The sequence below is a fragment of the Molothrus aeneus genome, chromosome Z (assembly GCF_037042795.1).
Source record: "Molothrus aeneus isolate 106 chromosome Z, BPBGC_Maene_1.0, whole genome shotgun sequence".
NCBI lineage: Eukaryota > Metazoa > Chordata > Aves > Passeriformes > Icteridae > Molothrus > Molothrus aeneus.
Genome location: NC_089680.1, coordinates 47126712 through 47198800, shown reverse-complemented (window position 1 = coordinate 47198800; position 72089 = coordinate 47126712). Strand labels below are relative to the sequence as shown.

Sequence of the window (72089 nt, the reverse complement as noted above, 5' to 3'; positions counted from 1 at the left end):
TGTGAGGGAGCCAGGATTGCAGATCTCCTGGCCACTTTTGGTTTTTTGGACCCTCAGCTGATTTCCATCCCCAGCTGGATGCAAAAGGCAGGTACCCACTCCTCCTTGGCACTAGGCTGACAGTACAGAAGTGTAGACAGCTATGCTAAGTCCAAGAAGCTGGGAAACCCAGGTTTCTGGTGCTCACCAGCAATGTCACCTTGGTGTTCCATGGGTAAGGATCAGGGCAGGCTCAGCAGTGGTCATGGTGTCTCCACATAACACACAGCCAAGCCCAACACCCCTAAGGCACATGGGGCAAACCTCAGGGCTCTGGGCTCCAAAGGTGAGCAAGCAGTTCAGCTATGCCAGTACTCATCCTTACGCCTGCAAGCAAAACTCTTTTATTCTTTATTCCACTGCCATCTTCAGAATTACCATGTCCTTTCCCTGCTTCCCCCTTACTTGTACTCACATCTAGCTTGCTTATGTATTTTAAAAGGTGAAAAAACTGCCAAGTTTTCTGCCTACAGATGTTTTGGGACACTCCTGCCTTTGCCATCTTCATTGGGCAAGGCACACAGCGCAGCAGGAATAAAAACGTGATTTTTTTTTCTTGATCTTTATGCTAATAATTTCATATTAAACAGAGAAATAATTTCAAAATACCAGGAAAGCAATTAAAAGAAAAAAACAAACTTGACATGTAATAAATAATTTAACACCTCACCCTAACGCAACCTGCAGAGTCTTTCAGTCACGTTATGGATGTACAGTCATCAGTTTTCGTGGTGCTTTGCATAAATTTCATTAGTATGAACACAGTAATATTAAAACACACACATAGACACAATTTTCTGGCTTTTCAGTTCATTATGAAATACTTTACCTCTGGGCAGATGACTAATATGCCTAGAGGTAAAGTATGCTATTAAATTTCTCTATCCTTGAGTTGTGTCATAGCCAAAAAAAAGGGTGCAGTCACTCATAATCTTTATTAAATGAGCTGAATACACCCACTCAGGGAAAATGCTGTTGTATGACTTTAATGTGTCCTGCAGCAGCATTAACATGCTTTTAGGTCATTCAGCTCCATATAGTAGAGCTACAATAATAAATCCATGGTGAAAACTGGGAGAAATTCCCTGCCTGTTCTGAGTAATTTGGGTGGCATTACCCAGAAGGTTTAAATTCCTGCTTAGCAGAAGGAAAACTTCACCCCATGTTGTATTGTGAAACTATGGAGTTTATGTATCTGAGGATATAGTGAACTCTAGCAAACTATTTGAGTGGGGCAATAAAATTCTGAAGAAAGTTTTAGTTTCACCTGTTTTGTGAAACACATTCGTATAAAATTGCAATCTTCTTATGGATTAATCTTTAGCAGAATCGACATTAAACTTTAATTGTTTCTTGATTTTATTACTGATTCTGTCTAGAACTGGACATGAAATCCTATGTTTTTTTGCTTTTAAACTGAGGAAAGAAAACACACAACCACTATAAATCATAAATAGGAAATCCCATTTATATAACATAAAAATATATTATGAAATCTTTTGTGAATATAATTTCAGCCAGAACCAGAACTATTTTCAAGGTGGAATAGAAAACACTTTACCAGCCATTAAAATGTCTCTATAGATTCTAGCTGGATTAAGCTAGTAACTTCAACTGGAAAGGATTTTTCTCTGGTAACTTGCAATGAAGAAATTTCCTTGTCACTGTAACTTCTTTTTCTACCCTTAGAACTAGTCCTATTGAATGTTGCATGAATGATTCAAAGGCATTTAGAAAAAGGGCACAAATCTATTTGCTCATGCAGGAAATTTGGGATATATTCTGGTAGTAGCTGACAGTGACCATACTGGAAATGAATTCAGCTTATAAACAAACCTGATTCAGTGTCTTGTTATAAATGAAGAATCATCTGGTTTGCTTGTATTTAGGGATATATTTTTGCTTGGGTAAGAAAAGTATTTTTAAGTTAAAAAAGTGGTATTCAGAAAGCTATTTCTAATATTTGTCATTTTTTTCTTTCCAAGCTTGCACTTTTTGAAATTAACTTGGAATATTTTAGACATTTTATTTTGTAATTAAGAGTTTAATTGTTCTCTCATTGTTTCATCTTCTAGAGACAATGTTGTAAATTCTAGGAATTCTAGTAAATCCTAGTTATTCTAGTAACTCCAGTAATATAATATGTAAACTCTAGTGATTCTAAGAAATATTTATTGCAACAAAAGAACAATATGAAAACTAAATTTTAACTCTTTTCAAGAAAGAAAAAGCAAAATTCTTTTAATAACTTCATCAGTAAGAATGCCTTCCTTTACGCCTACTTATTGGTACATTGGATTACACTAGAAGTACCTGAATTGATGAAATAAAGAAACATGAACATGAACAGCATCAACAAAGAAACAACTACCAGCATGGTAATGGATCAAGAGCCTTGTTAAAAATTGCTCTTTAAGATGCACATTTATGGTGAATGTCTTGGCTTTATGACTTTTATCCTAAGCCTTACAGTGATGTGTAATAAATTCTTAATTTTCTATGCAGCAACATTTCTTGTCTCATTTCTTGGACATAAATTGCCTAAGGTTGATCTTTAAAGAACTTTTAAAGCGTCTAAATGCTTAATGGGGAAGAGAAAGAAATATGACTGTGACTAGAATTCTACTGAGATAAAGATAAAATTGACAAAACTACCCTACTAATGAAAGGCAAAACCACTATTTTTATCTTATTATGCTTATCACAACAGTAAAAGTTTATACCACATAACTATTTTAGTTTATTCTTCTGTTTTTCTATAACTTGCAACCTCATTCAAAACAGACGCAATCAAAAACAAAACAAAACAAAAATGCACAAAAACAACAACAACAAAAAAAAATCACCCCGAACACTATGAATTAAAGCAAAGTAAATATTTCAAGCCCTTCTTCGTGAAAATCGCTTGGTCTTAAGGGTTGTTAGTAAACCTAAGTGATTAAAAATTAGGGATGTATGAATAACTGTTATTTCATAATGCAAGGCTAAAGACAAAGACAAGACAGCAATTGTACAATTGTACAGTTCTTATTAAGGTAGCAAACCAGGAACTCATAAGCACATTAGAAAAAATATGAATAATTTAGATGTCAACCTGACACATACTGGACCGGCTTCCTTACCTCTTAAAATTCATAAGTTTATACAGGTCTTATAGTATGATTCAGATCTCATAATTTAATGAAACAAACTTAATCAGAGGCATTTATTAAATAACAATTCTGATAAAGAGATAATTGAGAATGACGAATTGAAGACCTACGTTTTTTCCTCTATCATTCTGTGAGAAGTTTTACAAAGGTGTAATTTGCTAATTAAATTGTGTGATCTAAATCAATGTTTCAGGCATGTAATTGCACGGAGTTTTGCTCTTCTTGAAGAAATAATGGAAATTTTTTAAACTATCTTCTCATTTAAGATATTGATAACATCTTTTTCTGTACTGTCTTAAAAAGGAATGGAGTAAAAGCAAGAAAGACTTAGAATTTGGAGTATATAGAGATTGGATGTGCTTAAAGTTGTGTATTTGAGAGATTCTTTCAGGAGTAAGCTGGTCTTTAGTTTAAGAGCAGCAGTGCACTTAACTGCACTCTCATTTTTGTCCCTGTTTGTGGAAGGACAAAACCACATATTCTATGTGACGGGTGTATTTCTGCAATTTTGCACAACTACTTAAATTTTGTTTTCCTCCCCTTTCCTCCTTGCTTTTATGTGCAAAATAATGTCTTAAAAATTAGTGAAGACTCAGTTTAGATGTTTTCGCTGCTTCTTCCTGAAGCAGATAATTTCTGCAACCATGTAAAGAATTAAATATTATTTTGTATTGCATACTGCTGTGAATGGAAGTGATTATTGTCTATCTTTGAGAAGCTCCATCATCAAAAGGTTAGATGATAACTTGATTTGTTAAAAAATACAGAATGTTTAACATCTTTTCATAGATGAATAGAATTCATCCTTCAAAACTGCAAATAAGGCTGAGTGCAGTGCATAATTCTTTATTATAAGGGAAATTACAAACTAGAAATCATCTGTTCTGGAAAAAAAATCCCACAATCCTATTTTAATAATTTTTTAAGGGGTATACCTAAAATTTCTGGTTTATTCCAGAAGGTTTTCTAGTTTACTCAATAATAGACCTAGATTTCTTTCTTAAGGAGTACACATTTTCTGTGGTCCATTCATTACTCTTTTCTTTGTCTGGTTAGCTTTGGGGTTTTTTTGTGTTTCTAGCACTATTGTCATTACAGAAATCTGACAGGTCTGATGGGAAATGTCTTTATGACACCACTGGGATACTAAGAATAAGAGGGGGGAAAAATCAATTGGAGTCTCATTTAACTAAAGTTGAATCTTTATTACAGATTTTTTTTACAAATTACCAACTGCAAGCCATTATTCCAGCTGCTGGTTCCTACTATTTGCAGTTGGCAAATGGAAAAGCTAAGGACAAGTGGCACAGAGACTGCAGTTTTTGTACTTTCCCAGAAATGTTCTCTTTGTTTTAGTGCCCTGTATTAATACTTGCCTTTTCTGATTTGTGATTGACTACTTGTACGCTCTATTATTTTCAGAAATTGCTCATGTAGCCACAGCTTAAGATTAGCACATCCTTAGAAATGTGACTAGTAATTCAATTGTAGTTATTTAGCTTCCAATTGGTAACATCGAGTTAACCATTTCCTAGTAGTGGGACTTCTATTCCATGTGGGGAGGGTTCTGTGGATTTTCAGTTTTCAGAAGTTTTCCAGAGACAATACTGCCATGGGCTGCAGATATTCAGATATTCATGACTGATATTCAGCCTTGCAGCAGTTTGGGTGGCATGCTGATTTTCACATGCTAGCCCATAACTCAGAGACATTTAGCACCTATCCATCCCAACTTTGACATTCTGACTGTTTCACAGCTTTGCATTCTCTTTATGTTTCTTAGCTAGATGTAAAGACACAGACAAAAACTCCCTGACTTCATATCTTAATGTCTCCATTATTTTTACAAGAGAGGTGACATGAAGACACAAAAACATATTACCATCATGGATAATCCCAAGAACTTTGAGTCATGACAGAATAAGTATACATGGCCTCTGCATAGGATAAACCACTTAAGTATCCATTTGTAAAATTTTCTAATCTGAAACTGCTTAAGCATGGTCCTTTGCCCTGAAAAAAATCTATCCCATCTATGTCTGAAATTTCTGGGGTTAATATGAAGGTGGCAAGATTTACAATATCAAATCATCTCCTGTTTTGTATGAGCAGTGATAAACTCCTAAGTACTACTGGAGCACAACCTTTATTAGACATGACCTGACCAGACTTGTTCTTCTATTGTAGCTCAAGATTAAAGCATTTGTTGCAACATTTTTTAAAGTAATCCTCTCTCTGGCTGACTCATAACAGCTGTAAAGTAATTAGATATTTAGCTTAAGATGAACTGAACCTATAAATTTAAAAGTGATATAATAACCAACACCATTATGCATAGCAAAATGCTTCTGTCATCATTTGAGTGCTTCATGCTGATGTCACTATCTGCATTTGATTGAACTGATCTAATACCATAGTTGACAAAAGATGATACCAATGGTGATTATGTATTTTTGATGCACTATGGAGGAAAGACACCAAATAGGAGTCAGAGGCACCATGTGGTGGGAGACGGAAAAGTTGACATAAGGTTCTTGAAATGTCCAAAAGATTGTTCAGAATTTGTTGCTAAGTGTTTCAATGTCAACACATGCAAAAAGTACACATGCATTGGTTTTCCTTATTTTCTTTACCCACTTTGCCAGTTACCTGGTAGTCTCTCTTTCCTTCCACAGGGCTGGCCATGAAATCATAGTTTTGTTGGTGGTATATTCACCTTTTTTTTTCTGCCCTCTTAGAGGTTCTGATTTGTCAGAAACTTCTTAACAGTAATATTACCTGGTGCTCCTGCAGCAGCTCATTCTTTCTTGACTGTAGTGCCTCAAAATTGTTGACTTTTTCTGATGGGAGAGGTTGACACCTAGAGAAGTAAAATGATTATTTTAGATCAGATTCAGTCTTTATATTCATAGCCCCCTCCTAACTTACATCACAAGGAGTCCTCAGGCTTTTTTTTCCCTGATGAAGAGAAGACATGATAATAGATAATAAAGGCTTTTATTAAAACAAAACTATGTAAAAACTCGGCCAGATGAAAAAAAAAGCTTTTCTTTTCTCTTGTTGACAAAAGTAACTTGCTTCCTTTTCACATATATTCTTGTTTCAGTTTGCACTGGTCCTAAGGTCTCCTTTAACCTTTTCAGTAATATTTGAAAATACATCATCTACTGTTGGAATTAACTCTAGGAAGTGAGCGGAGTTTTTCCTGGTAGCACAGGTTTCAGAAGACTGAAGTAAAATGACAATTGTAAAGATGACAGGCACATTCCTGAAACCTTTTAAAAAGACAGTCAGCTTAAGCCTGTGTAAAATGCCTTAGGACTTGAAGGTTAATTATTTGAGTAATGTGTTGTCTCAGTGCAGACCTGAATTCATGAGATAATAATTCATACCCAGAAGTGAAAACACTCAGTTATGTTCTTCCCACAGTAAACATGAGAGCACCAGTGTTTGTGGGCACCAGTGGCTTCAGGACATGTAATTTCCTTCTGTTTTGAGCTACATTTGTGATTGGTATCATTGGGAAGTCGAAGAGTGCTTAGTTATACTGTACTCTGTGCAAACATGGAATGAAATAACAGCTTTTTTGAGACCTGATAGAGCACAATAAGGCAGTGAAACAGATGCATCTGTCGTGTGAGCCAGCTGATAGTAAATCTCACTAATGTAATTTGTTGTTCTCTTCTGAGCGTAGGGTGCAACCAGAGAGAAAGTCCGAAGATGTTCACCTGAAAATGAGGTGGAGGAAATTCTGGCACTGTGAACTACACTGCAGTATCAATCACTTTGATTGATAGGTTGGTATGGGAAAAACCTTGACAGTGACAAGAAGTCACCTATATTTGGTAAGGAAGACAGGAAAAAAAAGAAGCGATGTGGTATTACAAAGACTGAAGTCATCTAAGCTGCAATATAAGAACATAGTATTTTGCAGCATCAAAGCCAGAATGGAAAAGGCTGGTCTAAACCCCTCCTTACCAGTCACAGATAATAATGTTGTGATGAATGTGTGGCATTTTAAGAGTTGAAGAAATCAAATGTGTTGTTTGGAATAGCCACATCCCTGAGAAAGAGAAAACAGACAATGAGACAATCAATTCAATATTACAGATCTAGTGTCTGTGAGGCACGTAAGCATAAAGAAAGGAAAGTAAGGAAAGTCTGCCAAAACAAAGGCTCAAAATCTCCTGAAGAAATATAAGAGAGACAGGACAATACTTTTTTTTGAGAATAAAATTGGCCTAGAACAGTCTAGGTTGCCTTGTTTCTCTCATGTAGCCTTATCTTTTTGTAACTTTGAGGATTAAACAGGAATATCTCATATAACATTAAAAAAAAATCACAGACCTCTATCAGGTCAAGTGAATTTATATTCCTCTATCAGCTAATCAGACAGAGTAATTTTTTTTACTCATTTGAAGAGCGTGTGAAGTAACCCAATTCAAGAACCCAGTGATGACAAGTGTCAGGTGCTCAGTGATATTTTAACCAGGGGAAAATTAACCTGAATGTTACTGGAAGTAAAACCACTTAACAAAAGACATGGTCAAAATGGTAGCGGTAATGGAGAATTACATTCTGTCCTGGTCCCAGGAGGCCATGCCTGCACAGCAGTGGATAGCCTCACAGGGATATGACAGCTCTCTGACCTCTCCTTGCACAGCCTCTTATTTTAGCTACATAGGCACTGCTTCTGTATACGTAGCCTGGTTTCCCTTGGGAAACTGAACTGAAACCCTACTGTTTCAACTGTAACAATGGTGTTAGTTCCTCTCTTTTCCCATTCCTTAATAACCCATTATGAAATCTGAGTCAATACAGCCAAGTTCAGAGATGTGTTTCATGCAGGCAGAGGCAGGAGGTTGACAGTGAGGCTGCAGAGAGGGGCACCAGCCATCACTCCCAGTTGTGAACATAATGCTTAAGGGACCTCCTGGCCATGCACTGTCCTCTGCCCAAGCTGAGAGCAACGCTTCCATCAGGGCTAGGGATTTCCCCTCCTGGAAGAGGATGTGATGTGACGGAAAGGGGCAAAGGGGACATAGCATATTGCACCATGTAAAACTGGCTTTTATTAGCTGTGCTCCTCACACAACAGCAACTGCTCCACAGCTGCAGTTTTACAGTTCAGGCTGAGGATTTCCAGGGGCTCTGCTTCAGGGCTATGAACAGCTCAGTGTCCGTCTGTGGGGTCTGCAGTTAGCTGTCAGAAAAAATAAATAGCCCCACAGTATCCAGCACTTCTGGAAGGGGAGGAACAGTTTTCTTACAGTCTTCTCATCTTTCACCCTCTCCCTTTGAACACCTTTATGTTCTGCCAAGTGTTCCCTCTTAAACAGATACACATCTTTGTCCCAGACTTAATTCCTGTCATCAGCTTCTCTTTGTCTGCAATCATCATGATGTTGAAATCACTAGTGAAATGTACAAAAAAATGTTTGCAGACATGCATCAGCTTGGCTTACAAACACATGCTTGGAAAGTGGACATTTTCAGCTCTTTAGCGCCTCCCATTTTTGCTCTATGTAGCAGCTGTGTGCATGTCATGGTAGCTTGTGGCTTTGGAAGATAGAGTATTTTTAGATTATTGGCACCAGAAACACAGGAGAGACTGGCTCAGAAGTTCAAGCCAAGCTCCATGCTGAACAAAACTTTTGGTTAAGAAAGTGGTGTTTTCCTCTGGCTCCTTCTCTCCCCTCCACCCTCCATCTGGATAATTCAGCTTTTTTACCTCAGGCAAAAAGCCATGGGGAAACTGATACTTTTTTATTTTATTATTTAAACACAACTATTGATCAAATTTACACAGCTTTAAAGGTCAGCCCTGTGTCCAGTCTCCCTCCTCAAAGCCATGCCCCCTTCACACTCACTAAACTACATATTGTACCTGTTTTTTAATGGACACATACCAATACACAGCTGGTGATGAGAAAGGTAAACAAAGAAAGGCAGAAATAATGTGAGCCCATGCAAGAGTTTGTAGTAGTTGTTCTTCAGAACAGAAAATCTAATACTTCTCTTTCTTCTTCAGGAAAGACTTTCTCTCAAGTCCATAAACATGGGCAAGGAAAAAGGCAGGGAAGGAGTGAGTCACAAGCTGGAGAAGTCAGATGATATCAGTAGAGTTTTTAGTAGACAGTAAAACACAGCACAAGCTGCACGCCTGTAGCATGTGCTGCTTTGAGAAGGGTGTCTAGCCCTTTCTCTCTGATAAGATAGCGTTAAGAAGGTCCACTATTAGAGAACAAGAAAAGGAAAGCAATATACTTCAATTCCTGGCTCATGCCTTAGGCTATGCCATAGGTGAGGCATGGGTTACTGGGGGACGTGTCATTTACAGGAAAAAATACCTGAAGGTGTGTGTTGTGGTTTAATATTGGCCAAACACCAGGCACACATGAAAGCCATTCCCTCACCCTCTTCTGCTACAGTTGTGCAGAGGAGAGGGAAAAAAACAACGAAGGGCTCATGAGTTAAGTACTGTGAGAAAAACACTCTAAGGGCAAAAAAAGGTTCAGATTTAAAGGTATAAGGTAAATATATTACTAAGTCAGATGAGAATAATGAGAAGTAAAAGACGCCTTTAAAACACCTTTTTTTCCCCCCCAGCTCCTCCCTCCTTCCCACCAAGAGTGCAGGGAGACAGGGCATGGGAGTTTTGGTCAGTTCGTTATTCAAGATCTTTTTCTATTTGCTCAGGAGAGGAATCTTTCCTCTGCTATGCCGTGGGGTCTCTTCCACAGGAACAGGACCAAACAGTCATGCCAAAACTGCTGGGCCATGAGTCACTCGTCCACTCGGTTCAGTCTTTCAGGGATAGGCTGCTCTAGTTTGGAAGCAAGAGCCCTGCCTGTATTTCTGGAAGCAGGGGCCCTTCTCTTTCTATTCAGGTCTCCCACTGGATCACAGCTTTCTTGAGCATCCACTTGCTCCAACGTGAGCACTTTTCCTTTGGACTGTGAGTGGATCTCCACATGAACTGAATGTATTACAGAGGGACAATTTGTTTCGTCATAGTCATCACTACAGCTGGCAGAGGAATCTTGACTCTGATGCCTGGAGCACCTTCTCCCTCTCTTTTTTTTTCCCTCTGACCTTGGTGTCACCATGTTTTCTCTCACATGTCTTAACTTCCTCCTCTTCTCTGACCAGAAGTAAAACTGCTGCTCATAGGTACCACTGCCAACAAGTTTCACTAATTCAAAGTATTCTGCAGAATCCCGCCAAGCCAAGAGGTCCATCTCATCTAGGCTCCACCCTGGCGAGGTGCCTGCCACCTTTGCACTGTCAGCCATGTGCCCCTGCTGCCTGCGTGCAGTGGCAGCCAGCATGGCGCTGGTGCTATGTAATGCCTCTCTTCATGCAGGGCGTCGGGAAGGAGAAGCCACTGCCGCCACCCCTGCCCTTCTAGCTGTGGCACTGCTGGCCAGGAGTGGCTAGGCAGGCCAGGCCTGCCACGGGCTGTGCCGAGACAGTGGCAGCCACAGTGGTACATCACCGCAGGCTGCGCCACCATGGTGCTGGCAGTGGCATCTCACCATCCCTGGAAAGAACTGTGCTTGCCCTGTTTTATTTTTCTCCTTAAATACATCAAAACAGAGGTGTTACCAACCTCTCTATTTGGCTCAGAAGCATGTCCATCTTCAGAGCCAACAGGGATTGGCTCTGTCAGACGTGGTGGAAGCTTCCAGCAGCTTCTCACAGAGGGCCTTCTCACAGGCCCTTCCTGGCAATGGAAAACCAGGCTGTGCCAAGTCAAGACAATGTGACATGTATGATATTGCAAACCAACAGATCATGACATGATATTTTTGAACCCATGTGTAAAAAGATAATCCCCCAGTTACAGGTGATCCTTTTGGTCTGTATGCATTGACACAAACACATACTCTGATGTCTGCTTACACGTGGCCATCAGGTACTCTTACAAGGGCCATGGGGCAAACTTCCCAAACAAATTGAGGTGTATATTTTTGGGTCTGCTGCAGTTACCAACTCTACTTATGTGTAGTCATCATGCTATTAATTCACTCCAACACAGCCCAAATGCTTTCTCTGAAATGGAAACACAGGTATCTCCAGGGTTAGCAGGATAGAGAATTTTGGTTCATTCTACTTACTACATCGATCCAGCTGATAATTACAACTAGTGGTGCTTTTAATTTATGATATACAATTGTGTTCAACACAATTGTATATCATAAAAATTATATACAAAAATAAAAGATCTGCAAAAATAAAGATCACAAAAATTCAGATATAAATTGAACACTTGCCAAATGTGAAGTCATGTATTGCATTTTATGTGATGTATGTTTTGTGAAGAGTAGACAGTCTAATAGTTTGAACACTGAAGAGATAAACTCAATATCAATAACTTGTGGTGTTCTCTGACACAATGGAGAGACTACTTAACTGTTAATAGGACACCTTATATATCCAGGAGAATTGCAAATGAACATTTTCTACATCAAGGCTTTTACATGTTTGTCATGAGATGAACTTTCACAAGCACTCAAAAGTGTCAGGAAATTTTGTTCCCATTTGTTTTTTATCATTGAAGAGGAGAGAGCATCCCCAAACATCCCCTCTTGTCTATGGAAGGTAGAGAATGTGGGGTTTCTCATATTTTCAGCACCTTACTGCTCCATTATCATGATGAAGCCAAAATTTCATGCCAAGGGTCAGCGATTTGGTTGTGGAACAACTCAAAAATTTGCCTTACCCCATGAAACAGTCTGTGGTTAGCTTTCCTCATCCTTCCATCTGATCTGTGTCAGTACGAGAATAGAAATTTCATATACAGGTCCTTGGGTTTTATTGTCTCTCAGACAACAGAAAATTCAGTGAAGACCACTTTGTTCCTAGACTAAGAACTGTATATTTGCATTAAAAAGTCTCAGTTTACCAGTCAGTGATCTGTGCTACAAGACCAGTGTATTTTCCCCCAGACTGCTATGCCAGAAAATAGCTGGGCTAAGAGTCATTTAGTCAAACTGCTGGGGCTGTTGAAACTTCTACTTGACAAGGAGAAAATTTTCCATGTTATTGCAAGTTTTTATTGTCTTTGTGCATCAAGTCCTTCTTTATAGACTAGAGAAAATAACACACTAGTCCAGAGAAGAAGCATTTGAATATTGTGTTCATGCCAGTATTTGCAATTCCTCCATCAGAACAGGTTTCTTTAGTTACTTATAAATAGTTGCTAAATTTAGTATGCCATAAAACAGACCAGTAGAACCATCACTAGTAATCACAGCACATGTTCTATTACTCTTTTTGCTTCATAATTAAAAAAAAAATTAGTTCTATTCATTTACATCTCCATTTTTAGGCCACCTGGAGCATTTTAGAGAGGCAGACCTTGCTACAGACTCCTTGACCATTCTAGCATGTTGAATGTCACTGTGTGTGCTAACACAGTATTAGAGCTATAATTGACAAGTGCCTCTGGGGATGGGTGGAGGGAGCACAGGCAGAAAATTTTAGAGAACTCATGCAGAGGTAGCCAGATAAGCTCTGGAGGTGGGGAGGCATGAGCATGAAGAGGTATTGCCCAGAAAAGGAAATAGGAGCTATTTAATATGCCAGGTCTATATAATGTTTAATAGCATATGCAATGTGACAGCTTATGCAACTGCAATATATGAATATAATGCAAGCATGACAACAGTGTTTACAGTTATAGTGTAGTCCTGTTCAATTCTAAGATAACTAAGAGATTACTTTGATGATGGCAGTGGGTGTCTACAACAGCCTTTGCAGTATGCAGTCATGGAAGAGTTAGCAGTACCCCCCTACGGTTATGACTGCTGCACCCAAATTCCTGGATTTTTTTTGGTGCTGAAAGGCCTGCTTTTGTTCCTGAGCATCCCTGTTGATTGCTTAAGGCCTCAGGATGTTTCAGGTGGCCAGGGTAATCTGCTAAAAGAACAGCCACCATAGCAGCTGATGCTTACGACCTGGTGGTAACAATGCTGGCCCGCTTCTGCTGACCCCACCCTTGTCATCCTTGATTTTTCCATTTAACTGCTTAGACAACATGACCTATGGCTTCATTCACTCAGTTTTCTGGACAGATTCATCATTACTGAGTCACTTGCTGACCTGATCCAAAAGTGACAAATCATAATATCTTCCTATTACCATGTCTTCATCTTGAAGCTCTTCTCCAAGGGACACCATTCCCTGAAACCACTCAGAGGTCAGATGGGATCTCTGCTTTCATTGGTCTACACACCCTAAACATGCCATTTTTGCACTTTCTGTCCTAAGTTCTAGTGCTCCAAGGGATGACATGAAAGCCTCAGTGGAAAACACTGACCCTCCTGTAGAGGAGGAACCGATTTACCAACCATGGTTTGGCAAGCATTCTGCACCACAAACCCAGTCCTCTTCTTTTTAAACAAAAGCAGGGGGAGATGTTGCAGTGATGCAATATCCTGTTTTAGCTATCCCAGTCCTTTCCCAGGTGTGCCAATACCTTCTCCCTTCCCCTCTCCTTGCCTCCTGCTAAGTGCTGTCCATCAATCTCATATTCCAGCAAGGGTGTCGTATGATTGGCAAAGTTCAAAAGATGCCTCTCAGCCCTGGGGACAATTGGACCATCCAAGTGTCATTTGTCCCCTGAGCCTTCCCCCCTCCTACCTGGTTGGTGGGACCCCTACCCCTTCCCCTCCCCCTCTCCCTGGGCTTAAAAGACACGGCGACCATGCGGTTCGGAGTTCTGTTGGAGCTGTTACAAGATTCAGAGACCAGTGACCCTGGAATAAAGCTCTGGATCAAACCCTCCAGCAGAATCTGTCTCCTTTTCTCCTTCACCATTGCCTAAAGCCTTTCCACCAGAGGTAAAACTGAGTTCCTTCTTGCCTGGACTTGTTCCAAGTGCCAGCTGCAACATCCAGCCAGCCAAAGGTGTCTCTGAAGAGAAAGCCACCTCAGTTGCCACCTCTGGTCCAGCAGCAAGGGTCAGACGAGCCCACGCACGTTCCACCCGATAATATTGGGATCATATTCCAATATTAAATGAGCAAGAGAATAAATCTTTTCATGACAATATCAGCAGTTTAATTGTTGTCTTACAAATACAGTGATAAGGACAGTAGAACAGAAAAAAATTTTACTCTGACAAGGATAAAACAAAATAGCACAGCTTTGGAGAAGCAAAGCATGTAACTTAAGCAAACGGAAGTCATTGCAAAACATAACAGGATGCCAGCTAAGCTTTGCAAGGCCAACAAAGCAGAAGTTATGCAAAGTGACCATATTGCTTTGTTGCTCAAGATGGTAGCTAACAGGCACCTAAAAAGGACACTGGACATTGAAGACAAACCCCAAAGAACCATATAAGGACTTCTAAAAAGAGGGTGTGACTATGTAAAATAAAGTAATTCATGTACATCCCAGTAATCAGGGATAGCCAATGAGTATGCCATCAGTGTGTATGATTAAACTCTCAGTTTTGAGCATTTACGCAACATTTAGGGCACTCAGTTAAAGGAAGGATTCTGCGAGTGGTCAGCATGCTACAGTAAAGAATGCAGCTTTCTAATACTCAAACCTGTGTTAGAAAGATTTTATCTGGCCAATTTCTGTATCAATGTTAAGGCTTTATGGTTAGGCTGGGACAATGATACATTGGTATACTAGTCTTTCACCACAGGCAATTCTAAATCTGTTTCTTATGTTAACATAAGTGAAGTTATATTAAGGTTTTATTGTGTGTCAGTGGTACTCTGCCCTGTTGTGAACACAGACCCCTACAGACATTGTGTTTTATATAAAGATTTTTTCTTTGTTTGATTCTTCCTGATATCATTTGCAATTTACAAAGTATGTCACCTTATGAGCTATGTGACATAGCATGGACCATTTAAAGTGGGCGAGGTTTGTTTTTTTTTTGACTAAGTACTGATAGTAAATCTGATCCTGTCTAAGTGGTTGCAGAGCTGGGGCTGAGCACGGCAAAACACCTACAACAGAGTCTATAACTCATCAGGCTGGTTTTGCTAGGACAGGAGATGGTTATTGTTGAAGGTTCTGAGAAGGAGGACTAGGGATGCAGGACCTGCATCCTTGTCACTCCTAAAGGACGCAGCTGACTGAGTTCACTTGTGCTTTTCCTCTCACCCAACCAGAATCCAATGAGGCCAAGAGCACCTTAAGCCTGATTTCATTTACTTTTAGGTTGTGCTTTGTATGCACTTATTGATATTTTCTAACAAAAACCCTCACCCTTATTTGAATGGAAAATATCTTCCAGATGATCTTACTAGGAGACAATACTTGAGCAACTGTTTCCCTGTATATGACCTTTCAACATTCACATATTCATTTTCTTGTTCTTCCAAGGCTCTGGGAATGAGTAACATTCCAAGCTGTAATGAGCCCTCTGTGAAGCTAAATACAATTTCTAGAAGAGCAGTTGCATATCTACTGCCTAGTAAAACATATGCCATATATTATAGCTAACACATTACATTATATAATACAATCTAATGCACTATATTGTACCATACAATATATTGTACTTACTACAATATATTGTATTGTACAATATATTGCACTTAATACAGTACATGGTATCTTTTTCCAGGTGTGTGTTTATTAAGACATTTGGAATTTTTCTTGCTAGTATTTTTAACAAAACTATAAAATAAAGAATGGTAAATTTTCCCCAAACCTTTTTTTTCCTTCCCATTTCTGCAGAAATTGAATGTTTAGTCCAGGCAGAACCTGTAATTTAGCTGTTCCATGGCTCCCATCACCTTTGAGTCACATTCCCAGAGGGTACTACTGCTTGCATGATTGACTCCCACCATTGCCTAGTTGTCTTTTAAGTAATGTTATGTCTCATATCCCATATCACAAAAAACTCTTCCTTCTCTGGGAAGCTCTAAAAAATTTGGTCAAAAAATCATCAGATTAAACTTAAAATTGGTGAAAAAGGTAAGGTATGTTAGAATACAGCAGAGTGGAAAGTTAGGCCTATCCTGAAATACATTCTTGATTAGATTTTAAACTACACATATGCTTCGAACACTTGTTGGCTTAATAAGGTATGTTTGATGGAAGTAGCCATTTTTTCAGTATGAAGATTTTGAACTTTTTTTTTTTTCCACTTTTCAGTTACAGAGTATTGTGGCCTTACTGTGTTTTAATTACACTTGTGTAGAAATATGTCCCAACAATGATAATTTCATCTTGGGAACACTGACATTTGCATATTGTTGAGTACATTCATTAAGGTATGTATGTGCCCAATTTTCAGAGAAGACATTAGGAGATCATTAATCATTTGCATTCATTTACTGCTAGGTTGGTGATTGAATTTCTGCCAGCCTTACTAGAATAAGCTGTCACACAGTATTAGTCACTTTTTTTGCATTACGTTTGTGACAGAGGAAGTAGAACTTCTGGGAATTATCCAAAGCTCTTTTAGTGGTGGTGGCAGGCCTACACCTCTTTGAAATACCTCAAGGGATGGTGACTCAACCACTTTCCCTGTTCTAGCCTGCTCAAGTGCCTGACCACCCCTAAGCAGAGAGATTTTTCCTAATATCCAATCTAAACATCCCCAGGTAAAACTTGAGGCCATTTCCTCTCATCCTGTCACTTGTTACTTGCAAGAATAGACCAACCCCCATCTCCCTACAACCTCCTTTCATGTCATTGTGGAGAGGGATAAACTGTCCCCTGAGCCTCTTTTTCTCCAGGCTAAACAACTTCAGTTCTCTCAGCTGTTCCTCATAACCCTTGTGCTCTAGACCCTTCAATTCACTGGCTCTTAAATCTGAATTTACAGTTTTGTTTTGGTTGTTGTTTTTTTTTTTTTTTTTTAATTATATCCAGTATTTTATAGTTTACAGGACTCAGTAACCTCAATAACTAAGCTGTCAATAAACTGCATTATACCACTACTGATCCTCTTTTACCAGTTTATAAATAGGTCTCCACCAAGAATTTCAACCCTTAATCACTGAAGTCTTGCTAACAAATCTTGGTAGTAACAACCATACATCCGCATCATGTAGGAAGACTTCCAGATCCTCCACATTTTCTTGAGCTTTATGCATTAATATGGAGGTAGCTTATATTAATTTAACATTTTGCTTATAATAATCTTACTATTCAATTATGATTATATTCTTCCTTCACAGTTCTCAAGCTCCATCAATGCAATGAAATATTTTCTGCCTGGAAAAGTCATTCCAGATTTGTATAAAAGTAATTAGAGTATCAACTGGTAATTATGAGGTGAATGTTTTAAGTAAATTTATCGGGTTGCATGGTCTGGTTTTGGTAGCAATGGGGCTACAGAGATGTCTTCTATGAGAAACTGCTGGAAGTTTCTTTCATGTGCCTGGAAAAATCCCTGGTGGCTCAAAAGATGGACATGTTGCTCAGCTAATTAGAAATGATGGTAACATTTCTCTGATAATGTATTTAAGAATTCAAAACCAAAAGGGGTTGCAGAGTTGTAATTTTGACTCAGGAAGAGCAGAGAGAGAACATGTGAGAAGAACAACTCTGCAGACACCAGGGTCAGTGGAGAAGGAGGGGCAGGAGCTGTTCCAGGCACTGGAGCTGAGATTCCCCTGCAGGCCGTGGTGAAGCAGCTGTGCCCCTGCAGCCCATGGGGATTCACAGGGGTGCAGAGATCCACCTGCACCCCATGGAGGTGCCCATGCAGGAGCAGGTGGATGCCTGGAGGAGGCTGTGATCCAGTGGGAGACCTGTGGAGAGAGGGGCCCTGGCCCCAGGGTGGAGCAGCCTGTCCTTGATGGACTGCACCCCATGGAAGAGTGGCCCACACTGCAGCAGTTTGAGGGGGACTGGTGCCCATGGGATGGACCCACATTACAGCAGTTCACAGAGAGTTGTTGCTCCTGAGATGGAGCCATGTTGGAGAAGTTGATGGAAAACTGTCTCCTATGGGAGAGTGCCCATTGTGCAGCAGGGGAACAACTCCTCTTCCTGAGCAGTGGGAGAATGATGAACTGATGAAAATCAAAATATTTGAGTAAATTTCCTTTTATGGAACAGTTTTCCTTAAAAAAAAGTTTTCCTTAAGAATTGTTTTTCTCCTCATGCACAAAGTGACATTACACACATTTTTGAATAATAATAATGTCTTACATTTTACAATCTTTTATCAGGAAGTACTAATTAATCAACTTAACAGCAACTACTTATTCTGTTTTGCATTATTATGATGTTGGCATGCAGCTGACAGCTAATTTGAGAGATAGACAGAATATTTAAATATCAAATACATTTCTTCAGCCTAGTCAGAAAAGTTGCTATGCAATAAGACGCATTTCCCATGCTGAAATGATTGCCAAGTAAATTTGCTGAAAATTTGTCAGGCAGCAAGTAGTTTATTTGGAGTCAGGATGATCAAATTCCTACACAATATTAACAGAGAATCATGAAGTCACAGAAACTATACAAATTAAAATTTATTCCAGTGCATAATTTCTTGGAAAAAGCTTGTTGCACAAATGTATTTGCCACACTACTGGAAACAAAGTAAGGCATTGTGCATCAAATTGTTATCAGGAAATCAGGGGGTTTTCCAGTTTTCTTTGGAGTTTATTGTTGTTGAAATTGTTGTTGTTGTTTTTCCAGAAACCTCAAAATGAATGTGGAAGAATTCACAAGGCAAACTGGAAAGAATAAAATGAGATGAGCAAAACAGAAGACTAAAATAAAGGAAAATGGGAAGTATGGCTTAATGGTGGTAATGTTTGATGGTCATCATAGCATGATGATGCTATGTTGTTGGTTGGACTTGATGATCTCAAAAGTCTTTTTCAATCCTAATGATTATATGATTTTGTAAGATAGGAATATATGATCTGAGTTTTACAATGAAAGTGAAGGGGAAAAGTACAAAAAGTAATGAAATGTGCTAATGGAAAACAAAAAAGTAGTGTGGTAAGTCTGTACTCCTACTGCCCAAGGATACATTTTTCTTCCTTTTAGCTTGTGGGTTAAATCAATAAGAAATTTTTTTCCAGACTTTGCATTTTATTTTATGTTGTCCAGTCATTATATCCTCCAGAGGTGAAAATTATTATAATTGTTCAGAAAAGGTACCAGTTGCTGCTTTGGCCAGAATATAACTAACTAAAAGAATCCTGAATACTGGTTTTCAGTACATTTTTTTTCTTTAACAATAAAATGACAGTGCTTTAGTCTTCTCCTTTGGAAGAAGTTGTTGGAAACAATTGTTTATTAACTGTCTCTCCCTATTCTACCCAGCCACATGTTTTCACAGATCTCAAGGGAACCAGTATCTTTGAGACTTCTGTCCACTTGGATTGGAATGGCAATGGACAGTAAAATAGGAGAAGGTGAGAAAGACAGGTGCAGATAAACAAAGAGGTATAATGGTCCACTATGTCCAGTTGTCTCCAGGAAAATCCCCTAAAATAACTATATGAAGCAATACTTAAATTTTTTCTATCTCCATATGCCTCCTTGCTCTACTTTGTCAAGAAATGTAGAGACCAAAAACTATTGAATAGCTACATTTGTCTGTAAGGATCACAAGACTTTTCTCTCTCTGTACAAAGCCCAAAGAGCCTTTCACATGAAATGAGCACATGCTCTGTTTCCACATGTCTTGTCATCTTCCTTTATGGTCCAGGACATTCAGAGCACATGCAATGCAGAGCATGAATTCATAGCAAGAACTCTTTGCTTCCCTTTCAATTTCTTACTGGCTTAGAGAGATAACTAAGCAGAAGTTTCCCCTAACAAGAATATCAGCTGAAAAAATAAATTAGATAATTAGCTCAAAGTAACTCATCATATTTGCTATGTATTCTAGTCTGTTGCTTGTTTTGCTTCCCTTCCGTAGCCAATACCTTTTGTCTTATATAACAAGCTATTATTATTAGGCTAACGTCACTCAAAAGTCTGACTCAGCTATTAATAATACTAAAGGAGCACTTACTGCTGGCTTTCAGATGGGTTTTAAGTTATTCTGTTCCCACTGAGTCAGGAGCTCTTTGCCAAGAGCTTTTGAAATCTTCCACTTCTGCCATTTGAACTTGTGCCTTTTTCACAATAGTAAGCAGCATATTCAGACCCTCAGTATGTACACCCACACTCCATGTCCTGCTCATACATCAATTTACATTTACTTTGTTATTCTGCCAACCTTTCTTAATTCTACCAGTCATCCTTCCTTTCTGCAATTCAAATGAGTCATGGAATCCTTCGACCTGTTGTAGCACAAGAAGTTTTCCTACATTCTTGTTGAAAATTGCTTCCTGAGAGCCTCACTACAAGCAGTGACTTTAAGTACTTTCTAAATAAGGTCCTGAGAATTATTTCTGTAAGTATGTATTCATTTAGCAGCTGAAGTACCCTAGCTCCATAATGCATTCCCCAGCAATATTTTTGGGGAATTTTACCTCCTACCTTAATCAATAAAATCGATAAAATCGATAAAATCCCTGTTTCAGGACTGGGAGAAATGCTCTTCAACTGTGGTCTCTTAGATTGTAAATCTCTGTATTTGGTCTGGCTGAGATGGAGTTAATTTTCCCACAGCAGTCCTCACAGTGCTGTGCTTTGCATTTGTAGCTGGAAAGGTGTTGATAACACAGCAGTGCCTTGGCTGCTGCTGAGCAGTGCTGGCACAGCACCAGCTTCTCCTTTCACCATTAGGCTGGGATGAGCAAGACCTTGGGAGGGGACAACGGCTGACCCAAACTAGCTGAAAGAATATTTCATATCATGTTATGTCTGGTCAGCAATACAGCAATACAAGCTAAGGGAAAGGAGGAGGAAGTGGGGGAGGGGGGGAGAATATTTGTTCTTATGATGTTTATCTTCCAGAGCAATTGCACATACAGAAGCTTTATTTCCCAAGAGGTGGCTGGACATTACCTGCTGATGGGAAGTAGAGAATCAATCTATTGTTTTCCTCTGCTTCCACATGCAGCCATTGTTTTTACTTTATTAAACTGCCCTATTCTTGACTACATGTTTTTTCCACCTTTCTCCCCTCCTCCAGTCCTCCTGAGGAAGGAAGTAACAAAGTGGCTTGGTAGGCACCTAGCATCTAGCCAGGGTCAACCCACCACAAACTCTTAATTTTGCACAAATTCTAATCACAGGCCTTCTGTGAGCATACCTAAAGGGGTCTGCAACATGTTTCTGCATTGTTTCCTTCTAGAACTCTGCTTTCTACTCATGACCAGACTAAACACACAAATCTTCTTAACAGCTGCTGAGTTGTACACAGGTAACAGCTATTCAGTTTGCTAAAGCATGCTAAACTCAAATGGTCATTCATTACAGTAACAAGACACATCAATCACCACAGCATAACTCTGCCTCTTTCTATACCTAAAGATTTCAATTAAGTGCTTAGAAAAGCCAGTTAAATAAATATACTCCTATTAAATGAGAAAATAGGAAAAAAGACATTTTTAGAAGCATGGTGGTGATTCCACAGGGCTCAGAAACCTGTTATACAATTCGTCATGGGGGTTTTTAGGCTCCTGTTTCATTCAAGCAGATCAACTCTAGAGATAACCAGTCTTCTGCTGCTTCCTTTCTGCTTTCCAGAGTTGTTTGAGAATTCTCTGAAGAAATTTAAATCTCTCTTATACATTGTCCCAGGGACAGTTAGGGAAGTTTTGGCAAACTTCTCTTAAGAAGGGAGGGGTGCAGATGGTTGAGATGATTGGGGGGGGGGGTGTAATTAGTGCACAGCAGCATCGGGGTGAATCCTAAACTTAAAATTAGTTCAAAACTAGGATTTGGATGATTACTACTTATCATTGCTTGAAGAAGCTCAGAGTCCGTAACTTAGTCTGGCTCAGTGGAAGAAGTATGGGATTAGGAAAGCTGAGACATTGGATTCTGTTTCCACATTTTCATTGCTCAATTATCTTCAATTCCTTCTGTCTCTCCTCCCTGCCCATTTGGATCACCATAAACAGTAAGCTCTTTGAAGCAGAGACCATCTCAACACATTCTGTGCAGTTACAAATCATTGTCTTAAGACTTTTGCTCATCTACACTAAAGATTTTTCCTTTCAAAGATGCACTGGTGGCTACAGCAGAGCATACTTTCAGAAGAGAAACATCCTGCACATTAATACTCTTGTTAATCATGTTTAACTCATTTAGCAGCTAAAAAAAACCAGAAAAGGATGTTGATCCCAAGAACCCCAATTTTTACCTTATAGCTGTCTCTTAAATCTTGCTCAAAGACAAATAGTGAAAATTAGATGGATAGACAAAATTTCATCTGCTGAAAACTATTTCTGTCACATGAGCATCTGATGGGTGTTAAAGGTACCCAGTGCAGACAGCTCAGTGTGCAAGTTGTAGTGCAGGCTGCAGACGGAGCTCTGCCAGGACATGGGCCTGAGCCTAAGCAAGATACAAGAGGCCGTGGACTGCCGACACTTTGCACATCAGAGGGCACAGGGACCTGTGGCTGGCCGAGTGATGGGACACTGAGACACAGCAGGATCCGAGGGCTCTGGATGAAAATGGAGACTTTGGTGTGCTTAGACTGTGAAGGTATAAAAGCCATAGGGTTCCTTTGTTCAGTGTCCCTCCTCAGAGGCACCAGCTTGAGCTATTATCTTGTTATTTAGTTATCATACCAAGATTAAACTATTTTAAAGATCTTGGCATGTGAGACTTTGTTTTAGGAAACTTGGGGTTGAGCCGGTGAGGAATGCTGGTCTGACTGTGAGCAGGGAGATGTAGCTGCAAAGGGATCCCAGCTCAGGTGGTGCAAATGTGACTGCCAGAGTGCCTCCTGGGTGATTGGACAGGGAAGATTCCTCAGCATGGAGATTTCCTGTTACAGTCAAAGAGTTTTTCCCTTCTGCCCTGAAACTGAATGAAACTCATGCCCAGGCAGTGATGTCTCAGGATGCACCTTAGTGATTGACTGAGAACCAGAGAATTCTCCTGAAAAATGGTCTTGGGAAATTCTTTCCCTTCTGTTTGCAGATGTGCAGACCATGGCAGAACTACTTGGTGTGATACCATGGCTCTCCTGCTCAGGTTTGCCTGACTCACACTGTAACAGGGACGGCGTAAAAGTTACTCCTCATGTCTCTCTTGACATTTGGGGCACTTTGATCTCACTACAAAGTGTGCAGCTTTCTCCATTAACCGATCACCTATTCAGAGACATGAGGCTGAGATCTTCAGTATTGTGACACAGTGACCTATTTTTTTATCAACCCTTTAGCCTATCTATCATAAGTAGTTTTACCGTCTCATTTGGGTGTTGTTAGGAGAGGATATTTTATAATATTGCATATTTCTAAGCTACAATAAGATGAATGCCATAGACAATAGATACCAGCAGACATCAACTCATTATTCAAAGCATTACCCCTTTACTTAGCTAGAAAGTATATCTTCTCTGATCAGAGGATTTATGTTACTCCTCATATGACACTAGATCAACTTGGATCAACTAAATTATTAGGTATAAAATTTTAAATACCTTTTTAGCTTCCCTCCAAATATTTTACAATAGTTAATGAATTAAATTGTATTTTAAGCTGACACCTTCTCATCTCAAAATTCCTTTATCATTTTGGAAGATGGCAATATAAAGAAGACATAAAAAAGCTTATTTTTTCATTTTACATGCACAAAAGTAATATTTAATTGCTATTTAAATGTGAATGATGAGCCAGAAGTTGGCATACACCACAGTTTAGCTAGCATTGCTACACAGGCTACATTAGCAAAGAAGCCACCCACACAATAAAAAGGAGCTATTCTGCTGCTAGACGTAAATCACGTTGCTGAAGGACATAATCTGTACCTACAATGGACGCACATGTAAGAGTGTTGTGGGTTTTATTTGGCACAGAACCACTACATTGGCTAGAAGCACTGGCAAACCTCAGATCTAAGCATTAAATGCTCAGACTCTATTCACCTCCACAAAGGACCTGCTGGACCAGGGAGGTAACAACAGGGAAATGGTACTGCAAGCCCACTAAATGGAAGCAGGCAGAGGCATCAAAAAGGTGAAGATCTGGTCCCATCCAGAGCTCAGCTGTGTGGGATGGGCATGTAATAACTGAAGGATTTATTAGGTCAGCAGTGAGTACCCACACGCCCATGGCCAGGAGGAGGTAGGCAAGCAACCTCTGAGTCACTGTGGCTCCTGGGCCAGGACCTAACTTTTAATCAAGACCATTCAGAAGTGATGCCTGAGCAGAGCCAAGGAAGGCACCTGAAGTCAAGATGCAGTCAAAGAGGGATATAGGAAAACAAAATCCAGCTGGGGTTTGAATAACCATATCTCAGCATAAACCAATTAAATACTTAGGCCACTCTTTTTCACTCTTCTCCTTTTAATACCTGTGTGGTGGGACCTAAGCTGATATGTAGGTTAGAAAAAATGCTGGAAGTAGAAGCATGTGCTAGAGGAGCAAGTTCCAGCCAAGACACATGGGAAGGCATCTTTTACTCTAGCTACCTACATTAGTTTTATAAGCACTTCTATGCACAGGTGATATGGATGCACTCATGTTTCATGAAAAAAAACTAATTAACTGGTATGTTGGCCAAATTAGAGAGAATCACTCACATCTTAACACTAAGCAGACCAATGCAGCTATTAATTAAAATAATGCTTATATTCTGTAACCATTTCCTACATGATCTGAGGTTCCATTTTCTCTGTAGCATCACTGAAGATAATAGGGATTTTGAGTCCTTACATTACAATCAGGAAGAAAAGTATGACCACATAATTGCAGTTTGCATTTTATCTTCTGAACTAGCTTATGTCAGTAATGTCAAAAGTCAAGTTTCTGAACTCCACTATCTTATCTTGTGCATTTGACATACCTGAGCTCACACTGTGTGTTTCTTTGCATGTATGCTTTCAGAGTTATTATATCAGTAAATTATCTGTAAGATGAAAAATTCTCTTTTGTAAATGCCAGAGTTGCTCTGTCTGTGGACTGTGCAATCTTCATTAAATTAAGGTTATTTAGTGCAAAGAAGCACATCTCAGCTTTGAAGATGATGAGGTCATCTTCTTCATGGTTCCTCCTTGTGAAAAAAGCCATGCTAGAGAGGGAATTTTCTGATGTTTGTTTTGCTAAAATGGTCCCTTCAAGACACTTCCACTTGTTTCAAATTAGGGAAAACCCAGCTGCTCATTTTACAAATGTATGGACCAATGTAAAATGTTACAATCCCACAGCAGAGTCAGTGTAAAGACAGATGTTTTCAGCTCCTGATAAAGGTCTTTCGAACTTCCTCAGTTAGCCTTTTGCTGGCATGCTTTTGAGGGTTCACAGACCCCTCTGCTCCACATGACATCTGTAGAATCAATAAACTAGCAGTTTCAGTAGTAGATCCCAATAAAGAGTTTGAAACTTTAATTTTCAAATATTCCTGAACCTGACTCAGATGCTTATGTACACTAGTCCTTAAGCTTATTTGTTCTTTAAAAGTTATTTTTCCTAACATGAAACACAGAAATTATTTTTTCTTTGAAGTCAGTTGAAATCATAAATCATTATTTTGAGGACTGGGGCCAGAAAATTGTTTCCAGTATACAGGAGCAAAGATGAAAGCAACATGGAATGTGAAAGAGAAAGCCAGTCTTTCTCTTTCCCAGTAAGAGCAAATGGCAAATACGGGCTTCCTTTTTGGGTCAAATTTTGTCTGACACAGAATATTCTTCTTTTAATGTGTGCAATATTCCATCACTATTTAAAACATTCTGTGAACTTTTAGGGCAGAAACAACAAAGTCAACAAGCAATACAGCATAATGGGAACTCTTGACAGGGAGATAGGCAAGAATGAATGGAGAAGGTAAACTGGACTTGACTGAGGCTTTATTTTCCCTTCTTCCATGCAAATACTGTTTCTTTGAAGTAACATTAGCAAAAGCAATTCAAAGCTCAGCTATGTGTACAAAGCACTGTTATTTCTTTACAGAAACTTTTGTTGTAATAAAAAAAGTAAGACCTTTTACCTTGATACAGAGCTTTTCATCTTCAAAGCATTCTCACAGATACATTTTAGCTAATCTGAACACCCCTTAACACAGTTGATGTTGATTACTATCACAATTCTGACTTCAGGAGGGACAGAGTTTAAATTATGCATATGGACAAAAGTATTTGATGTCTGAAGAGGGATTAAAACTCAAGGGTCACTACATCTTAATGCCCACAAAGACCTTTTCTCAGCTTTGGTTTGTACTGTGAAGAATTATCTTCCTATACACAAACTGTTTTCTATATTTACCTAAATAATATACTATTTTTGTAATTAAAGTGTTTCTTACACTAACATGTTTCTGTCCATGTGATCAAGGTTTCCAAACTCTGTCAGCCCTACGACCAAAACTGTTAGAATAGTTGTGGAGGACTTAAATTGTCAGGTCTTCCCAGACTTCTAAGGACTTTCAGGGTTTTCAGGTATTGACTACATGTAGAGCTCCACAAAAATTCCCTTGAGACATAGAAAAATTACTTTATATTTAAGTTTGAAAGGCATTCATCTGATATATTAACTACCTATTTTCATCTAAATGTTCTTTTGTATTTTTTGAGTGGTGTAATGGTTAAATTATTTTTACACATTATTTTAACTTCAGCTAAGGAAACACTGCCCATGAGACAAAGCCAACAAAAACACTGCAAAATCAAAGCAGAGAAATTCCAAATAATTGTGCATTTATTTTATTTTTGAAAAAAATGAAACATCATATAACTGTTCCTTTTTATTCAGATAAATGGATTTACAGTTCATCATTTAGAATATGAAGTACAAAATGCGATCTCTGGGAAAATACAAACCTATCACTTTATTTTACGGCACTCTTTTCTGCAATGCCATAAATGGAATTGTGAACTGAAATTGCAACATCTCTAGTAATCCTGTAACAAGCTTTTTATAAGCAATTCAGCAGAGGAGAACTGTAGGATTAAACAGAAAGACTTGCCAAGAATTATTCATTAAAAGATTCTGTACACTAAAAGCAGAATATATGCCTTCAACAGAACAAAAAATGCATGGCAAATTTCAGTCGTATTGTGGTATTATGGCTACACACTGAAGCCATAAAAGAAGTTAGCTGTAACTTCAACTGAAGAAGTTAAGATGTAGCATCACTCATGTCCTTCTTTCTCTTTATGTCACGATTTTCCAAAGTAAATTTGTTACCAGTATGGTCTACATTTTGACTGCAGTAAGAAAGTTTCAGCCTTTGTAACAAACATCCCAGCAGCGAACCGAGATCGCCAGCACACACCGAAGACAGTGTTTAAAAAAAGAAGCGTTCAAAAGTGTTTAAAGCTGCACAGAGAGCACATTCCAGCTGAAGCGTGAGTTCAGCACTAGCTCCTACCGCCTTAAGTTATTGGAAATATCCATTTCTTTCTGTATACAAGGAACTACCTCAAGATTGTAGCAGTTAAAATGTAGGACGTATGTCCAGTGACGAATCTGAGCCTGCATTTACTAGCAAACATGGGACAGTTTTTAACAGGCAGGTTAAGTGGCATGTGAGAATAGCATGCCTGGTGGCCAAGGTGTCTCCAGTTGATAAAGTTGCTTCAAAGAAAATATATCAAACACTTTTACTAGCAAGTACTCTCAATTAACAAGATAGTGGCTCTTTTTGAAAGCTATACATTTTATTAAAAATATAGATATAAATTTGTAATACCTATAGAAATAAAATGCATAAATGTATAAAAACTATTGATGTGTCTCAAAATGTAGGATTATGGTACAGTAAAACAAATGTTCCTCCTAAATGTATGGACTGGTAGCAACAAGAAAAATACCACAGATAGGAAAATCTTAATTATTAATACACAATAAAATGTCATCTTTTTCTATCACTTGAAGCTCTGTTTAGCTTGGAGAGCTAAACATCCATGTTTAGCATGCACATCGTTTAGCTTGCGTTTAGCTTGGAGAGCTAAACATGTGTAAACTTTCTATGTGTCTGTACTTCAAAAAGAACTATTTTTCTTTTTTGCAAAATGTGCTCCAGTTTGTTCTCAGACATCTTTTTGGGTACTGAAAAGACAACCCTTAATTCAGAGTACATTAGAACTCTAAATAATTAATTTTTTTTTAATTTAAAACAAACCTCGTTTACTTAGTTAAAAATATTCTAAATTAGGAATTTTCATGTAGGTTAGAGTTAGAATTTAGCTCTCATTTTGCCGTTCTGGCACTCCAAGGCTAATTAGCACTTTTTCTCTTCGTGTTGCTGGGGTTTTTTTGCTTCGGGCATGTGTGGCTCAGTTTAGCTCCACCTCTGTTGGCAAATCCAAGGATTTGAATGGGGGGGGGGGGAGCGCGAAGTCAAATAAACCGCTGTTTTCGGGAATATGGAAAGGCGGTCCGACTGAAATCCGACGGAAATATAGACCCTCTGACAATTACGTTTTCAGAGAGACAGAGCCAGGGCTCGGCAATCTGAGCACACAGTTGCACCTTTAAGTAGACAAGCTATTTCCATCACACCTCCCGTAGCACCACTCCGGCTCCACGCAGCGGAGGCTCCCAGAGTCGCCGCGGAGCCTGCCGGTGGGAAGGATTAAGGAGCAAGCACGACGGGCTTGCTGCGTTGGGCACGGCACGGCTCCCGTTCCCCTCACGACCCGGCGCTCCCGGGCCCGCGGCGCTCCCGGGCCACAGCGCGGGAGGGTGCTGCCGCCTAGCGGCGCGCAGCACCCTTCCCCGGCGGGCTGAACGCGGCCCCCGCGGCACCGCCCCGCCCTCCCGCCAGCATGGCCGCCGCCGCCGCTGCCGCCTCCGTGCCTGTGAAGGTAAGCGTGCTTCCGGCCAGCGGCGCCTCAGGAGGGAGGGAGTGGCGTCCATCGTCGCCCGCAATCCCTCCCCGCCGCCGTCTCGGGGCGGGTGCGGGAGCCAGATGGCGAAGGCCGTGCCGCTGCCCTCCCACGCTGCCGACCGCGTGCCGAGAGGCGCTGCCTTCTCTGCTTGCTTCCTTCCTTCCTCCTTCTCTCCCTCCTGCCCGCTGCATTTTTCCCGCTTCCCGCCGCCTTCCCACCCTCCTGCTGCGCCGCCTGTCGGGAGCGGGCCCGGGAGCGCGGGGGAGCCGCTGCTCTGGGGGGCGGCGCCCGCCCGAGCGCTTCCTCGCCAAGGCCCGTGCAGGGGCGCCCGCGGCCGTCCCGGAAGGGACAATTTTTTTTAATTTTTTTTTTTTAATTCGGAGAAATCGCCTTTTCCGGTTATCTGACCCATGTGCGGTGTGTTGGGTTTGTCAGTGAGAGGGATCGTGGCGGGCCTGTAGCTCTGGGCTCTGTTTTTAAACGTGCACGGAACTCTAAGCTTTGGTAGAAGTAAGCAATGCAAAACTTCCTCTCTTAAGACTCATTTCTTGTGGGTTTGAAGAGCTGCTTAGAGCGGTGATGGCACCAGGGGTGAGCAAGCCGGTACCCAGGCTGAAATTTGAGTTTTCACAAACTGTGCATTATTCTTCTGCCACGAAGTAAAAAATCCCAGTCCTTTTGGATGTAGAAAACAGTTAGAGCCTGTCTCCTAGTGTACGGATTTATTCTCTTAGGTACAACTTATACTCAGCTTGATGTTTGTCTCCTTTTAAGCAAAATTATTTGTAATGCCATCCTCATCCCTTTCTCAAATCCCCAAAATGGAAGAGAGGAATACAGAAGGATTTGTGTGTGGTTAGTTGTCAAAAAGACCCATAGATGATCATGATATGTACTAGTTTAAGACCCACAGATGAACAAGTGTAGGCTGTCACTACAGAGATACCACTATGCCTTTCACTTAAACCTTGGAGAAGTTCACTGAACACCACATGAAGAAAGGCATACACACTTTAGTGTGATTGTTACTTGGACTTTGATGAGAAATGGGTTTGATTTTTGTAGTTACTGTTGTGATAACTTTTTGTTAGGTTTCAGTTCTGATGCCCTTCACCCCACTGTTTGAGATTCACTCTATTGTAATGCCATTTTACTTGAGATTTAATTCCAGATTACCTTTGATACAGGCTCCATTAAATTTTACAAGTTATATCCTTTGTGTCCCTTTGTAGGATGCAAAGTCTGAAATGGAGAATACAGTCTTACATCTTTCCATTCTTGAAGTCATTCCTAGGTGTGAGGTCAGTTCTCTGGCTTTTGAGGAAAGGTGAAACTCTTCTTCCTTGGTCACATCCTCTTTGCCTTCCCATGTGTTCAGCTCCTGGGCTGGCAGCTGGAAGTCAGCACCCCTGCCCGGGGTGTTGTGGTTTAGACATGATGCTCTCCAGTTTAGTGTTCCCACTGAAGCCACTCCAAACCACACATCTCCCCATCCCCTGCAGCAGAATGAGAGGAGAGTTGGAGGCATAAAAGGTGCAGCTCATGGGTTGAGATAAGAACAATTTACTGGAAACAACAAGATAAGAAAAACAGTAATAACAACCATATAATTGAGAGAGGTGAGCAGCTAATATGCAACTGCTCACCACTATGCACAGCCCAAAAATACTCAATTGTAATGCTGCCCTGACCCCGGGCCCTTCCCCTGTTTTTGGAAAATGATACTAGGTCATGTAGAATAACATCCAGGTCCTAGTCACGACCCTCCCAGACTACTGCAAAAATTAATCCTATCCTGGCTGGAGCCAGGATGTAGGGTATTTCTCCCACTGAGCCTAGAGCATTTGCATTCGTTTTGATAATTCACTAGGAGATTTGGAAAGCAAAATTTAGTATAGAATCAGATTTTTCTGTCTAGTTCCCAGATACAAATAGTATTTCTGGAGATCATGTGAACTGGCGGAAAAATAATTGTCAGGTAAAATTAATTTTAGGATTAGAGCTGCTAGCTCCAAGTTGACCTTACATGGTTGGAGAAGCAGCTACTTCAGAAATCTCTGCTGCCTAACTTTCCTTCCACTGAAGTAGCTCTCCAGTGAATTATAAGTGAGCCCAGCATTTCTCTATCCAGGGTTGCCTCAGGTAGCCTGACTGCCACTGTGGTAAGTTTGCAGTGGGTAAGAATGCGCAACAAGCTCAACATAGTCTAGGTTGTCTGTGCTTTGGGTTCTGCGCCCTGGGAGCTGTGAATATTTTGCAAGCTCATTGCAGCCTGCAATTTCTGACAGCAGGGCTATTGGTGTAAAATCCTGGGCAGGAACTGAACAGTGCAGCCAAAGTACATATTGATGCCGCTGCAGCCCCTGAGTTATGGAGCCTGAGAGCAAATGTGAGAGCAGCCACATCAGGCCTATGCTGCCACAGGCCAGGCGTGCTGCTTTCTGTACAGGAACAGTCTGTTACTGTGATGGATCTGTGTGTTTATAATAACCTTAAAGCACTGCAGTTCCAAAGTAACTTTTATGTGTGCATCTGTAGCTGCTCTCTCCAGCATTGCACATTTTTCCTCAGTCCCAACAATTTTCACTTTGCTAGAGGTAAAAGTTCAGTTCCCTTTTGTATCCTAAGTCATAGGCCACTAGTGTTATACCCAGCTAAAACCAGTAAAGTGACTGAAGGAACCTTTTTTTCCCCCTCCTAGATTGAAAAAAAATAAGAAAGGCACCATTTTGGTCCTGTCCTCTGGCAATGTAGCAAGTGTTTACTGAATATATGCATGAACATTGTTAAGGATAGTCTTTTCTTGATTTTGATTTTTGTGGTTGTTCCTGTTACAGACCTTTCACAATTCTTAAGGCAATTTGTTATTCCTCCTAAAGTGTACATAGTTTTCAGGATTTTCACGAGAAATCCACATCAGAACCTTTGTGATAGCTAAACAACACGAGTAACACGGGAACAGACCCATCAATATTACTGCAAACAGTGGTCTGGGTCTTCCCTTAAGCTTGTGTGTGTATTCCGGGTCGGAGTGTGTGGGTTAGCACTGCTGTTTTCCTTTGCACTTCTTCTCGTGCTCCACAGGGGGGTAGCAGAAGGAAGTGGGAGGCCGGTTGAAACCGTTTCATGTATCAGCGTTTACACCACCGGCTGTAGAAAGCTTTGTTAAAGAGGTATTTGTAACCAAGACCACAGAGCCTCTCATTGTTGAAAAGAAGTGCTTAATGAGCCAGCTAATACAGTGGTTGAACAGATGGGATCTCTACGATTGTGAAAGTAAGAAAAAGCTGGAGTAAGAGACAGCTCTCTGCGTGTTGTGGAAGGAGGGGTTGTATGTTGGAGTCTGGAAGGTTTACTTGGGAAATTTTCAGTCTTTGTGGTAATAAGTTACGTCACAAAGGTTCAGATTTTGAAGCAAATCAGTCATGGTTTCAGATTTTGAAGCAAATCAGTCATGATATATATTCAGCTTGAAAGTGATACAAACTTTGCAACAACTGATCACAGTGAAGAAAAAAAAAGAGGCACTCTTTTTTCTGTATGTGTGATACATGGTGACATAACTTTTAAGTACCATTACTAAGCTTTCAGTTATGAAAAGCTTGACAATAACAATTCCGTCCGAAGAGTTACAAGTGTTCTGAATTCCAGAAAAATCTTCATTTGATTGAAAATCTAATGATCCCTTGAGAGACAAAAAACAAGTTACTTTTCAATGACGAGCTAGAAACAAGAAAAATCAGATGCATTTTTCTTAGCTGGAATATGCAATCACAGGCAAATAAAAACACAAATGGGATTTTAAATGGGAAAACACTTAGATTTTGTCGAGTCAGCACAAAAAACTATTCTTTTTTTCCCCCCACAAAGTTTTCTTTCTTTTGGAGGTATAATACCATATAGAAATGCCTGTGTTCTGGTTATGGCTATAGTAAAAATTTCCCCTCAGTCACTGTTCTAGTGCTCTGTTTTGGATTCAGAATAAGATTGGTCTTGATAACACACTGATGTTTTGGGTTTTGCTGAGTCATGTTAATCCTAAATCAAGGACTTCTTTTTTCCCTGTCTCATGCTGTGCCAGGGAGGGAGTGGAGGGAGTACACAAACAAAACTGGGAAGGAGCATAGCTGGGACAGGTGACCTAAACTGATTGAAGGGATATTCTACACCATGGAATGTCATGCCCACTATATAAACTGAGGGGGTTACCCAGAGGGTGGCCATTCTGGATTTGGGAATAGGATCTGGCATTAGTCAATGGGTGCAGAGCAATTGTGTTGTGCATCGCTAGTTTTTCCCTTTTTTATTATTATTACATCATTTACCCTTGTTATAATGCTTTACTTTATTTTCAGTTATTAAGCTTTTCTTATATCAACATATAAGTTTTACTTTGATTCCACTCCCTGTTCCACCAGAGTGCAGGAGGAAAGAAGGGGGGTTTGAGTAAGTGGCTGTGTGGTGTTTAACTTCCAGCTGGGCTTAAAACTATGACAGCCTGATATTCAGTATGGTGGTTATATGTAAGACTTTTTGTCTATATAAAGAAAACCCCTTTGTTTTAATGGGCTTTCTACATGCATTTCTCACTCATTACAGGCATTCCCAAATAGTCTTAATTTATATATTGGAAATAAATGTTTAATGGCACATCTTTGTGCATTTTTTCATAGCTTTTTTAATGTGGTACTTAAAGAAGAGAATCATGGGGTAAGAAATTGGCAAGCTAAATACAGTTGTTTAAAATCAGGTATTTGAAATTTGCATTCTGGAAAAATGTGGTGAGCATATTATGATTTGTTGATCTGTTGTCTATCCTCATCCCGAGAAGAAGATACATTTTGTAGCTTCCTTAGTTTTTCAAGCATGCAGTTAAATGTGAATTGCAAGAAGACTAATATGTACTTTCTGTGTAAGATTGGAATTATTGGTGGAACTGGCCTGGATGATCCGGATATCTTAGAAGGAAGAACAGAAAAATATGTTGACACTCCTTATGGCAAGGTCTGTATAATCTATTTATTTATTACTGAAAGTTTTTGCCAATTCTCAAGATGTTTGTATGCTTTAAGAATTTTCAGGGTGGTAAATGAACGTATAAAGGTGCTGGCACAACTATTTTTAGTTGCTATGTATTGTGGGATTCTTAGTTTGCTAAAACAAAGTATTATTGCAAAGATTATGTGCAAAGGAGACTGTACCTCTTCTCATTTGTAGATTGGATGAATTTAGAAACTCACTGCTGAATTTGCAATCAAGGGATAATCTCTCTCTTTCAATTTTGTACTGATGCATGACACGTATTATATATCAGATTAGTCCAGGAACCTTTCTGAATTGCAGAAAACTCTCCTTTGAGGTATATGAGATACCATTTTCCCTGTAACTAATGACTTATATTTTACGTGCCAATGTAGGATCATGCTTATACCCACATAATTTGAAAATTATTTGAAAATTAAGCTCTGAAATGGTGTTTGTGAGGCTGGTACACCTAAACAATTCTCCTTTGCATTGCTTCCGCCCTTTTCCTCAGCAGAAGGGAGTGGTGGCTGGGGCTGTTGCTCTATAAGCAGCGCTGGGTACATTTTGAAGGACAATTCCTGGCACAAGGCATTTATTGTACAACCAGGCAAGACAAAAGATGAGGGAGTTTTGTAGGCAGGAAGTCAAGGGGGAAGGATGTTCTAGTTGTCACATGAAGCTCATAGAAGAATTGGATCTTAGGTAATCATGTCATAGGACATGGGGAGTCTGGGTGCTTTATAATTGCCATTGGAATTATATCTTATGCAATCTATCAGTGTGTGCTGGTATACATACAAAAAAATCTGGTATCTGATAGCAAGTGCTATTTTGTTACTGGAAGCTTGCCAGAAAACTCAGTGGTATGGTATGTGATTGAAAACCAAATCCATGCCTCCACTCAAAAATGCTTTAAAATGGAGTATAAAGAGCAAGAGGAGTTTGTATCCACACCATTAGGAAGGGGAAGTATATTAAAGGAAGTGAAAACATAATCAGAAGAATGCACTTGACTTTTCTATCCTCTTTCAGAATTAGTTAACAAATTGTAGCAGAATGAAGGGAACTTACCTCCTCTGTTTTCTTTACTCTGGCTTCCAAAAGTAGCCAGCTTTGGTCTGAAGGAGAATCCACTGGCTAAACCAAACCAGTTGCCATTGCATTTCCTGTTTCTTGAGAATCATGGATGTTCATCACAGCATGGATGTGTTTGGAGACTGCTGACAAAGCAGAAGTAATACTATGCTTGTAGCAGATATAAACTGAAGCTTTCCTGTCTAGGACAGATGGAACACTTCTCCCTCACAGAGTTCTGTTCAGATCAGAGTTAAGGGCACAGTGGCAGCATGTAATTTGAAGATCTGTTCTGTCACAGCATTGAGGTGTCACAGGATTTGGGGAATGCAAATTCTGCAGTGCAGTAAGTGGCCTACAGTACGGTTCAGTGTTCCTGGGAAGAGTAGGAATACTTGCAGGATGGCTCCTGCATGAAGGAGTGAGATAATCTTCATCGGCCTTGCAGCTTTGGTCAGTACAGAGGGCTTTTTTACTATTTTCTTTTAACTAATAAGTAGCTTATCTAGTGGTTTGGGGTTTTTTTCTGTGTTCTTCACAGAATGTAACATAAATAGCAAAAAATTAATGTTGGTGCCTGTTGTGGATTGTGAGAGACCTTGATCAATGGACTGCCTGTGTCTGAACCTGCATGTTACATATTTAGCATAGGCTGAACTTAAAACATAAGAGCTCGTGAAATTTTTTTCTTTTTGTGAGGGGGATGAGAATAGAACTGAGATACCATGGTATGAATCCAAGCCTGAATTTGAGATAATGTCCTGAGTTGAACTGGGCCTTTTAAACTGACCTAAATGGAGTCAGGACACAGTCAAAGAAAGACAGCACAGCCAAACAGGAAGCTTTTATCCTTTTACCTGTAATGGCCTGTCTTCCTTCTTTCTCTCTGATCTGAACTTCTGATAATCAGGCCATTGACCTGATAGTTGTTTAATGTAGATTTCCTCCTGTATAGAATCACATTAATTTCAGCAACTAAATGCAGTTTGCAGTTCAGCTGATGATTCAGACTTACTGTAAGATGTGCAGAGCTTAGTCCACAAGTTACAATTGCACAAAGTGCAGTGGATTTTGATTGAAGAAAAAAAGCCTCAAATTCAATTGGTATTATTAATTATAAGTAGGTGAATCAATATTCACTTACTTTGCTGCTGAGACTATTTAGTATTCAGGAAGGAGGTGTTACACAACCTACCATTCATTTTAGATCTACATAGTTGAGGAGAACAGCTATTGCTGAATGCAAGAGGGCAGTTTTATTTTTATTTAAGTGTGCCTGGAAAAGTTTAGAAGTTTATAGTTTCCTAAAGGTATGTTTTGTTCTCGATTGTTACTGTTCCAACCAAATTGGGACTTTTCTGCCATAAAGATACTTTTTCATAGAGCTGTGAAATCAGTGGAGACATAATCTGCCTGAAATTTTAAGTAAAGGGCTTAATTTAAATAAACTTCAGAACTTTGTGGCCTTTGATTTCCTGAGAAACAGACATGAAACATCAACCTATTTAGTTCAAGCAAAACTAGGAAGAATGAGAATGAATGAATGAATGTCAAAAGGAAATTGCAAGGCATAGTTACTAGAATGTATGTCTGTTTCCTTCTGTTGTGTAAAAATGCAAAGTGTATAATTCCATTTCACTTAAATCTTTAATTCTTAAGTTTCTAGACAAGAAAAGATTTTTGACTGAAAAGCTTTCTGGGGTAGATGTTCCTTGGCACCTTCGATGTTTGACAGCAGCAAAATACATTTTTCTTTAATGAAAATTGCTATTTTCTTTTCTTTTAAAAGATTAATAATAGCTTACTTTTTCTTTATAGAGAGTTTTTGAATTGTCTTCTGCTTTGGCCTTCTTGAATCCTAAGAATCATTTAACTACAAAATTTAGCATTAGGGAATGTGGGAAATATGGAAAGGTTTAAAAGAAACTATTATGACAATTTTTTGCTGTTCTCTATGTTGACGTTGGTCCTCTATGATCTATCAAGTTACATTAGTAATAGTGAAAATGCAGAACAAGAGTTTTTTAAAAAAACTAAGTATACTTACTTACAGCTCTTAATATTACTGCTGTCTTTTCTCCTTGGCTTCCTCCATTTTCACTACATCAAAAATTTAGCATTCTATGGGTTATATCTTTGGGATGTGGAAAATATCCCAAAACCTTTTGAGATTCTATCTCCATATATGGAAAATATTAGTCTCCTACAGGATAATAGAGGCTGTTCCAAGCAATTTTATCCTCATCATTGAATTTTGAAGCTCCTAAAAGCTTTTTTCAGAATATATTTTCAGTTAGATTCTCTTCCTTTCTGGATGACAGATCTTGATTCTGAATCACCTTCCCTGGTGGGCAAGAGATCTTCCCACTCTAGAAAATTGTTGTAGGGGCTCTGTGTTTTTTTCTGGTCATAAATATATCTGGCAAACAAACAGGGGGTAGTTCCACCTTTCAATTGAGTGATTTTTGCTTGCATCAGGAAAACCTGATGCATCAGGAAAACCTGACCATGTAACATAATACTTAAGTTCTTGTTCTACCTCCCCAAAACAATGCACATTGTTTGGTTCCTAAACTAGCTCACAGGTTGAATAGAGGCTTGCAGAACCTCTGAAGTACTTTTTCATCATTAGTGTTCTGTATTCATTCTGTTTTCTGTTCAAACTAGCCTCTGAGAAGGGAGACCAAGAGAAAAATTAATTCTGTAGACAACACATGAACGGTACTTTATGCATATTTACACTGTAGACAAAGGGGATTTTTTCCGATTGTTAGTTTTTGTAGTAATTTGAGGTTAATTGCCCAGGGTTTTATTCTTTCTTTTCTGTTTTGCAATAATGAGTAATATATATCATACTTATATTTTGTGAAAAGAGGGAAGACATTTATGAATTTTTAATGTTTGAGAACTTTTTATTGGACCTTTTATTAAATCATCCTTTAAAAATACAGTATTAGAGCTTTGATTTCAAATTGTACCATTGAAAATTTTTACTATTTTATCATCACTCCTGGCTATGACCATGATAATAGTAGAGAGGTACAGCACTTGGAAAGAAGTAGTGGGAGAAAGAAAGCAGAATGGAAGTATACATTAGCTATGTTACATGTTTAACATATGGTTTGAAATGTCTGTTTCTGTAACTTTATGCACATATCAATAGTTGGTCCAGCTATTCAATCTCTTTACAAACAACCTGGATGAAGGGATAGAATGACCCCTGAGTCAGTTTGCAGATGATACAAAACTGGGGGGAGTGGCTGAGACACCCAGAGGCTTTTCTGCCACTCAGAGGGACCTTAGTCTGGAGAAGTGGGCATAGAGAAACCTAATGGAATTTAACAAGGACAAGTTTAGAATCCTGAACCTGGGGTTGAATTCTCACCTGGGGTGGGAATAACCCCAAGTACCAGCACAGCTGAGGGCTGACCTGCTGGAAAGCAGCTCTTGGAGAAGAACCTGGGGTGGTGGATGACAAGTTCACCCTTGCAGTCAGGAGGGCCAATGCTGTCTCGGGGTTCAGCAGCTAGAGTGTGGCCAGCAGGTCAAGGGCTGTGATTCTCCCTCCACCTGGCCCTGGTGAGGCTACATCTGAGTGCTGGGTTGAGTTCTGGGCTCCTCAGTGAAAGAATTACCAGGAGCTACTGGAAAGGGTCTGGCAGAGCCATAGAGGTGATTCAGGGTCTGGAGCGTCTCTCTTACGGGGAGAGACTGTGGAAGCTGAGCCTTCTTAGTCCAGGGAAGAGAAGACTGAGGGGGATCTTGTCAGCACATACAAATATTTTAAAGGTCAGTGCCCAGCGGATGATACCAGACTCTTTTCAGTGATGCTTAGTGACAGGATAAGCAGTAATGGCCATAAACTAAAACACAATATGAGTAAGAATTTCTTTACATTGAAGGTGGCAGAGCACTGGAACAGGCTGGCCAATGAGGTCATGGGGCCTTCCTTGCTGGAGACACTCAAACCACCTGGATATATCCCTGTGTAACCTGCTCTAGGCGAGCCTGCCTTGGCAGGGAGGCTGGACTAGCAGACCTCCACGGGTCTTTTCCAACCCTAACAATTCTGTGATTGTGTGATCTTTATTTAACGTCTTTTAATGAGGCATGGTGCAGTATCTGCAATTCTTTGCTTAAACTGTCCCCCCATCATTTAGCAGTGCTGTCTTTGTTCCAAGTGTTTCTTTTTCTCTTCCATTTTTCTAGAAATCATGTGACAGAAAGATACTCAGTAAATCATGTGGAAAATGTGTGCAGAATGCACTTTGTGGAAATCCATGCAAAGGTGTCAGCCAGACTGTTACACAACCATCCTGAAGCCTTTTGAAGTGCTAGGATATGAGCAGATAGGGAAGGAAACCCTGGCTACAGCAACTAGATTTTGAAGCCTGTGAATTTCAAAGCTGTTATGTTCTTTCTGCATCGTCAATGTATGCCAGAATTTAGGGGAGTTCTGTAATGGGAATGAGTATCAAACTACCCTAAGTCTTTTGAAAATGGGTATAAACTTAAATCTACCTCTTGGAATAAATTTTAATCTGTTACTTATAAAGCAAAGAGCACAGTGTTCAGTTTGCTGACCTTTTTAATGGGAGGCAAGAACTTTTGCTGGAAATCCTCTTTAGTTTTTAAGAGTATTTTTGTAGTCTTTTGGGGTCTTAAGTTCCCAATTGTAATAAGTGCTTATAACTTAACACAGCGAATGTGTGCAAACAAAACAAAATCCCAAGTGCTAATTTTTGTGAACCTTCCTTGTTATGGAATGTTGCAATTGTAAGTTGCTGTGGCCAGTAGACAGCAAAGCTTTTGCCCTGTGTGAAATTTCACTCTTAAAGCCATGTTTGTTTGAGAAGAGTGTATGTAAGGTAAAGATTAAATACTTAAATATCAATAGTTTAATACTAAATGGATACTTGAAAAAAAAAAAAAGAAGAAGAAGAAATCAGAATAACTACTGTTCTAAACATAAATTTTCTGGAATATTCCGTTTTTTTTAAAGGAAGTAGTAAGTGTCTGCCAGAATTTCAGCCTTGGTGATTGAGTAAGTTATAGTGCTTTAGAGAACTTTCAAATGAATAATTACCAAAAAGAGCAGTGCAATAGGAAGTAGAAGATTATGAGTTTTTTAGAAATGGGTATCTTAAACATGGGACTCCCATATCACTTCACTGTCAACCTCTGCAAATTTTCAAGTGTATAATAAAATCAACAGCTGTAAAATAAATGCTAATTGAAATCTTGCATCTAGCATTATAATTTTATTTCTTTTCTATCAAATAGCTGGCAGCAGAACATTTGTAAATGCAAATGTGTGAGTCAAGACACTTACAAACTTGTGATCAGTAAATAAACTGTGGTTTTGTTAGTAGCTGTTTTAACAAAAAGGAAAGCTATGGTATAGTATATATCAGATCCCTGAAGGCCCGGAGCAGAACACAGCAGTTAATTTATTGTAATGGTGATTGATGACTTGGAGGCTGCCTCTCGTGGGCACGATGACCTGTCTCCGTGGCAAGGTACACATTCCAGCTGGACAGCTAAATCAAAATGTTCAATTGTTCTGGGTGGTTGGTAGTCAGGAAGATTGTATTTTCTTGTTGTATAGCTATAAGAGAAATCCCTGGGCAGAGCAAATACAGCACTGCTTCTGCCACTTATGTACCAGAATTTCTCTGTTGTATCACATTTCATTTCCCAAAAGCAGGACTCCCAGCAGCTGGGAAGAGCGAGTTTTTCAGGAAGGTGGGGTTGAATGAGGGATGGGTTGGAGGAATCCAGACCACTTCACACCCTACTGTGAGCCCAAGTTAGAAAGGGGACAGAGAAGAGAATAGTGAGTGTTATGGAAAAGCACAGATTAAATGGTTTTTATGTTGGAAGAGGGCTTTAGTAGAGAATGGCACCTATTTAGCAAAAAGAAACTGAAGTTTACAGGAAAGAGTGAGTCATGCTAACCAATTTGATGGTAACATGTGCATGCTACTATTTTTGTGTTTGAAATACTCTTTTGATATGTTAGAAAGTAGTACAGTTTCAAACCCTAAAGTAAAGAGTTGCAATGTTAATTTTTGTATGAACACAGAAAATTTGTAGTTATCCTTCCTGTTTCAAGTTTGATCTTCCTGTTCCAGGCTGTTTTACTAACCAGCCATATCAAAATACAGGGCTGAGCTCAAGAAAACATGAGAGTACAATGGTAACCAGTATTTTCTTCTGTAACTATTGTGGTTATTTTTAGGTGGTAGTAAAGGTTTGTAATGGGATTGTCAGATGGTAACTCATTCTTATGTGTTTGTTCTGCAGCCATCAGATGCTCTGATTTTGGGAAAGATCAAAAATGTGGACTGTGTGCTCTTGGCAAGGTAAATGAGCATTTTAAGTGCGTTTGTATTAAACATCTTAAAGTCTTCTCAGAATTTTTTCTTTTCATTAGGTGAACTGAATTTCTATGCTTACATGATCTTACTTTGTATTGTTGCTGGCAAAGTCCAGCACAGATTTGGGTTTTTTCATAAGCAAGTTTGATGCTGCAAGGACTGAGAGTATTAAAAATGCTGTCTAGGTTAGGTAAAAAAATCTAGTGGGAGGTATTACCCTAGTAAGAATGGTGGTCTGCAGGGCCACCTGCTCTGATGGTGGATAGGTGATGCTGATAACCTTACTAATTAGTTCATCTGCTCACTATGTTTGCAGATTTCCTTTGTGAAATAGAGAAAATGTTAGCTTCCAGATGAACTATGTCTCTGGTACCACTGTAAACTCTCCAAATCATTCCCTTAGGTTATTGAGTCCTCTTGCTGTTACTATTATTGCTTAGGAAGCTGCATCCCCTGCAGTTCTCCCTCCTTGTATAATTTTTATTCAGACATTTTTACTATACTTGAAGAGACTCTGGAAGCAGGATCTGCAGATGAGTATGTGGAAATTTCCCACTGGTGTAACCATGGATGTCTGGGACCAACATGCTATTGGATTAAATGTAAAAGTACTAACACAGTTCATGGCACCTGGTCAGAATGGACAGAGCAGGTGCTGATGACAGCATCTTTCAGCAGGCCAAGTCAAGTTAATTAGTCAAGCACAGGATCCATCCAGGGAATCTAGGCAGGAGCCTTAGGAGGTAAGAGACAAGGCTGTAGTGTGTGTCTAAAGCCCATCCTGCTCTGGAGACAAAGTACAGATAGGTCTGAAGGCTGTGAGGGAGATTGGGCTGGGGACTGGCACACTGTGACATAGCTCAGGCCAGGGGTGAAGACTGAGGCCTGAGCTTGGAGGCAGGAGCACCCAGGCTCACAGGCATCAGAAGTTTCTGTGGAGGCCCAGGGTGAGACTGGCCAGGGCACTTAGGACCCAGTGGTGCACTCAGGGCTCTGATTCTTTTCATTCCAGTGTTTTTCCATTAAAGCTGCTGACTGCTAACCATCTCTATGACACTTCTGTCTGTGGTTTTACTTTTCTTATCTTTCATGGACTTTACTCATGTATTTTATTACACCTGGACAACATTTTTCTCATTTTCTCAAATGAACTGCTAAGTCAAGTTCTGATTGATGTACTGTTTCAAGCTAGACCTTGGATGACAGATGTCTGAACAACTTGGCTGTGGTTTACTTTCTCCCTGGGATTTATGACCATTCATATAGAAACCTCCTGAGTTTACTTTTAGGGCTAAGGTACCTGCAAATTTTTCTTTGTGTTTTGGCTTCTGAATCAGATTGGAAAAGAAAAGGCATATATATTCCATAAGAAGATTATGACAGCAACTGCAATAAAGCAATAGATCTGTGTGCCTAGTGGCTTATCAGAAAGGCTAATGACAGCATGGGAATCCTGACTGACAGTGCTTGATCATGTTATGTGTAGTTCCTGAATGACCAAATTCTTAGGGCTTTTTGGCCTCTGAAAAAAATCAGTTGAGAAATTAAGTTCCTTCTTTTCTCTTACATGGTTGAAAATAATTTTCTAATGTGTTTCATCATGTAAATGATGTGCTTCTGTAGCAAAGACAGAGATAGCACAAAAGCTTGTGCTTATAAGACCAAGTATTTCCTGTCTTGGTGAAAAAGAATACTGCAGCAGTGTGAAGTCATACTTTTAATTTATGAAAGCTGTCAGATCACTTAAAGATCAAAGAGAAAAATGTGATGATTCTACTGTTTTCTTTGGAAAGATGACAGATTAGAACACAGTGTTCTGTGATGTGCCACTCTTTGTGTAGGAAAATACAAGCAATGCTTCTGGGCAGAAAATTCATGGAGGCGCATATAAATCTTCCTTGTAGTGTTTGGAAAAGGGGTTTCAGAATCTATGGAACTGACTTAGAAGATTCAGAAAAAAATGCTCATTTTATTCTTGAGGCTGCTGAAATATATTTGAATTGTATTTTTAAGGTTATTTTCATTACAGTCTTGAACTTAAAGTTTTGCATTTAAAAAGAAAATGATATCACTGCTTCTTAAATTGAATTCCAGGAGAAGCTCAATACATTTAGGAAAACAAAATATAGCAGAAGTAGCAGAAATGGTCAGTTCCACTTCCAATATTGTTAGGGGAAATATGTTTCCTGAAATTCTTCTTACTTGGAAGAAGGAAGGCAATTTGAGTCTGATTTATTTTACTCTCTTACTTCATGTATCTTTGCAGACATGGAAGGCATCATACAATTATGCCATCAAACGTCAATTACCGTGCCAATATTTGGGCATTGAAAGAGGAAAATTGTTCCCATGTATTAGTGACTACTGCCTGTGGCTCATTACGAGAGGAAATACAACCTGGTGATCTCGTCATAATTGACCAGTTCATTGACAGGTAAGTAAGAAGGAGGAAAAAGAGGAGAAATGGGGTTACACCATATAATAACATGTTCATCTTAAATTAAGTTTTTGTAAAATAAGATTATAGCCCCAGTTCTTCTGTCAAAAAGCAAGATTCATTCAAGAAAATATGATAGGAAATGGGAATGTGATTATAAGAAGTTCCATTCTAACAGACACAGAAGTACTAGGCTTTGAAGAATGGCCATAAATGAGCTAAAGTGTAGCTCTGTGGGAAGACTGTTCAGAAGTAAAAGAAATATTCCATTGTCAGATGTGGGAGAGAAACATGAATAAAAGCACAGGCCATTCCAAGCTTTATGAAGAATCTGAAATGAGATGGAGTGGTACAAGAAAGCATAGTAGGAGTCAGCTAGGTAAATATATGTCATAATAGTGAGATCCTGCAGAAGAGAGATAAATGCAGCACAGTAGCAAAAACGAGGAGGTTGTTTTAAAACAAGAATAGATGCTTACATATCTTATTTGTTAAGAAACATAAGGAAGTAAATTTTTTCCAAAAGTCTCTGTACACCAGCTGGTCCTATCCTTCTTGATCATTGACTAGAAAAATTCAAGCAAAGCTAGGGGCAAAATAAAACTATATTTAAAGATCATCAGCAACACCAATAATTGATAATTCATTGATCATTATCAATGAATAATGCACATTCATTTAAATGTGCAATAATTCTGGTTGCACATTTAAAAGGTAAATTTACTTTTAATACTTGGAGGAGTATTATATCTTGAAGTCTTATTTTGGAATTCCACATAGTTTGAAGTATTTAAAATGGCTTATGCAGCTTCATTGGGCATTTGTGGTGCTGCTGGTAGTATTTACTTGCCAACTGAACATGTAAACCTAGATTGTTCCCCACTGCAGTGGGGATAGCACTGCAGTGCTATTCAAATTTTGACTTACTAACTTTTTTTTTGCATTTGTAACTGAAATTCCTTTTTTCTTGTAAGAGTAGGTTTTAGGTACAGTGTATCTAAATTACTAAGTACCCTGCAGGGGCAAGCCCCATATAAAATGCTTCCTGTTACTAGAGTGAATTTATGGGTGAATATGAGCTCTATTGCTGACAATACTCTTTTTTTTTTAGTATTGGTACTGATTTATGTAGGAAAGATGTTAAACAGACTTGGGAACATGGTTTGGATGCTTGTGAGTCAAGCACCAGTTATTTTGACTGCATTATCACCTGGCAGACTCCTGGGGAAGTGACAGGAGCCTCTATTTGCCATTGGTGAACCACACCTGGAGCCCACACTGTATCCAGGTATGGGCTCTACACTGCCATTTGGACATTGTAGAGAGAGCCCAACAGTGGACTATGAAGATGCTAAAGCACTGGAGCATCTCTCCTAAGAGGAGAGTGAAGTGAGGAAGTGGGACTTCCCACTGAGGAAGTGGGACTGTTCAGCCTGGAGAAGACTAGACTCAAGGTGAATATCATTGATGTGCAGAAATACCTGAAGGGAGGGTTCACAGAAGAAGCCAAGCTCTGTCCAGCAGCACCCAGGATCAGAGGCAGTAGGAACAGACTGAAACACAGGAGAGTCACTCTGAGCCTCAGTGAACGCTTTTTACTGAAGGTGACTGAGTACGGGCACAGGTTGCCCAGAGAGGTGGCAGTCTCTGTCCTTGGAGATACTCAAAGCCATCTGGATATGGAACAGGACAACCCATTCTACGTGGACCTTCAGAGGCTACTTATACCCTCAGCTGTTCTGTTTTCATTTAGAGTTTATTCAGATGGTCACCGGTAGTAATAGTGTAGCCTATTTATGAACAGTGTTTTGTTTGGGCAAGTAAGTTTCTGTTTTGATGTAGGCAAGTGGAAACTTGTTCTGACTTGTTTAATGGCATCAGGAAACCAGAAAGCTTCTCAGAAAAGCTGTGAAAATGTTTCAGTGTGGAAAATTATATGTAATATGAAATTTTAAATCATCCCCAACATGCAGTTTAATTCATAAAACTGATACATTGTAGTAGTCTGTCTCTTTTTACAGCTGAATTTCTATGTCAAGTCGTTTTCTTATAAAGTTCTGTGCCAGGGAGTGTTAGACTGCCAGGTCTTTGGAGATAGGGTCTGCATTTAGCCCTTCACAGCAGTCCAAGAGCGATTGCATTATATAAGTCACTATGCCAACAGTCCTACTGATTGGAAGATATTTTCATGGGACAGAATATTTTAGTTGTCCACCAAGGTCTGAAAATATGGAATTTTTCTGAAATACCTTCTCATGGAAGATCAGGGTCATGCAAACAATGTTAAAAGTCTTGGAAATGTGGTACTCGTTAAATCTGCAAAAACAGTCAGTTATTTCTCTTAAAACGTACTCTGGCTTCTATATAGTGGTTAACCCCTGCCAGGCAGTACATAGGAAAGAAGTCATGGTCTAGGTGGCAAGGCTTTACTCAGGCCACTATTAAAACAGTGCCTTCTGGTGTCCAGGTACCTTTTAGTATCTGTCTCTCTCTATATATATTCTCAATAGGGAGAATTCCTATTCTCAATTCTCCTTATAGGTGTGAAGCAAAAAGAAGGAATAGTGAATAGAAATTGAAGAAGAGCTAGAACTCAGCAAAAAACTGTTGGCAGCTACTGTAATTTGCTCTCCTTGGGCATGTGCACCGTGAAATTAATGACAGGATTGCAATATAAGAAGTTGTGTAGGACTTCTGCCTAGCACAGATTTGATTTTCAGTATGAAACACTGAATAGGTGTAATTAGAACTGTATAAGATTTCCAAACTTTTGAGAGCCTAATTCTGCAGGTCATTACCTCACCTAGTGTTTGATTCCATTATAGTCTCTGCTTCCTTTATACTTATTATTTTGTGTATTTAAACAATAAAATATACATTTTATTAAATAAATACAAAAGTATATCTTTTGTGTTCTCCTTGCTTCCAAATCCAAAAATAAGCACTTGCTACTATAGGCTGCAAAAGTTGTTCTCTTCTCTAAAAAGGTACTTTAAAAATATAGGATCATTTTTTTCCACCTTTGACTCCTGTTAGTTAATTGCAGCACTATTAGTCAACTGATGACATCAGCTAATTTAGGGCTTTAGAATACTTTCTGTTTGGTTTGCTGCTGATATCTGGTAGGAAGAGAAGTGCAAGACAGTAACTACTTACTTGAATGACTGAACTCGGGGAGATGCAGAAAAATGCTTCCTGTAACAGCTGTGAGTTTTATTGTTTCGGTTATCTGTGTCACAAACACAACTACAATTACTGCAACATTGTCACACCTTGTAAGTTTTTTTGTAGAATTTTCTTTCAGTGTCCTTGAAGATGCAGAGCATACTGAGATTGCTTTTTATGCGCTTATGCCAGTCTGAATTCACATTTTGTTCTTTAATTACCAGTAGTTTGATAATTCAATCCTACTGGAAGAAGAATGAAGTTGATGATGGAAATGATAGAGGGCTCTTTGTCACAGATGGAAATGACTGATTTGTTCATTTGTTTAGGTGTATTTTGCTTCCTAGAATCAGTCACAGTCAGAATTGCCAGAAAATCCTGTGTTACTGTGATAAAACCAAAATGAAGGAGCAAAAGACACCTTATTGTCAGATTAAAAGTGTAACTGTTGCTGCAGGTACAGGGGCATAATGGAGTTTAATTTCCAGGTGGTTTTAAACTACAACAGATGGAGAAGAGAAATTATGTAAGTGGAACACATGTGGTCTATTGATCAAAGAATTTATAGGTCTTATTGTTGTTACCTAGTCCTGTGCAGCTTGTAAGAATGATGCTAAACATAGCTGGATTTCTTTATGAAGCCATGTAATGATGTTACTGTTCTCTTCAAAGAACACAGAGTATCTGAAAGTCAGATATTAATATTTCTGCATATGAAATCTTTCCTTGGGATTTTCTGATTGAAAGTGCCTGGCTAACAGCATCTGAAATACCATAATGCAGGAAATGGATTGTGGCTTTTACCATTTCCTCCCACTCTAAATAATTCATTAGCAGACAAAATAGAAAAGTGGGGAAAATTGCATATATTCTATTTGCAGCTTTTCAGTATCCCATAAAGGAAGAATTAATTTTAGTGTTTCAACTGATTTTAACAGCTGTACATTTTCCAGATGTTTTTAATTTGTCCGTTTCCTGTTTTATAATCTCATTCTTAAGAATTGGTGATTGGCAGTACTTTGCATTCTTAACGCATCCTATTGATGCATTTTTGATGCTTTTTTTTTGTCCAAACCTACTTTTAACATATAAATTGTATTTAAAACCTTCTTTTAAATATTCCCTAGTAAATTTACTGGGGACCTGTAATAAAAAGTATTACCAGCAGATACTTTGTATTTCAACTGCAGATTGAATTTGGCTATTGTCTTTATTTTCTGCTTAAAGCACAGTAGGGAAGAAGGGAGTGTCTGAGAAAATTATTCCAGATGGTTTGCACCATCCAGTTGGGTGGATTAGCTTGAGGCAGTGCTTTTGAGGGTAAAGTGGTAGTGGGTAGCAGTTCCATGTGTTCCAAAATGGCATGCTGAATGGTAATTTTAATTTTTGACCATTTCAATCCATTGAAAGAAGAGAGAAAAAGGATTCTTTTACTTGGAAGCTGGCACTGCAGGAGTGTGTAATCTTTCTGAGAGCATGAGGTTCTCAGAACATCCTGTTCCAAGGTTTCTTCTAGTTGAATTCATACTTCTTTCATCCTAGAAGCTGTTTCTGTAAATTCCTATCTTTTGGAATGTAGGAATGCAGTGATACAAACAAGTTCTATTTTGACTGGCCTTGTGGTAGTTGAGATTTTATTCCTTCCTTTCTTAAAGATTACTTATAGGTTTTTCCAGAGGTTACATCCCTGACTAATAAATTAGCTGGTTGTTTTGCAGTAGAATCGCATCACAGTAGGGGTGTTTATTAGGAACAAATCAGTGTTACACTGTCTTGGTTAACAAAAGATTTTCATAATGAATTGACAATGGACTAGTGGAGTAACAGTTTTATAGTCTCTAGCTCAATTCTCAAAGGTTTGTACAGAGGCAGAACAGGATTACAGGTGGTCATAATATCATCCTTTTTTTTCCTTCCACTCCTAGGGATGCTGGTTTTTGGTTTGTATCAATTTGTTGCTTTCTCTTTTTGTTTTCTCTAAGCAAGTTTTCTGCTTTTCTAGGACAACTAAAAGACATTGTACTTTATATGATGGCCAGCATTCAACTCTCTCAGGAGTATGTCATATTCCAATGGCTGAGCCTTTCTGCACCAAAACCAGAGAGGTTAGTGAATTTTGTAATAGTATTAAGAAATGTTGGTTTTATGGCACTTATTTGTCATGTTTTAGTCTAATTGTGCATTCTTAGAATACAGAGGTAATATGCACCTCTTCATCCTGTTTCTCAGATACATCATGGTATTAAGGATGAATGTAACATTTAGAAAGCACGGGAAGTTAAAGATCTTGTGTCTGTCTTCCTAAGGCAATTGGCAACATATTTTCCTACAATCTTAATTACAGGACAAAAGATCTTTATTTTAATCAAGTAACCAGCCAAGAAAGCGATGAAGTGAACAAAGCAGGTAGAATTAGAAATTAGTTCCATTTTTTTTCTGAATAAAGCTGCACCTATGGTAGAGGCACTCTACATACTCAGATATTTAAACAAGTAGTGCTTTCACATTCACAAAAATAGCAGTATTAGCATTTGCACTTTTGTGTATTGTAGAGGTGGGTGGTGGTGAAGAGTCAAGGCTTAGGATGTTAAGCATTGGAACAAACCAAATTTTATTTGCCATTTATTCTTAGCTGTTGCTCTCAGTTGCGTCACTTCGAGATTTTCAGGCTTCTCGGACTAGAGAGTGTGAAACACTTCTCTATTTTTCAGCACCTTTATAAGCTTCTGGGAGGTGTGTGTCTGATTAAATGTCACCTTAGTGTATTCCTAGAGCTGAGGGAAAAGGAAGGTGAAGATTGAACTGCATATTTTGCGGTGTTGTGGAATGCTCTGATCAGTAGCTGCAAGGAGGTACATTCTTCAGAGGAACAGGAGTACTTACAGAATCAGTCATAGTCATCTAAGAGACCTGCTGTCTGCAATCAAGACAAAGCTAATTGTGAAGCAGGTGGCACAAATAACCAGAACATGTACAAACATTTGGACTACTGAGCTATTCTGCTTTTGTCACCAATTCACTTCAGTGTCCTGTGCTATTTTTGTTAATTGGCCACAGTGGTTTAGACATATCCGCATTGGGAATCAAGGTGTTTTACAGTGACCTAAAGATATTCTAAGTCTCATGAAGAAACAAACCACTGCGTATTATACATGTGCATGCTTTTGCCCTTCTTTCAATAAGCAGCAAATTATGCAAAATACTTTGCATTTTTCTTGCAAAAAGAGCCTAGCTACATGCTCTTAGCAAAGATTAGTTGGTATTTAGTTGCTTTCTACTGCAAGCATGATGTCACGTCACAGCAGATGCAAGGAGTTTATTAAGAAATGGATTTAAAAGTGTTATTACTTTGGTGATTGGCAGTATTTCACATTGTCCTTTTTTTAAAAAAAGCAAGCGCTCATACATAACACATTTCCTGAGACTGCAGGAAGCAGTTTTCTTTTGGTTGTTAACTAGCTAGAGATGTTATTTGGGTTTTTCATTTTTTGAAAAGCCAGCAGAGAAATGTGACTTTTCAAACTGAGAAAAAACATTTAGGTACTTCCCAGTCTCACATGTGATCATTATCTCGTTAGTTTGTGCATTCTAATCAGCCTGAGAGATGTTTTAAAGAACGTGTGGGTTTGAGCTCTTTGTGAGACTGAGAAGGAGTATTTTCACTTCATTAGAAAATACCAGATAAAAGTGATTTAATTTTTTTCCTGAAACTGTGTCTGCAAATTGTTGAGATAATTTCAGCCCAGTTTATCCCAGTTCAAAGGAATTTCATAGATAAGTGCAATAATAAAAAAGCCAAAATCATGAATGTAACATATTTAAGGAATTTTGCAACAAAATATCTGAAACCTTCATATGTTGCATTTATGCAAATACAAAAAATTACCTGGTTTAGTTGGTTTATGCACTGTAAGTTAAATGAGAATCTAAATGGAGTTTTATCTATTTCTCTCAGAAGTTTTGAATAATACAGGATATCTTGGGTATTGCTGCTTTTAGAAACTGAGGCTCAGCACAACATCCTATAGGCAGTAAAGTTGGAACTTAGTAAAGAGTTTCAGAAAGATACTGTGGCTCACCTGTGGTTATGTCATGTCAGCTGGTCAGTTGATTTATTAACAATGTAATTAACTGGCATTCTTCTAAACATATATTCAGAATTAATAGCATCAATAAACCTAAATATTAGGTGTGATTATTACTAGATCAACTTAGAGCACAGAATGATTTACAGAATATTAAGGGGTTGTAAAGGACCTTGAAGATTATCTAGCCCCAGCTACAACTGCCATGTGCAGGGGTACCTTCCACTAGAACAAGTTGCTCAAGGCCTTATCCAACCATGCCTTGAACATTCCCAGTGTCGTGGCATCCACAGCCTCCTTGGGCAGCCTGTCTCAATGTCTCACCACTCTCACATTAAAAAATGTCTTCTTAAAATCTAACCTGAATTTCCCCTCTTTCAACTTGTGGCTGTTATTCCTTGTCTTATCACTACAGTTCCTGACAAGGAGTCCCTCTCCACCTCCCTGTAGAACCCTTCAGATATTGGAAGGTTGCTATGAGGTTTCCCCGCAGCCTTCTTTTCTCCAGGCCCAACTTTCTCAGCCTGTCTTCATAGGAGAGGTGTTCCACTGCTCCTACCAATTTCGAGGCCCTTCTCTGGATTTGTTCAAACAGTTCCAAGTCTTTCTTACAGTAAGGACACCAGAGCTGGATGCAGTGTTCCAGTAGGGTCACCTACTGAAGCAGAGCAGAGGAGCAGAATCCTCTCCATCGCCCTGCTGCCTACACGGCTCCTGATGCAGCCCAGGATCCTATTGCCTTTCTGGTCTCAGAGTGCTCATGGCTGGGTCATGTTGAGTTTTTCATCAGCCATCACCCTCAATTCCTTCTTAGCAGGGCTGCTCTAAATCACTTCATCCAACCTGCAGGTGTGTCAGGAGTTGCCACCCAGGTACAGTGCAGACTTACCTGTTTACACACATCTGCAGTGACAGATGCAGGTGGTCCACCTTTATTTTGTTGTGCTGCTCCAGAAAATCACTGCTCCACACAATCCACTGACCCACATGCCAGGTACAAGGCACCCTACAGGGTCATGTAACACCTTGAGCTCTTGCTGCTTGTTGCATCTGTTTGTGTTGAGTGTAGGCTTCTCGCAATGTTTTGTGGGGAAGCAGCTCCACAGGGCGTAAGTCATGACGCTAAGTTGCATCTAGTGGTGTCAGACTAGGTTTTTCACTGCTGCTGTGTTATGAAGGTGCCTCCTGGCCTACCACAATTTTTGGAAGTGCTTTTGCTTTCTTTTATATCTTTTATTTTTTTTGTTGATGGCCATTTTAAATAGATGGCATCATGGTTCCTTTCACTTTCCTACTCAGGACAGTGATTGGCATCCTAGTCCCATTTATCTAGGCAAGTATCCTCTTATTCCAACTATATCAACTGGCATTATCCAGGCTGATTACCAAGAGAGAAAGTCAGGATTATTCTGCCATATATGAGGTTCTTGTTAGAACTAAAAAAGCTGATGGGAAGTTGTCTTGGTTTGAAAGACAGATGTCTACTAGGGAAGGCAGGAGCCTCCCTTGGAATGGAGAATGTAAACCCTTTCCCTCTGAATTATTATAATTTTGAAAATAAGGGGCTCTCAGGCAAAAAGAAATGGGAATAGGAATAACAGTTCATTACTGGTGTGTGTAATAAAGCAAACAAACAACAATGACTACAGCATTAACACAAACGGGGCCCAGTCCCGGCCTGCTCGGCCGCGGCGCTTTCCCTCTGCTGCAGTTCCGGGCTCGGCCGGCAGGGGCGCTGCTGCTCCCAGGGGCGGGGCGGGGGCGGTGCCTCCCCCGTGCCTGCAGGGGGCGCTGTGGCGATGGCGGCTCGGCCCGGACGGGCAGGGACGGGGAAGAGGCCTTGATCCATAAACCCCATGGCGCCGATCCCGGGGCCCAGCGGGACTCTCGGGAGCATCGAGCCCACAGTAGAAGAAGCAGGACCGAGCTGGGCTCTGGCGGCAGCAGCGAATTGCCTTCCCGAAGCAGCAGTTCGGACCATCCTGCTCTGAAGCCACAGAGCAAAGTCACAGAGCAGGAGAGCTAGCAGCTGCCCCAGCCCTGCTTTACCTGCCCCACTCCCCTGAGCCTGACCAATTCTTTTGTTTTTCTTCAGTACTCTGTTTTTTCCTTAAGTACTCAGTCGTTACAGTTTCCTAGCAACTTATGGGGAAAATTCTGTAAGTAAAAAGGAGGAAAAGGAAGGAAACCTAACCCCCAACAGACTACATGCTATATGTCCAGTACACAGCTCAGCCACTGCAGTTGGAAAACGTGGTAATAATTTCTGCACAGATTCCCAGGGTACTCTTTGAAGTATGTGCTTGTAAAGTCTTACTTTCAAAATATAAATTTCTTACTATTGTTTTCACTGTCTCTGCTCCACCATGTGATAACGTAGTGCTCAGTGGAATGCTTTTACTTGCAGTTCTGCCTGCAATGTAGGCACAATCTAAATGTGCAAAAAAATCTGTTTCCCAGTCTTCTTGGTCTGCATTGAAAGAAGTAATCCAACTGATACTAATAAAATCAGATGAATTCAAGTTCATCCCTGTTGGTAGAACTATTAATTTTTCTTGTTGGGTGAGAAAAACAAAACTTATCTTTGGTTTTGGACTGCTGTAGTCATATGAAGTATGACTACTCTGTATAAAGCTAACTTCTTTTCTGTGCAAGTTTGTGATGGAATGCAAAGGCAGTGCATGAAGGGAATTATTTTCTGTCTTCAACATTGGCATGTTTTGCAGGTTCTTATTGAGACTGCCAAGAAGCTGGGCCTCCAGTGTCACTCCAAGGGGACAATGATCACAATTGAAGGCCCACGTTTCAGCTCTCGAGCAGAAAGCTGTGTGTTTCGCAGCTGGGGAGCTGATGTTATCAACATGACTACAGTGCCTGAAGTGATTCTTGCCAAGGAAGCTGGAATGAGTTATGCTAGTATTGCCATGGCAACAGATTATGACTGCTGGAAGGAGCATGAAGAAGCTGTGAGTGAAACTTTTCTCTGGTATTGCCCTGAGGAATTTGAATGAGAATGTGTAGGTTTTGATCAGAGATGACATTCTGTACTAAATCTGTTCTTAATTGTGTTAGAATCCCTGAGTTATTCTTGATGAATTATTGTGAAGGTAAAAATAGAGTCAGTTGCTGCTATTACATTCATTTTCATGAACCTGCCTCACTACTAGCAAACCTTTTGTTTCCTATAGTCCGAATCAGGGGATCTGTAAGTATGAAGCTCATGAATTTTGTGTGACTTGTCTTCTTTGTGACTGTGATTGGTCTGGTGATTTTACTTTTGCAGCTCTGTACAAAACAATCTATATGCTTTAGTTCTCTTATTTGTTTGCAATACACAAGTATAAACCATAAACATACAGAGGAAAAAACATTTGCACTATCTAAAACGACTGATATTCTAAGACTTCACTTTTACATTTCTGAGTTAAATTTATTTGGGTGTTTAAAATGTGTGCCATCAAAATGGAGAGACACCACTCAGTTGTATTGTATTTCTAGGTTTCAGTGGATAAAGTTTTAAAGACGCTGAAAGGGAATGCAAATAAGGCTACAAGCATACTCCTTTCTGCCATACCTCAGATAGGCTCCATGGAATGGACCAGCACCCTGCACACTCTGAAAGTAAGTACACGATCGAGGCTGATGAGTACCAGGGACAGCGTATGTGCGTGCACAGGTGTATGTTACAGCATGTTTTTGTTTAAATCAAAATGTTTCAGAGTAAATGCTTCAAGAAACCAAATTCATTCAAGAAGGGCGGACAGATTCTACATGATTCTTGCAAGTTTTGTTGCCAAGATCTAGCTTCAGTTTTACAAGAAGTTTTGGAAAAGCTTAAAAAAACCAGATAGCTGTATATGGTTGAAGAAGTGAGACATCAACCATAAGATATTCATAAGATACAAATAAATGAGATACACAGTAAGATACAAATATATGTGAATATCCAAATGAAACCCTGATCTTGGATCTTAGCACAAAGAAACATCAACTGGAAGAGACTGAACCAAACCAAAAATATTATGCTCACTTTAATATGTAGAACTGGAAGAGTCTTAAAACATATGGGTAATAACCAATTTGGAATTACTAGAATTGTGTTCTCTGTAGGTTTTAAGTCCAAGGTACATGAAAAAAATCTGGAAAAGAAAGAAATATATTTCAAAATATATTGGCAAGGGAGTTCTTAAGGAAAATATTGGCAAGGGAGTTCTTAGGGAGAATTTTTCTTAGACAAGGTTTACTTGTGTTTTTTATCATCTGTGTTTCACAGGCATACTCGAGATTCATTTGTGGATATAACAAAGAGGGGGAAAACAATGGTAAAACAGTTGGAGTGTCTATCCAGCTTCTCAGCAAGCTTTTTTTTGGCTGGGTTGAGATAAGGACCAGGAGGGATTGTTCATCAAATACTGTCATGAACAAAACAGGCTCAGCTTCAGCTTAGACATATTAATTGAATATATTACTAACAAAATCAGAGCAGGATAATTCCACCCCTGGCTTCTATGAATATTTAAGAATTATTATCAAAATTACACTCAAGATATAACACTTAGCTAGAACAACAAAAAACTACTAAACTAAACAGAAGAAAAAAATCGCTACACTTAATCTAAGGTACAGTCATTACACAGAACCAAAAGGACAAATTACACAAAAAATCTACCCCTAGATTTTCACTACAATTGCAATTCAAATTTCCTACTATCATTCTACTTAATTTTGTGATTTAATACTTGTTTTGTCTGTTATTTCTCCCAATTAATATCCTTATCTCAAAGTCCTCATGTTTGCCTGCATTCTCCACCAAAAATGTTGCAGTTTCGAGACTGGCCAAATGCCAGTGCACCATGAAAAACCATTCACTCATGCTTCTCTGCTATAGTTGAGCAGAGGAGAGGGAAAGAAAAAGAAATTAAAAGGCTTGTGGGGTGAGATAAGGATTAGGAATAAACACTCTAAGGGCAAAACAGAGTCAAAACTTTAAAAGGTATAAAGAAAAATTTATTAACAGAATTAAAAGAGGTTAATGAGAACTAAAACCTTTAGAACATCTTTCTTCCCCTCCCCCAGCCCTTCTTTCCTTCCCACCAACAGCAAAGAGAGACAAAACATGGGGATTTAGTTTTAGAGTTTGTCACCTCTAAAAATCTTCAGTTTGCTTAGGGAGGGGTCTCTTTTGCCGTGCTGCCCTGTAGACCCTTGCTACCAAAACCAGGCCATGCAAACCCAGTATGTCATATCAGTGATTCTCATCTCTAGTTTAGTCAATGTCATGAAGGGAAGGCATATTCAATAAAATGCACCTCAGCCACTTCTTAAGCATAAATGACCAGGTCAAGTTTGTAGAATTCTAACCCAAATTCTTGCAATTACTCTTGCCAATTCTTTACTGAAAAACCTACTTTTCTTTAGGAGTGCCTGAATTTCTTTATGAATCTTCCTCACCTGGTTATCTGAAACAGTTATTTTAATGTTCCCTCTGTACATATGAGAGAGGTAACTGACATTTTCCTTTACCTTTTGCATTCATTAGGAAGTTGTATCATTGGATGGATAAGGGAGGCACCAAAATCGCTATTGCTTCTTCCCTCTAATCCACCAAAAACATTTTCAGAGAATAGGACTGCATTTTTTAATACAGATGCCTAACTATACAACAAACTCAAGAGTTTGAACAAATAATATAAAATGTGCTAGATATTCCTCAGGCGCTTTTTTTTCATACTGGCATGAAAGGAAATGGTTTCCAAGTATATTATGCTGCTTAAGTACTGATGAATCTGCCTTGGTTTCTGGCAGGCATACTTCAGTGAGCAGTGTCCTCCTGTGTTCCTTTTCATGATTGTCTTGAATCTTCATTGGGAGTGAAAGAGAGCTGGCACTACATTTGCAATATTCCCCTTTAATGAACACCAGCTGTTCTTTCAGTTCATTGTCATGTACTTCTTCCAGCTCAGTCCCCTAAGTACTGGAAGAAGAAAATGTGATGCACCAGAGGAAGGGTTACTTGGTCCTAGTGTTGCTTCTTAACTTTTTTCCTCTTAAATATCTACTGCCTCATATCAATGATGAATAATGAAATCGTTTCACTTACAATTCTTAGGTGTTTATGTTCTTTGCAGACAGGTTTGAGTGATAGTGTACTGAGAAAGGCTCTGGAAGAGCTGGAAAGAGGCAGTGGGGATTGAAATTTTATATCAAGAAAGTAGGTGCCATGAGGATTAATGACTTGAAAGAACAAGAACTCTGAAATAAGTTCCAAAGGCTTCGGAGGCTTCCTTTAATTTTACATAGGAACATCAGGGAAGGCTACAAATGTTCCTGTTTGGGGAATTCAGTTGTGATAAAGCAGAGGAAGGATTGATGTTAACAAATGAGAGACGCAATTTTGCAGGGAAGCAAAGAGAAACATACATGTATGTGCCTCTGTACAAGTATGTAATTGAACCATAAAGAGTTTTTAAAATCTATTGTCTTGTATTGTACTTCAGTATATTTTATAGTGTGAGTTTTGAAGGCCAGATGATGGACTATTTCAACTGTTTTGGAGCTTTTTTCCTAGACCTTGAAGGCAGCAGCTCTTGCAGCACTGTGGAAATGTGTTAAAGAACACAGACAAGGAGCCAGCTGAGTAAGACTACAGCTGGTACACTCCTTTCAGTGACAGAATATAGTCAAGCCATAGCTGTGCATATGAAATGTGCAAATGTCTGGTTTAGTGTTGGGACGGCTTGTGAAACAGTAAAGCTCTACGTAGACACAGCTTTTCTTCTCCAAGATCTGTAATCTGTCTGCTTTGACAGGAAGAACTTCACCTGGCAGGAGAAAATGTGCTGTCAGTCTCTGTCCACCTTTATTTCTCTGTCTCCTTGTGTGGAAGCATTAATCCCAGATCAACACACACGCCAGTGGTGTCATCTCTGAATCTCACTGTAATTTCAAGGAGAGACTTTGGTGTTGAAACAAAATGTCCAAGGGCTGTTTTTTTGGATAAAGGATAGGCTGCTTGCCATCACTTCTCTTTACTGTATCATTTAATCTTTGATATGTCAGTGAGTGTAAGTGTACTTGAAAAGTCTAAGATGAATTTAGGCCAGTGTTTAATGGCTTTCTTGCTGTAAAGAGATACATTTCCAGTGTCAATTTAAAGCCCTCACTCTTTCAGAACAGGTTATGTCACCTGCTGTTTATGTCAAGTGTCAGGAAACACAGATGATGCTTTTGATGACAGTGGTCCAAGTGATTTCTGGTTGGTGTCAAGGAAATTTCTGGATAGGCGGGTCAGTCATGGGTGATATACAGCTGGATATGCTGTTAACTGAGAAGAGTTGTTTAGTGAGGTGATAATTACTGACAGTTGTTGCTGTAATCTTCATGAAATTGTGGCATTCCAAATCCTATGACGAGCAAGTAACGCAATTAACAGTACAGGTTCAGATGAGCAGGGTTGGAGTTCAGGTGACCATACTTGTTTTCTGAAGAGTCAAGGAGCTCCAGAATGTTGGCAGATCTTTAAGGGCAGCATTCTGATCCACAGAAATACTTTGACTGAACAGGAAACCGCTCTAGTGCAGAAATGCAGCAATCAAGGATTGGCAGCAGAAACAAGCTGCAAAGAGAGAACCCAGATGGAAGTGAAGGTATGTTAGGGATGCTTTCAGGACAATGGGAGCTTGTCTGTAGTTGACAATTGGAAGAGATGTCAAAGGCAGCAAGGACTGTAGCCAAAGCATTGATAACAAAAATTTATCATGTAAAACATGGGCTCATTGTCCATAAAGTAAGCGAATGGGTGGCAGCAAACAATTTCATTTGTTTCAAGACTTTTTTTTTAATCTTTGCTAAGAAAAGTATGAGTTAAAAAAAAACTGTCCCGTTGAAAAGAATTTTAGCTCATCATAACTGGGAATTGAGCTCTGTACCTTTATTACATTACAAAAAGGATTAACCCCATGAGTGTCTGGAGAGAATCTGTATTATAATGCCTGTTAGAACTGATTTTTTTACAGTGTGTCTGTAAGAAGATCAGCTTGTGGTAAGGTGTCAGAGCTTTTGTGAGTGCTCCTTAGGTAAATTTCATTACTCTCTGGGGAAACCTGCTTGTACTACCTGCCTTTTTCTTGAACTTCCGTACTAGCCTGTGAAAAATGTATTTGTCAGATCTCTGCTACAAGGAATAGTGCTCTGTTTTGAGAGTTGTGGTAAGTGAATACTCTAGGATAGTTTAGATTGGGTAAGCTAACTGCAGATGTATTTCAATATACTTCATCAGGGAGTCACTTGGGCATTTATGTGATTTGACAGGTAACAAGTTGAAGGGCGTAAAGCTTAGTATTTTTTTCAGTAATTTTTTCTAGTCTATCTCAAACTAAAATGTACATTCCTAAGTTCTGTATTTAGAATTCTAATCTTGTAAATATCTTCGAGTAATTTTCTTCCTCAAAAAATATCTCATCTGTGATACTGGTCAGTGAATGTACATGTGTGATCACAGTATATTGGCACAGGTGATTAAAGTGGTGGAGGAAAATTCATGAAGGCTTCACTTCAACTGTAGTTGCACTGGTCTACATGCAGGGGTACTTGCAGGCCAAGAACTTCTCACAAAAGCTGCGATTAAAATGTTTCTTAGACCCTGCCCTTGAATGTGGCCCATGTCAAAGTTGCCTGTCCCTACATAACCTGAGTATTTCATTCACTCACAGTCAGTGCCATCTGGCTGGTTTCTGTTCTTGATAGCTGTACTTCAGAATTGATAAAAGTCATGTAAAAGTCACAGAAAGCATGCTGCACAATTTTTCATTTGCAGTCTGTAAGCCCAAAGTTCATAAATTAGTGGTTTTGCAATATGGTTTTTCTTCTCCATATCAATAATCCTATCACATAGCTTTGCAAAAGTTGTAACGACATCTCATTGTGTGTGTATGCCCTCCTTGTAATAATACTGACTTCTATGGTGTTGAAAAAGTTGGAGATACTATGCACATGAAAGGATTTACACATGTTTGTACCCAAATGGAAGCTACATAATCTACCTTTACAATGAAAAGTAATTCTCTCTGCATTGGCAAAAGAAGCACTTATCTCCTGTGACTTTGTATTTCAGACAACGGTGCAGTGTTCGGTTATCCTGCCAAAGCAGTAACAACCTGGATGAACCTTGAAGTTTCAGTGCTTTCAAGGAAGAATGGATCACTTTCGAGCTTTCAGAGGTCATAATATCTTCAAAAATTGCTACAAGCTTAAAAGAATGGACTAAACATTGACCAATGATCATGTGTAAGGCTGCTGTTAAAATCTTTGTCGGTTTGATCACATATAAGATGGTTAAAATTAGATTTTGAGTATGTTTTCAACTATAAATAGCCCTACTGACAAACTGTATCTGACAGAGAAAAAAAGTCAGTATCCTCTATTCAGTGCTACCTTTTAACTGGTGATAGGAAGCAAAGTCTAAGTTATATTGTTGTTGCAGTTTCATAAAATAAGGTGTACGAAAGCAGATTCACAGGCTATTTGTTTTGCTGTTTCTACCTCCATCTTTTCCTTCAACGAGGCACATAATTACAATTCACTTCAGAAACATAACAGAAAAACGGAACAATTTCAAATTAAAATTATACTATTTTTATACATTATCCATATTTTTTATTCCAGTGATTTTTTTAAGCAGCATATTTGTTTTGTGTGCTAGAAGACCTGTTTTAATAATTATGGTGGTTCTGTCACAGCAGCAGGTGTGTAATGAGTTAGTGTTGGAGACCAAAGTAATGCCTAAACCAAATTTGTGCCTGAAGATGTACTTACATGACTTACAGAACTGTACAGAAAAAGTACTTTGCTGACAGTGTCCCAAACACACCCATTTTCTGCTTTATTGAACAGCAGTTTTAGTTCCTGTATTAAGTGATGAATGTGCTCGAGTGGTTTGAATGTATGCATTTCAATTTTTAATACAGTTTTATTTTAATAAAATAACCTGCTACTTCTTGTCTAGTAAATAAAACAAATGAAACATATACCTCTCCAAGATGTGTGGAAATCAGGGGTGGGGGGGGTATTTGCTTCTAGTCATTATGTATCTCAATTATTTTTGCCATTCATTAAACAGGTTGGTGATGATACCTTGTAAACAACACTTTCAGAAAGACACTTTTTAGAAAATACTCTGCTGCTCAGAACTTTAGGTTCTAAGTCCCTGAACAGGGATTGCTGAGGCAGAAGTGGATCAGGGTGTAAGGAAAAGATCAGAAACATGAATGGTAAGGATCCTCATAGTACTGTAAAAAAAATATACTAATCCAAAGGAAAATAGAAGAAAGCAGGTACACAAGCATTTTAGCTTCCTTGTCTTTTTCTGTTAGACACCCGGTCTCCTGCTGTGAAATCCTTTAGATCTGGATGTATTCTTTCTAGCAAAACCAGTAGAGGTGCTTTTCAGGTACCGGGAAAAATAGTTTACCCAATTTTCTATTTCATGGTGTTTTTTTAAAAATTTGGATTGCAGGAGCCAGAGCTGGAACATACATTGCATTACCTTCCACTAAGCCAAATCATATATGCGGCCTTAAGAATGGTTTCCATTTTTATCTTTCTTCCATTGGCACCTCTGGTGGAATGGATCAGATCTATGTGTTATAAAGAGAAAGTTTTTTTCTGGGTGTTCATTTTCAATCCCCTTGGGTTTCTCTTTTTGTACTTGGTAGTGACATATAATGGTAATTGTTATGCTATTTTTTTTGTTTATATACTGGGTACTTAATGTCACAGGAGAGTGACACAGAGCACGTCCATAGGTAATGGGTTCTGTTACACATTTCTGTTACATATTCTTCATATGTGAAGCTAGGTGAGAGCATAGATAAGAATAGCTGCATCCAAAGAGTTACAGTCAATAGCTCAGTGTCCAAGTGGAAACCAGGAACAGATGGTTTCCTTCGGAGGTCTGGGACCAGCACTGTGTAGTATTTTCATCAATTAAGTAAGAGAGTGAGATTGAGTTTGTGGAAGAAAAAAGCACCAAGCTAGGTGGTGAGTGAAGGAAGGAATGTCATCCAGAGGGACCTTGACAGCTCAAGGAGTGGGCCCAAGTTCAACAAGGCCAAGCAGAAGGTGCTGCATTTGAGTTGAGGTGAGGGTGGTTGAGATCAGCCTAGTGGAGATGGACTTTGGTGTGCAAGTGGATGAAAAAATTGAACATGGGCCAGCAATGTGCACTCACAGTTCAGAAGTCCAGCTGCATCCTGGGCTGCATCAAAAGCAGATTGAGGGAGGTGATTTTGCCCTTTACTCTCATGAGACCCTACCTGGAGTATTGCATCCAGTTTTGGGGTACTTTGTAAGAAAGATGTGTTGGAGCAAGTCCAGCAGAGCACCACAAAGATGACCAGAGGGATGAAGCACCTCTCCAAAGAGGACAGGCTGGGAGAGTTGGGGTTTTTCAGACTGGGGAGGAAAAGGCTCTAGGGACATCTTAGAGTGGCCTTTCAGAACATAGAGGGGGCTTATGAGGAAGAGGGAGAGAGACATTTGTCCTTTCACTGCAGGACAAAGAGCAACAGTTTTAAGTGGGTATTTTTAGATTGGATGTAAAAATAGTTGTTATGTTGGGGCTGCTGAGACAATGAAACAAGTTGCTCAGAGAAGTTGTGGATGTCTTTAGAAGTATTCAGAATCAGATAGACAGAGTTCGGCCAAGACTAGTGGAAGGTGTCCCTGCCCATGGTGGGAGGATTGGGCAATATGTCATTGATGGTTTGGGCTGGAAGAGACCTTTCCATCATATTTACTTGCTCTGTCAACATAGGCTTGGTACCTAATGGTCTCTCATGCAGAATTTGTATATAAAGTCTATAAAACTCTGGTAGTGTATAGTGTGTTGTTTGCAAAGTTCAGTGTACGTTTTATAGTCTGAAATGTTCTGCAAGTAATTTATCCATAGGACTACAGATAGAGGTGGTAATTGGCAAGAAAAGCATAGGATAATGTTTAATTATGTAAAGAAGGGACCAAATATAAGTGATTTTAATGGTCTTTCTAAACAGTCTTAAGAAATGTATTTACTGTAGGCAGAACTGCAGGTGTAATAGAACGAAGACACAAATTGTATGTATTGCATTACTGAAACCAAGTAAACATTCTAACAAGGAATCATGGCCCTTTCTTGGACTCAGAATATGTCTGGTTTCACAAGAATGAGACAGTGATGGGCAGAGGCTTCACTGATAAAAGTTGCCACACTTCAGTTTGTGTCTCTCCGTTACTTTTTTTTTTTTTTGCGGGTTTTTTTTTTTTTTTTTTTTTTTTTTTTTTTGCGTTTTTCAGTCCATTTGCTTTGAAGGATTTGGGGTACTGCCTTCTGGTGCAGAGTATTGATGTTGCTCCTATATCATAACGTCAGAATCAGTGTTAGCAAGTATCATTTTGAGGCTCTTAGAAAATTGCATCTTGGCTGGTAAATAGCTTATCAGGATATAGGGTGGTAAACTGTGGCTGTTGCCTAGTTTTCAAACATTCCAGGTTCCAAAGTGTGGCCTCCAAGCTTGACTGATATTGCTCATCTTACAGAGACTTCATGGTTTTGGGTTGTTAAGTAAGACACTTCTGGTTTTACACTAACATGTCTTACAACAAATGCTGTCTCCTAGAAAAATTAACAAAGCTTTCGGCAGGAAACCTGTCTCCTTTCTATGTGTATGTTTCACAGACCACTTTAAAACCTCCTCTAAACATGATTCACTTCAAGACAGCTACATAAATAGTGAGCACTGAAGCAAATGAAGTAGCTTCTCTGTGCATAAATTACATGGATTAGAACCATGGAAAGCCTAATAAAGTATTAGCTAGTGGAATTTTACTGTAAGTTTTCCAGGTCTGCTTCTCCTTCTCCTGCAGAATTGTCCTAAACTTACTGATTTGTATGGCCTGAAGGCTGTCTCAACTTTGAGTTGAAGAGAACGCCCCTAGACCTTGCAGGAACTGATGAAGAACAGATCAGTCTCACATGCTTCTCTGCAGGATATGCTTTGGGGGAATAGAGAAATGCAGCTGGGAAGCAGTGGGTATGTTAGAAATAAATGCTCAAAGCCTAATTTTCTTTCCCACATACATAGAGGGGAGACTGAGTGGACCTGAGTGCTTACAAATAGCACAGATACACAAAGCAAGAGGCATGCCAATATTAAGCAAGGACCAGGAAACACCATAAATAGCCAACTGATTTCTTACTGGATTTTCAGCTGGCATCCAAAGGCAGAGATTGGAACTTTATTAAGCATCCAGATCTACACAGACCACAGGCAGAAATGTCACAGCAGGGTAAGTTCAACACACAAATGACATGCAAGAGAAGACATACACCCACTCACAGGAGCTTTTGTCCAACTGTCTCTTCAGTGATGTTCTTTGGGAGCTCTGCTTCATCTTGGCACAGGTGTCCCAGGCAACAGAGCACCTTCTGCTTTGAGTGAAGATACTTCTCTATTTGGACTCAGTAGGATTCAGCTCCCTATCTATATTCCAAGCCCACACTTACTTGTATCATGAGCACTTCCTCTCTGAGTGTGGACTTGCTCTTAAATCCTACCCCACTCTTCACTGATTGTTTGGATGTTGTATTTTGCTTAGCAAAGCTATCCATGGCTTTTGAAGTCCTTTTACCTTGGATAAGATCTCCCTTTATTTTGCTCAGAGCATCCTCCAGTGTGCATATTAGCAGTATAATGTACTGATGGCAATCCAATACTGTGGATTCAAATATGGCACAAACCAGACCAGGAGGCAGGCCATTAGATTTATTCATTTGCTCATTTTTTGTTTTCTCTAAAGCATTCTTTGTGGCCTAACACTGATCTATCTTGCTAACATGAGATTGCCCACTCATATCTCATTTTCACTTATCTAAGACTTAAAACTCTTTCATGCTAATATCCAAAGCATTTGGAGAATTTGCATTTGGAGGTGGCATATGACATCAGAATTGAGTTTTTGTATTAGTATTCAAAACAGATCTGAGAGCAGTTGGTGTTCCCAGAATGAACCAGCAAGAGAGTATTTTGTCTATTGAAAGCAACTGAGTATCAGTAAGAGAAGAAATTAATTCAAGAGGTGCTCAGTACTGGGCGGGATCAGCCTTCTAAGACGGAAATTCTGGCTTAACTGTTTTAACGACAGCTTCTTCTCCCCACTGTCATTGCAGTGTTGGCTGAAGCAGGACAGTGCAAAAGGATTGAAATTAACACTTGATCGCACTTTTGCAGAAGTTTGCCATTGTTTACTTAGATGATTGTCAATTTCTCCACCACCTTTGCTTTGACTTGGCTCAGGCAATTTGTGGTGCTAAGGCCTGTGTTTAAGCATACTTGAAAGTATGTTTTCAATCTGAACATTGGGATGTCATAAATTAGACCCAGCTGGAACTAAGAATAGTGCTTCTTGTAAGTGAAACATATTCTAGAGGACACATGCTCTCCTGTTGTTTGGTTTCCTACAATGTGATTCCTTCAGCACAAGAAGGAAGACATTTAATCTGAAATCTTTTAATTTGACCTTACAATCTTAATAGTTAGTGCTTTATAGGAAGCAACTTTTTTATGGGCTTTTATCAACTGTATAAGAAGGTTCTGAAATACATTTTTTTGTGTTTTCATAACATAGTCGAACATTAAAATCATTCTTCTGCATCTGCCTCTAGGGTAAACCAGCAAGATAAGCTAGTAGGAGAATGGTGGTGGTAGGAGTTTCTTTCTCCTTAATTGCATGTGAGGACAGCGAAATAACCTCTGTCCTTGGATCAGTTTAGAATAAGTTCTCCACTCCACGTTGTTACTGGTACCTTGGGTTCACTCTCATTTTCTTCTTTGGCCCTTAGGCTGCTCGCCATCTAAAGAGAAAACACATGTAAAAAAAAACAAAAACAAACAAACAAACAAACAAACAAACAAAATCACAAACAAAACAACAACAAAAACAAACAAAAAAACCAAAACAAAACAAAACAAAAAAAAAACATAAAGCCAGCGGTGTTCAAGTGCTTGTTCTGTATAGGCAAGGAATGCCCTCTCACGCATGCCACAAAGCAGGGTCTGCTGTCTGATTTTAAGTGCCACTGCTCATCAGCCACATGTACTGGATTTCTGCAAGGATGAGTTTTAAGAGGCCAGTCAAAACCATTGCCTAGGCTGACATGGAGTGGGATAGGGATATATGTCCCTGGTGCATCCTTTCAGGCACGAGCAGCCATGTTTTGCCTCTGCTTTCCCCAGGCACCTCTTTCTTGAGCTGGACCTGTGTCTCCTCTCCCCTGTTCTGGATACCCTTCTCCCAGGTCACAGCATGCCTGTTTTCTTACCTGTCAACAACCAGCACCATGGAGAGAAAAAGTTGCTGATGCTGGCACTTTCCCCACCTGGGAGGTCAAACTCATATTCTAGATTGCCACGCAACTCCTCAAGTAAGAATGTTTCTGTTTAGAAATCGTGAGGGAGGCTGCTTCCTGAAAGGAGTGGCTGGTTCTTGTTAGCCACCCAGGCTCAGGGCGGGTTTTTTTTTCCTCCGGCGAGCGGCGGGGTGATTAAGGGAGGGCAGCAGGGAAGCGGCGACCCGGAGCGGGCAAACGGGCATGGCACGGTAGTTTGTACGGCAGTTCGCGCAGGCAGGGTAAGCAGGCAAGGTTGCAGGTTTCTTCCTGCTGGAGAGGTTTTTCGTTTGTTGTTTGTGGTGATTGGTTGGTTTGTTTTTGCTCTTTTTGTTGTTGTTTTGGGGTTTTTATTTGTTTGGTTGGTTGGTTTGTTTTTTTTCTTACATTAATGGCAGCAAAAGCTACCTAGTTCAGTTGTAGGAAGGAGGGTGTATCTAATATCATGACCTCTGCTGATGGTCTAGCTAAACCCTAGGTGTTTTGTCCCTTTGGTCCTTATTTCCCTGAAGCTGTAGATGTAAACAGGGCTTCTCAGAGCCCACTCTCAATCCTGAACTAACATTCAATAACAAGAGCAATGCCAGATCCAGTGGCAGTCATCTGTGTACCTTTCTGGGAGGCAGCCTGACACCTTTAGTTACAAGATTCTTAGTTTTCAACTCCTAAGGACTGCCTCTCCTTTCACTACACCTTCTTGGACTTTTTCCAGAAAGTCAAGTTTCACATTTTGTTTGCAAGTGTTTTTGATTTTCTACCAAAAGCATAAAGATGCTTACAAATACCTAGTAAGAGACAAGAATGTGGAGATATTGGTCCTCTGGGGACATTTCCACAAAGAAAAATACTTTTTTGTCTTCTTTTTTTTTTTAACTTTTAAACTACTTCTGCCTCTTTTTCCTCCGGTGAGTTTGAGAAAACAAAAACAAAACCAAAAACAAACAAACAACAAAAAAAACCACGAAGAAATGTTTAATTACTTCAGTGAGTGTTGGTTAAGGATTGGTTGAAATCTGATTTAAAAATTATAAAAACAGAACAACTAGGTGTATCATCTCTTCCCTGGGAGTGATTGCCCCATCAGACACAAATGTCTCCTGCACTTGGTACTTTTGCTTGTCTTTTCCATCTTCAAATCCTCACTTTCTTTTGTGAGGGCTCTGAGCATTTCTATTTTCTTCCTGAGATTTAAAGTACATGAGGCTTATTTTCTGTGTAAGTAGGCAATGAAGTTAATGTTATTTCCACACCTTTGTTCCAGGCTAAGTGGGATGATGACTTTCTTTTCTAAAACAGTTTTTATTTTTCCTGTTTTCCCTGAAGCTTTCAAAGACTTTGAACATGGGATTTAAAGCCTGTGAACTCTTAGACACAAAAACCTGGGTGAATTTGGGGGGGATGTTTCCTGCTTTAAAGCTTGGGAGTCATGTTCTAAAAGAGTAATTTTTTGTAGTGTGTAATAATAAACTCTGTATTTCTAAGTGCCATTATACCTGAAGGTATTTTATTAAGGTTTCACAGAGGACAGTACAATTTAAAAATATCTTGTCAAATTATTCAGATGCTGGCATTTGCATGCAATTGAGGCATATTTTTTTGTAGCTCGCAGCAGTGCTGGCTCCTTGTCCAAAGAATGAACCACATTTTCGCCACTTCTGAAATCGCCATACATAACTCCATGCCTTGAACTTTCCATCTTCTTCGGGAAGTTTTGAGCTTTTTTTCCCGAGTGGGGAGAGGCTGGTGAAAACCCCGTGGGCATCCCGGTGTGAATGCCACTCCCCCTGCCATGTTTCGGAGGGGACTTCCCGGAGCTCTGGCCCTCCTTCCCACGGGATGGGCAGCCTGCAGGCGGGAGGGCCGGCGGCAGGGACCGGGACAGCGAGCCCATCGGCTGGGATGGATGGTGTGTGAATGGATGCGCTGCCGCCGCGGCAGCCGAGCTCTGCCAAACACTGTCCTCAGGCTCCAGCTCGAGAGGCTGAACTGGACTCCCGCCCGCCTGGAGGGTCGGGAGAGAAAACGAAAAGCTCCTTCTCAGAATTACAGGCTATTCTGAGTTGGAAAGAGAGGCACCAGCACCATTGGGTCCGACTTGTCCCACCCGCCCTGCCTCAGAAGAGTTTGTTCCCAGACGCCAAACATGCTCTGTGATGGCGCTCGCTCTCCAATTTCCATTTGTCCCCCAAAGGGCTAAGAACCACTTTTTTTTTTCCTCGAGGAAAATAATTCCCCATCCCTGCTACGCTCCCACTTCTAAAAATAGATCATAAATTATGCAAAGAAGGTACAAACTACAGATGAGCTTTTTTTTTTTTTGTACTTTAAGTGTTGTTATCAAGAATGAAATAAACGATTTGGCAATTTTAAACTCTGTGTGTATGTGCTTAAATAATGCATATCTACAAAAAGTCCTGGTATCTGACCTGCGTGATTGTGTTGTGTATATCTATATTTATTCATGCAGACACACACACAAAAATTGAAAGCAACGAACAAAGCTGAAATAAATAGCACCACTCAACTAAGTAGTGCTGCATGCAGAGCCATTAAATACTCGAACACGAGAAGTGAATTATTTTTAAGCCAATCTTTTTCATGTTTTATTACTGAATAATAGCAGGTATTTAATCACACATAAGTGGTATGAACATCGGGTAGATGATAGAAATTGCACAGGAAAAACAGAAAACAGAAACCAAAAGGAGTGCAAAAATCCATATTTATAACCCAAATCGGTCATTTGTTGTTATTTCCAAATATCTGGTTTAGAGAGCCAGAAAGCTGTCTTAAAAATAAGAAGCTCATTGTCTATATCTTCTGAGCAAATGGGATTTCCAAATGCAAAAAGCTACACAGTAACTAATTGATTGCCAATTGTTTTCTCACACGATTTTCCATAAATACAGCTACACAAAATGTTTGTAGTTCCCAAACTGTAATGCTCATCAGCGTTAAAAATTTTACCATTCAATTACTGTTACGCCTTGGTGTTAAAACTATATGTTGAGTGGGTTGGTGAGGGGAGAAGCTCTGGGGATTAATTAAATTTATAAATTATATGGTTAAAGTGTTCAGTCTTTTCAAGTGCAACAACATAAAAGGATCTCAAGGAATAACTAAAATACAAAGATTTGCAGGGCAGTGAGCAAGCCAGTAAGGGAAACATAGCCTTCACTATTTTGGAGTGCATAGGATACTCCAACATAAAAGGATCTCAAGGAATGACTAAAATACAAAGATTTGCAGGGCAGTGAGCAAGCCAGTAAGGGAAATATAGCGTTCTCACTTCTCTAAGCAGCTTTATTGTAAAAAAAAGAAAAAAAAAAAAAGAGGAAAAGGTGAACATTTACTTTTTTTCCCTCCCCACTAGAGCACAAAAGGACCGTCTGGTGCTTGTGCTCTGACTGCCGAAGAGTATGAGAGGGAGAAGCAAGAGCGCTAGTCGTGATTGTGTTCTGGACCTTTTTCCTCTTTTTCTCAGGAAATAGAGAAAATCACGGCGCGTGTCTTCTCGCAGAAGCGGGAGCCGGAAGGGCACGGGAGGAGCCCTGGAGGTAACGGGACAAAGGAGCACTCTTGCCAGCAGCAGACGGACATCGGGAGCGCCACCATCCGCGATGGCTCGCTGATGACCGGCAGCGGGGATGCTCGCGGGGGAGGTGGGCTGCAGGGACGAGGGGACAAGGACCCGGCGGGACGGCCGGGGACGGGTCAGCGCGCAGCCTTCTCGACGGCCCCCCCGGCTCCCGGCAGGGGCAGAGGGTCGCGCAGGTACCGCCCCACCGCTCCGTGCGGGCCCCCGGCTGCCACGTCGAGGGGCAGGCGGCCGCGGCCGTCGGGGAGGTCGAGGCGCGCCCCGGCCCGGTGCAGCGCCGCCAGCGTCTCCAGAAAGCCGGCGCGGGCCGCGTCGTGCACCGGGAGGCAGCCGGTGCGCGGGTCGGGGCGGTTGGGGTCGGCTCCGTGCCGCAGCAGCAGCTCGGCCACCCGCGGGCTGCCCAGCATCATCACCTGCGGGGAGAGACAGGGTCAGCGCCCGCCACAGAGCCCCGAGCACCGACGGGCGCCGCCTCCGCCGAGAGCCCGGGGGGCAGCCGGGGCTGGCGGCGGCCGGACCGGCTTCTCTTTTGGGAAGTAATTCTACTGTGTCGGCTCCTTGTATTCGCATACATTGTGACAGCCGTTTGCCACTATCAGTGCGGATCCCTTCCAACTCGAGATAGTCTATGATTAGATGATAAATTAAAAATATTAGCTAGTGGTTTCCAGACTAGGTATAACACATGTGTGTGTTCTGCTTCACATTTATATAATTTATATAATTTATATAATTTATATACATCATGGTATAAATGGTACTTTTGGTGTGTGTATAAGCACATATATGTACACACACGTTTATACACAGATACAGACCAGCTCTGTGTGTGTATAGATATATGCACACAATACAGACACCGTTTATGTAATTATATAATAAATAGTGCATGTACCTATATTATAAATATATTTAGACATACACATATATAAAAATATATTAAATATATTTATACACATGAAGAGTTTGTAAATATTTGTATGCTATTATACACAGCATGTATTTTGTGGCAGTAAAGGACCTGAGGGATCTTGCATTAAGGCTGTCGTCACTTAGAATGCATTATCGATTAATCAACGGTCAGCACAGCAATGGGAAAATGCAGCTGGGTGTGGCTCCTTTCGGCATTCGGTGTGGATATTTAAAATTTTCCCTTCCTGAGTTTCGGACGAAGATGTTTTTTCTTTCTTTTTTTTTCTCTCTCATCTCTGTCTTCTTCTCAGAGGTGTGAGAGCAGCTGCTGAGCACTCACAAGCAATGCACAAAAGTTAACTGATGGAAGATTCCGAATGATAATGTCTAAATGGCAAATTCCTAATGACAGTCTGCTTTTCTGCCAGTAGCAGAAAAAAACTTCTGGCAATACTTGATCATACACAACTGAACAAAACCCACAAAAAAACCCCCATCAACCAAAAACCAAAATAAATTTGTACATGGGGTTTTACTTCCCTTACTGTTCTGGTGATTTTCAGTGGAATTTTAACCACCATAAATTGTGACTTAATACTATGAAAAATATCTTAAGACAATAGGGTTTTCTATCAATTGCTATCTCCGGACTTTGGTTTGTCCACTTCAAATAATTTGGTTTATTTATAGTACAAGTGTGAAATACTTATGAATGTCACAATATCTAAATTCCCGATATTAATCTTTTCCAGAAACAAAAAGAGGGTCCACACAGTCGAGTGTCAGCCATTTTGCAAGTTGCTGACAAGAGAAAGAGAACTTAGTCTGAAATGGGGAAAGGAAAGAGATAATTTATAAGAGTTTGGAGATTCTTTTCATCTGCAATTTGAACGTAAAATGGAAGTAACATGAATAACTTTCTGAGAGCTTTTCTCGGTAATACACTTCAGAA

General features: G+C 39.7%; 2 protein-coding genes across 2 annotated transcripts in view; one reads left to right on the top strand and one right to left on the bottom strand.

The window, feature by feature from the left end:
* Positions 1-28939: 28939 nt before the first annotated feature.
* Positions 28940-61231, top strand: MTAP (methylthioadenosine phosphorylase). Its single transcript, XM_066569181.1, has 8 exons — positions 28940-29016; positions 33958-34044; positions 41446-41504; positions 43786-43953; positions 49124-49226; positions 53933-54172; positions 54705-54827; positions 60319-61231. Exons 1-8 carry the CDS (start codon positions 28978-28980, stop codon positions 60355-60357), a joined length of 858 nt encoding a protein of 285 aa, XP_066425278.1. The 5' UTR covers positions 28940-28977; the 3' UTR covers positions 60358-61231.
* An 8850-nt stretch (positions 61232-70081) lies between these two features.
* Positions 70082-72089, bottom strand: part of LOC136569047 (cyclin-dependent kinase 4 inhibitor B-like) — a 2963-nt gene continuing 955 nt past the window's right edge. Inside the window, exon 2 of the mRNA XM_066569322.1 lies at positions 70082-70638. Within this exon, the coding sequence (XP_066425419.1) occupies positions 70342-70638 (297 nt within the window). The 3' untranslated portion in view covers positions 70082-70341. The remainder of the gene's footprint in view (positions 70639-72089) is intronic.

Excerpts from the sequence above, each read along its gene's own strand:
- MTAP (XM_066569181.1), top strand. The coding sequence starts at position 28,978 with ATGGCCGCCGCCGCCGCTGCCGCCTCCGTGCCTGTGAAG. Across the intron at positions 34,045-41,445 it reads TTGACACTCCTTATGGCAAG|CCATCAGATGCTCTGATTTT; the intron begins GTCTGTATAATC and ends TTTGTTCTGCAG. Across the intron at positions 41,505-43,785 it reads GACTGTGTGCTCTTGGCAAG|ACATGGAAGGCATCATACAA; the intron begins GTAAATGAGCAT and ends GTATCTTTGCAG.